The 72089-nt window shown below is 38.4% G+C and overlaps 2 protein-coding genes across 3 annotated transcripts in view; one reads left to right on the top strand and one right to left on the bottom strand.

Moving 5' to 3' along the window:
• LOC139744262 (large ribosomal subunit protein uL30-like) overlaps positions 1-11279 on the bottom strand; it is a 12426-nt gene extending 1147 nt beyond the window's left edge. The window contains exons 1-4 of one of the 2 annotated variants that reach the window (XM_071654705.1): positions 11257-11279; positions 4785-4890; positions 2244-2410; positions 1060-1197 (exon numbers count right to left, since the gene is read on the bottom strand). In XM_071654705.1, the coding sequence (XP_071510806.1) occupies positions 1060-1197; positions 2244-2410; positions 4785-4890; positions 11257-11267 (422 nt within the window). In that variant the 5' untranslated portion in view covers positions 11268-11279. The remainder of the gene's footprint in view (positions 1-1059; positions 1198-2243; positions 2411-4784; positions 4891-11256) is intronic. The other variant, XM_071654707.1, reaches the window with a different exon arrangement.
• A 15446-nt stretch (positions 11280-26725) lies between these two features.
• LOC139744264 (uncharacterized) lies at positions 26726-69308 on the top strand. The gene is made up of 9 exons (XM_071654709.1): positions 26726-26854; positions 47200-47272; positions 49169-49267; positions 56615-56676; positions 59782-61077; positions 61609-62029; positions 62224-62329; positions 68148-68295; positions 68932-69308. The coding sequence occupies exons 1-9, from the start codon at positions 26770-26772 to the stop codon at positions 69042-69044; spliced, it is 2403 nt and encodes an 800-aa protein (XP_071510810.1). The 5' UTR covers positions 26726-26769; the 3' UTR covers positions 69045-69308.
• The last annotated feature ends 2781 nt before the right edge of the window (positions 69309-72089 follow it).

The following is a 72089-nucleotide window of genomic DNA, read 5'->3' as shown; positions in this document are numbered from 1 at the left end:
TTGATCAATTCTTATTTTAATACACATCTAGAAAGACTCTATTGCAATATGAGCAAGGAATGTGCTGTTTTTCCCTGTGTAAAATGAAAGCAGAAGTCAAAGGGACAAATCCAGCAAAACATTTCCAAATGCACTAAGTTCATATTTGAAGCAGAATTCAGAGTGCTTTGGTGCAATTGTCAAAAGATCGACTACGTCAGCAGCTACAAGATATTCATTAAATCAACAATAAAATGCCCTACTCGGTTATGGCCAACCAATGTGTTGAGAAAGAGTGCCTGACCTGGCCCAGTGAAGAAATGTGCTTTTTCCACTCCCCAATTTGTGTACCTACCACGGAAAGACAGTAATTATTTCCCTATTGTTCATGACTTCTTCACCTCCCTAGCCCCCCCCCCCCCCCCCCCCAATGCTATATTAATGGCAGGGTCTACTGTGCTTATTTGTAGCACTTTTTTTTCTCCATTGGAGTTGGAGTGATTCATCTTTTACTATGTGTAACCTGTTTTGCCTTTTCTATCGGGTCACTTAACTGCACAGTGCCACATTTGAACAAAGTAAAAAGTAGCATCCTCAAAACATATGTGAAGGCTCAAATGCTGTAATACCTCCTTCACATATATTATCATATCAACCATGCAAGCAGTCTAAAAGGACCGACTTAATCATTTGGCAACCTCAGAGAAGTTCTAAGAACGCAGGGTCACTATAACTCACCTACATATCGCAGGCACAGACACTCGCTACAAATATTTCTGTGTGCATACACTTTTAGACATTGACAACAGTCAAATGTATCCAAAGTTCTGTAGCAAAACTTCATCTAGATACTGTTGAGAAAGGCTTGACAATTACTGCTTGTATATGATACTTTTGTTGAAAAGAATAAGTGAACACTTTTGGGGAGGCATAAATCAAAAATATTGCTTATGATGACGATCTTGCACAAATTTTATAGATCATCCATCTCCAGGAAGCTTTCAGCATTTGAATACCCATAGTTCTGTCAAATCCATGAATATATCCATGTGTGGTGTAAAATAGTCATACAAGACTCACCCCCAGGCAATGTATGGTTCCACCAGTCGGAGCATCTGAAGAGTGGCCTTGTTGATGCGGACAAAGACACCGTTGTGGATCTGCCTCAGTCGCAGGAGCTGTAGGATCTTGCGGACACGCGGGCTCACACCATTGATGCTGCAAAGAGTATTAAAAACAGCATTGGTACATTTTGATCTTTTCCACTTTATATGGTCTACAATTCAGGCTCAAAGAACAGTAATCCAAATGAAACAAAATCTTACTTTGCATAATGTTTGTGCAACCACAGCTAACAGATCGAATGAATTATGAGGAAATAAGGCTATTTCAAATGGAATGCAACAGTGAGAATAACACTGCATGGCATTCTTTATGAGGACATCAAGTGGTTGTCTCAAAACACTAAATCCCTTGTACAAAATATGCTCAGCCAAAAGGTTACTAAGACAGACAGAATTTTCTAGAACAGTCTGCAAATATATTCATCTTCAAATCATTCAAGAGCTAATTGGAGCTCAGATACTACCAAACAAATGTGTATGTGGTGCTTGTCATTGGAGTAGTCACAAGAAGCACATAGTAATAATGTGGACATGTACCGGTATAGAATGTCATTATTCAACAGTAGTTTGCTGGTCTTGACAAAACATGTCATTTTGCCCAGTGTTTGGTTCAGGGGGGAAAAACTCCTTATGTCCACACAAATTCTTCTCTCTTTTTCTCTTTTTTTTTTTGCCAGAAATTAATTTTGTAATAAAAGTCAGTTTGATTTCCAATAAGTTATCACATAGAGGTTACTTAGGATCTGACAATTTACCTCTTAAAAAGCAGATTCCCATTGTATCCAATCTTGCTAATATGGAATTCCCCTGTACTGTATAGTTGCTGAGGATACATGGACATGATTTAAAAAAATCTATGCTGTGCATAAAGAATGCCAATTTAACAATGATTTTATGCAAGTGAATTTGAGTTATTCATGAAGAATATGCCACAGGTTAAAATGTACAGACTAGAAAGAACCAAGAAGAAGATTTATCACAAAGGTGTTCCATTTCTTTTACCCTTCATTCAAAAACAAAAATATACTCGACTTAAAAAATTGCGTACGAAAGTGAGAGGAGTGAGTTACCACTTTTAAACTATATTTCAAGAAATTAGATCATCTGTAATTATCATAAGATAAAACACACAAGACTCACCCCCTGATCCTGATGACAAATGCAAGTCTGGGCTCATCCTCGACAAAGAAGTTCCCATGCTTGCGGGCCTGGCGGTGGAGGCGAATGTTGTCTCGCTCGCGTTTCTTGTACTCCCGGATGTATTCCTCGGCACGCTTGAAGATCACGCGCCTCTTCTTGGCATTTTCCTGAAGCAAATAATTGATTTTGTCATAGCTTACTGTACTGTATATTGTACAGATTATCTCCCAGCAACTCTACCAAGTTAAATTTATGAAGATACATACCGAAGATACATACGACAGGAGACATTGAATTATCAGACTGATCATCAGACTGATGTCACACAGTCATTTGTTTCTTAACCCTAATCAGGCTTGGGGGGGGGGGGGGGCGGAATCCGCCCCCCCTCGACGTTTCGCGCAGTATCTTCGCAGGGCAATAAGCTCCCGCCGCGATGTTTCATGACTTCTTTCTTTCGAGTATCGCGCAACTTTTGAGACCAAAATTGTTGCGCCGACGAATACCGTTTTGACGCGATGCCCGTTCAAAAAAAATTTGTCAACCCCAAAATTGCTCCAAAACATGATTTTGTGTACAAATCCAATGCAAATTGTGTTTTTTCAATTAATTCACATAAAAATTCATATCTTGACTTAGAATGGATGAAATTAATTTATTTTAGCATAATAAAGCTTCGAAAAATGTCTGTGACAAATTTTGGCCAAAAAACAAACAAAAACAAAAGGTCGAAAAACAAAGAAATACATAAGAAATTCAAAAAACAATCATATTCATAAGAAATTAATTTCGATACAGATTTTTTTTTATTGTATGTTTCAGGAGAATGATACAAGAAACATTTTTAAAAAGAAACTAGCTTAATTAGAGCATTGATAAGTGATTTAGAGCCCCTAACTGATTTTATGCATAAATTACAATAATTAATATAAAATATAAGAAAAATTTTTCGGACAAAGCAACCATACATTTTGATAGTATACGTCGCGAGCGTCGCGTGTGCTGATTTTCGGCGCAATCACGCATTCCATAGGCGAGATCTGAAGGGGGGCGGAATCGGCCCCCGCCCCCAGATATAGCATAGCCAAAAAAGCCCAGCCTGATTAGGGTTAAAGGTAGGGAATCCCATTTGCATGCCTTAAATGAAGAGTTGTATAAATACAGTAGTATGTTGAAGAGAGTATCATTTCAGAAACTCCCATAAAGTATTGAAAGTGGAAGGTAACATTTAGTACATTTTTATTGACCGTTAGATTTTGAATTGAATTTTTTTCGGGGCTCACCGTAAATTCCAGTACATTACTAGGCTAGCTTTGCAGACCCATGCACTGCATGTGTGTCCATCATGTATATTTTGTGAAAAAAGTTCATCAAAACTTACAAACATTTCTATATACATTCTTGCCACACACTCTATATGTTATTACATCAGCTCTTATACTTTTAGATTTGTGTTTATAGATAACAAATACAGAAGACTGCAACAAAAAGGCTTAAGTGTGGCTGACACACAGAACTACTGAGTAGTTGAGTTTTGTGCATTATTCAAATTGTAGATAACGGTTGACTTCCAAATTTCTCAGCAGTGGCCTAAGCAAGTCCCCTGAGGTTCATATTGAATGTTTTGCTGCATTTTGGGAGGTCTGTAAAAGGTATCCCCTACCTTTAAGGGGTAGGGGTGGGAAATATGCATGATTCACTATGACAACTTCTGACTTCATACCTTGCAAATTACATTTTACTATAGGTAGCATGTGTCATGATGCAATCCAGAGCACATACTGATATTAATAAACAGTCAAACATACCCCAACATCAAGACTGTACTGCTTCAGGCCGCCAGCAGGAAGCTACTGTAACCCTATTGCTCCTTACACCTGCCCCGCTGGCCTCGGCTAATTAGAGACCCATTGCACTGCTGCTAGTGCTGAGTAAACAGTTGCAACTGCTGCACCGAATGTGCAGTGTTCAACTATTCTTCAGATCATTTATGAGGCCGATATTACTGAAACTATACCCCTTCACAGAATTCAGAGATGTTGAAATCCCTAATCTGAATGTTTTCACTTCATGTTTTACTATTTGGACTTAGATAAAATAGACGAAAATTGACCCACACGTACGATCTTTTCATCGCTCGCGGCGATCTCTATTACAGTCCCAAATATACAGATTCGTGTAAGTTCTCCACACATGGCAAAACTGTACACAATACATTGCAGTCTGAATGCAAATGAACATAGGCGGGGCCACCACAATTTCTTGGACTTTGAGAAAGCTTTCCTGATTGGTTAAAGGTGGGGAAGCTTTTTTCATGCTGGAAATCGTTTCCTTACACTGTCAGCCAATCACAAATGAGTTTATAGAGTGGTAGTGTCATAGCCTTTGAAGTAATCTGTCAATCAAAATAGGGCCGATAATATCGGACGAAGCATTTCTGTTGCAGTTTTGGGGCCGATTTAATCGGCCCGTGACAGAGATAGGGTTAAGGAGAGTGCTCAATGTAATGATATGCAAGTTAGCTACAAAGTTTAATTATACCTTCTTTGCTAGGAGACGAGCTTGGGCCCTCTTCGCCTTCTCTGTCTGCCTGTTTTTCCTCTTCTTCAGGAGGGATTCAGGAGCCGTTGGCAGCTTCTTTGGCTCACTGTAAGAACGGAATTGAATAGTATTCCAATCAGACATGATAACCCGTTAAGAGACTGCAACCTCAAGATAAAATATGGCTTTTGGATACACCATGTACAATAGTCCTGAATCTGCAAATAGCTCTAGATAGCGAGTCTGAGCTCAGCACTGCAGCGAGGTTGACTGTCACACATAAAATCTGACTTACGGATTACTTTTTGAAAGAAGAGTCTTGCATGGAATGACAGTTGATGGTTAAAGACTTTGGAAACATGATGCCCAGCGAAAGGGAGACTAGACCTCACTTTTGACATTTATGTAAAAAAAAATACGAGAATGAAAAAAAAAATTGCATGTATGACCCAAACTACTCCTTTGATGGCATACTCCTGGCACAGATTGCCGAAAAATTCCATATTTAAGGGCAAAATTATACGGAAAATTTACGTTGTTTTCCAATAAGCCACAGAGGAGTACTTGGTATCAACGTAAAGCTTATGAATGGAAGAAAGCGATGATGTCATTTTCGAAAGGCATTGTGGGAGAGCAAGCTGACAAATGAGGGAAAACCTTTCATATTTGAAAGCAATAGCAAACTGATCATCAACCGATACTAGCTTGCCATCATCGGCTATGGTAGGGATAAACGGCATGGTGCATGAAGTGCACTGAGCGAGACATGACGTCATCGCTCATGAACAGTGGCAGTGCTAACCGTAGTGCAACAGGCGCCGCAACGTCCCCGATGCAATTTTCCGCCAACAAGGTATAGCGCGGCACATTTTTCAGCGGAGTGACATTGAACGCGCATATCGCCTGACCGAATTCTAGTCCCGGTGATCGTATTCTGGGGGATTTTCAAGGTGATATAGACACTAGACCTCTATTTTGGGATTTTGTGAAATTCTATGACGTAGAGTCTAGATCTATTTAACAAAATAAAAATTGAGATAAGTGAAATTTGATAGATTCTACGGTATATTTAACGTACATTGCTGGTATTATTTTAATTTAAAAAATATTAAAGAAAAGCTTAAGTGACCGAATTCTGGGGGTTTCACCTTACAGATCCTATGACAAGACATTGAACACAGACTGTAATCAAATGCCTGGATCAACACATGCGCTCAGCGCTAGTGTACTTTCACACCTGTTTGTCAATCGACCTCCAAACATGCACAAACTCATCCTAGTTATTCAGTAACTTAAAATACTTGCATCTGAGTCTCCATAAGTCAAATAGAAGTGTTCACGCTTTATAGAGTTTACAAGTGTCGAAAAAGCGTCAGAAAATCTCTATCGCTGGAATTGCTGCTCTGTACACAAGCACAGTGCGAATACGTTCAGCGCATGCACTAAGCCAAGGTCAATTTTGGTCTGAATGTAGCGACACAGCGGCTTTTTCTATCAGTGTTGTTGACAAGCTAAAATTTGTTTTTCCCTTTTCCTTGGCCAAGTCTTGCATTAATAGCAGTTGTAGCTTCATAGCGGTTGAGCGCGTGCATGACTGTATGCTGCCACTTATATCTTGCATTCTTTCCCTTTTATTTTTATCTTTTCTTCTTTCATTTTCAGGTAGAATCTATTCCTAAATTTCCCCTTCCTTCCAATCAATCAGTTCTTGTTGGTTTACTTCTTGTCAAACTTTCTCAATTTCCTATTTATCCGTACTTTCTGCCTAATTGTTCTGCTTCCTTCATGGGTTGTTTTTCCCTCCAATTACAAGGGTCTTTCCATCCTCTTCAATATCTTTTTCTCACGTGTTGCTCCAATGAATCATTTTCTTTATTTCCTTTTCAACCTGCGTAATTCTTTCTTTCCTTCCTATTCATCTTTGCTTTCATCAAGTTCTGATTCATCTCTCATTCTATTATTCTACCTAGTACTTGTTTTTAATCTATATTTTTTTCTTAATAGTAATTGCTTCCCTCTTTTCTTTTCAAAAATAGCTATCTCTCCCTTGTTTTCCTTTATAATGCAAGTTTCTCTTCTTTCTTTCCTTCCATCAAACTCTCTATTTTGCAAACCTTTTGTTTCATTTTTTCTAGGTTTAACTTTTTAAGACAGTATATCTTTTATTCCATTTCCTATTCCCCCTTTTCCTACCTACCCTTTCCAACAATTCTTTCACCCTCGTCTTATCACATTTTTCACAATCTTCTTTCATTCACACACCTTTTTTGTTTTTATCAATCTTCTATTTTTCTTTTTTATGTAAATAATTACATAAAAATCATTTACTGTAAAACATGATATATTCGCGGCATGAATTTTTCGCGAATTGGAGCTGACGGCCTTTTTTACGGCATTAAATTTTCGCGAACTGCCACTGGCATTCAATGCATATAGTGTGGACAAGAACTTTCGCGTGCATTTTAATTTCGTGAATCTTGGCGCTCGCGAAATTCGCGAAATTAAAATGCACGCGAACATTCCTCGTTTTGCAGTAATTGCAAAATAATACACATTTCATTGTGGCAACATAAATTCCACACTGTCAATATCAAATACAAAATTCTTCACTTAACATCAAGGTAAATCAAGGTAGATCAAGAATTTTGTGTATAAAACAAAATACACACACACCCACACACACAATGTGAACAACCCCAATCCTCAATCAATCGCTACTGCGCTGCGACTCGGTACAAGCTGAGAAAAAGGTGGAATATCTTTTTAAAGACACCTAGAAGAACTTGCCCTGGCCACTACTATGAGATAGCTACATTTAGATCAATCACTGTGCTCGCTGCCGTGCTGCGCAAACATGTTTTGTAAAGCAAGTTGCCTTTGATTCGACCGTTTCCATGAAAAGACCACTCTTACGAATAAAAATTCCCTGAAATTCATGAATAAAAAATGGCGCAAATCAAGTGCGAAATTCAAACTATGCAACTACAGTACTCCACATGTGCTCCGAAGAGCACAACAGTGGGCCACGTCGCCGGACCCCCGAAATCATTGTCGCGACCCTCCCGGGTCAGCTCGCATAAGCAGTTCAACTGGTACATAACGGGTATTTTGCATAGCAACACATATAGACTTGTTTCACTCCAAGTTTCGAAGTTACTACCGGTAGTCCGTTTATCTGCATTGAATCTGTACAGCGTGTACATCTACAGCCACGATGGCAGCAATTTCTGAGATAACTTGAGCGTTTCAGCGATAGTTATATTTTGCATGCCACCCGTGCCAGAATTTGCGGTATCGCCATGGTTCGATCGCAACGAGTTATGTATGCGTTGAATCTCTCGCACAGTGTGGAGTACATGGAGTAGCGCGCTCTCATAGTGCGATGTACTATGTATACAATTTCATACGCACACTAATCCATTCATACTTTTAGTAGGCAGGGCGAGCGTATGGCGCGGTACGTCGCGAGTGTCAAAGCACGGACATATGGGGTTGAACAATGAGCAAAGGCGTTCGAACGATGGTCGCAGCGCAGGTGTTCGAATCATGCACACTATTTTGCTTCCGCAATTTAGGCTGTCGAACATTGGGTAACTTGCTCTAATTGTACACCATGCTGCGATTTCTGCTCTTGTGCAACGCAATTATCGCAGAGCAAGTAGCTACGTACGATCACGATCAACATCACTCTGAGAAGTAGAAAAGTGTCAAAATGGTGAAAATTCCATTTCTAACTTTTACTGGACTTAAATCTCACTCAGATGCTAATATCTTCGGCAAAGGTAAAGGTAGGGTGTCTGATCGCGCACTGCCAACCTTCGGACAAAACGCGCCCCTATCTTACAACACGCAAGCCCCATAGAACACAATGGAGTCGCGCGCCTACGCTGTTTTGACCCCGCGTTTTGTGCTAAAAAAATCGCATTTATTGCAAAATCCCCGGTCCATGCCGCTATCGAATCCTAACAAATTTGGTATCATATGAAAGAGGAAGATTTGCTCCATAATCTATCAAAGCGCTGGTACATGACTCCGACGATAAATTGGTGTAAATGTCGTTTGAATCATACCTATCTCGATATCTCGGCGTCTGCTTCGCTACTTGTACCAGCGTGTGGCATGCGAGTAGTTCAGGATGTGCTGAATCCGATGGCGAGGTCGGTTTTTCGCTAGCTCCACATCTTGGACCGGGGATATTGCCTAGAAGATACCCCTTGCAATAACTTTTTGATCTCAGCGAACGTGTTAGGCGTGGCTTCGTATGCAACAACCATAGTAACGTCCGAGCAAATACGCTCATATATATGTAAATCTACACGCATTCGCCGCCACATGGCGCGCATGCAGCTAGCTCGCGCGCTGTGTGTGTGTGTGTATCTCATGGACCTACACGTGTAGGTCAGCAGTGTGTCTACCGTTGCAAGGTAGCTACGTAGCTACATACAATGTAGTTCGCTAGATCGCTGTGTGTGTGTCTACTTACGAGTACGTGCGCGCGTGCACACCCGTGCCACTGAAAACAGACTGAGCTAGCTAGCTAGCTGTCACGTCGCTTCGCTCCGCTTGCGATAGTTCTACAGCACTGAGTTCTCATGCCCAGCATTCACAATGTGCATGTATGTAACACGCTCGTAAACCACCTGGCGCATCAGTTTCAACGTAGTCAAAGTACATGTACTATTACTGAATTGATAATGAGCATAACAGGCCTACAATGTATGAGTTAGCAATCCAAACGAATGACCATGTAGAGTCATATTCATTTTTTAAATACTTCAGTAGAAAAGTGCACTAACGATGCACGAGTTACAGTCTTTCTCGCGATCTTATGCAGCACAACAGATAGGCCTAGGCTACACAACGCACCATATCAGGCAAGTCAATTGTGAAGCGGTACCGCGGTGGAAGGTAGGTACAAATACCGATTTTTACGACTGAACTTCCAATCGACAAAAAAGGGCAAGCAACGATTTTGGAAGCTATACTCTTCAGCCACGAATGGTGGTAAAGTGGCATTCATGGCTAAATAGCCATATAACATTTTCACATGAACTGCCATAGATCTCGACAGCATCGACGTGTTACTAGTATGTAGTCGTCGCAATCAATAGCCAGCTAGCTGTGTACGTGTGTACACACGTACGTAGTGTAGCGCATATAGCGTGTGTGTACAGTGTGTAGGTAGTAATACACTCAAATGCACGCTCGCTAGCTCGTCCTCTGATGTTGGCTGGGCCGGAATGCATGCGCCACGTATTCATTCACAACGCTGAGCGCTGTATACGTACATGTACGCACAACATGTATTATGACGACACGAGGGGGAGTGGCTTCTGCGCTGGTTACGCGTTTTAGCAATCCGCTGTACGCTCATTAACCGGTCGCTGGCGATCTGCACGCGAATGCTACTTATCGGCCTTGTTTGCAAACATGATTTGGACACATTTTCGTGCGTGCTCGTCAAAAAAAAGTTGTAATATTGCAGTGATTTGAAAGTTGAATTTCTCGAGATAGAATAATCATTTTGCCATGAAATTTGAAATAGAGCATCTATATGCTAATGACATATTTTTCTTTCATATGAAATAGTTTATAATCCACCTTTTATAGAATTTCAAAAGTTGCAAAAATGCTACAGACACCCTAGTAAAGGTAAAGGTAAATATTCGTGGCCATACCAGTAGAGTGAGTTTGTGCATGTTTGGAGGTCATTTGACAAACAGGTGCGAAAGTACACTAGCGCCCGTACACTCCCTCTTCAATTCTGGGTGCCTCATTCGTACGCACGCACGTGTACGGTGAATGCTTACTCACTGTTTACTACAGTAACTCAAATCTCTTTGACCCTAACATAACCCTAACCTAACCTAGCTAACATTAAACAGGCACAGAAACCCTCATAACCATGTAATTGCTTGCTAATGCACAGGGTCTATGCACATGATGATGATGCACGCGCACTGCACTGTGGTGGATAGTCACATAGGTCTAACCGTCTAGTGTGGTGGGGCATATTTTTCACGATTTTGCCATTTACTTCACAAAATCAGGACTGTGACTGTGAGCAGTTTTGACATTCCTCACAACAGTGGCACAAAACGTAGGATCTAGACATTACTAGACGCACTAGATCTAGAAGAGCTCCAGAGAGTGCTAGCATTATGATACGACGACCACGAACAGCACGAACAGCACTAACTCAGTTAGGGCCTACAGTGACAGTGTTTGGCGAAAGACAGGAACATGTTCAACACAGTACTGCACAGGTCACGGACAGTATTCGAGAACGAAAGGGATGCACGGCCACTTTTAGGACGTAAAAATGAGTATAGCAGTGACAATTTCGTCAAAATTATACATTCTACTGAATGAAGTGATTATGTGACATCTTTCTCTCTATCTTTACGTGCTATATTAGCCTCGATTGTTGAGATTGTACAGGATATCTTATCAAGGAATCACTCTACACTACCTGTCTGCCATGTTGGGCTGTAGGGAAAGAACGATCCGGAGGACGCCCTCTATTAATCAAAAGAAAAACAACCTAGTAGTACTGTCAGAGGTGCATGCTCGCTCTCAAGACACATTAGTCTGGTAGGAATGGGGTCCCCATGCATCTTCCGAACACATTTCACAAATCATGAATTTCCACAACTTTTGAACTACACAGCATACAATTACAAATAAAGCACTTCTTCAGGGTAAATGTGACATGAGGAATCGATTGAAACGATAATTTTCATGATTAAAGAAAAATTGAAACAAGAAAAGCCCAAAAATATGCCAATGTCAGTGTCATTTACACCGAAAAATACACAAATAGTTTTACTTTTGAATTACATAACATCCAGAGACAAATAAAACATTTCTTCAGAGTAAATACGGCACGAGAAATCATTTGAGATAGTTATTTACATGATTAAAGCTAGTTTCATACTAGAAAGGTCCAAAAATGCAAGAAAAATTAGTGTCATTTACTCTAGAAATTGACCAATCAATAGTCTATATACATACTTGTACATGACAATCTCATACCTCATAAGAGTGACTGACCACTTTGTCTTAACAGTCTTGTAGTAAAGGGGGATCTTCATACACCATCCTTTTTGGTATCCCTTAGGGTGTCTATTTAATGATTCTTTTTTATATTTGTAATTGTATGAATTCATGATTTTCCCTGAAAATCCAAGATGGCTGCCAAGATGGCCGCCAATGACCCCCATGGGACACGATTTTTTCTTGGGAACAAAAAATTTAATTAACTAGACACCCTAAGGGTTACAAAAAAGTAAGTTAAAAAATGTGTTCGGAGGGTGCATGGGACCCCCCCCCCCCCCCATTCCTACCAGACTAATGTGTCTTGAGAGCGAGCGCATGCACCCGCAAAGAGTTTCATATTAATCGGGATCCTTGGGTTTATTAGTAGATCCTGCTGTATGCGCATGGATATTCATTGGCTTAGAGTTTTAAGTAGTGGTTCCATCCGAATCATGGGCTAACTCCATACTTTACTTACTTTATTTACTTTACTTTTACTTTTCCGGAACGATGGTGTAGGTCAGAGCTGTTCATCGATCAGGATTGTAAAATTTGTATCCTATATGCTGCCTCGATCCTTTCCAATACAATTCCGATAACCTGTGCTAATCTAATTCAATATGTATCTTCAAGTGATATTCTAAAAATCTATCGAACATACAATTGGCTGGGAGGGATGGAAACTGCTTGAGACAAAGGACCTATGTAGTATAGTTACTCGTAGTCAAATACATAATAATAATTATACAGTACACATTTATTCTTCCAATGCTCGTCCAGCTCCACATTTCTCCCCGTCGTCATCAGCTATATACATATAGCAAGAGTACGGTATACGTACAGTAAGGGAGATGGGAACACCTCGAGGTGAGAACACCTCCCTGGTACATTTCACTGCTCTCGACGGCACTCACTGATAAGGAGATCATCAGCAGGTAAGATTCTATCAGTAAGGCCAAACCAGATGAACAGAAAACAAAACAAATATTTGCAATTTGGTCAGGATTGGTAATAACATTATCGTTATGAGTAATGCTGTCAGGACATTCCGTAGGTTTCTTTTTGAGTATTTCATTAACAGTCCGCCAAAGAGCACTTTTATCATACTTATTAGATTCGAGTTTATTCGAAATATATGATTTACGTGAAACTCGAATCAAGGTAGTTAGTTTATTTCTACATGTTTTATACCTTTTCACATTTTCAGGAGTAGGTTTTCTCAAAGATATTTTATAAAGACGGTTTCGAGTGAGAATGGAACGTATAAGACCTTGAGTAATCCAGGGTTGCCGAGCTTTTTTCCTTCCTTTTCTTTTGGGAGTTAAAGGAATGTGCTTATCACAATAATCTAATAATTTTTGTAAGAAAATTTCATAAGAAGAATTAACATCTTGGAGTTCAAAGACGTCATTCCATTGTTCTTCAAATAAATCTTGATTCAATGAATCAATATAATGTGGCGTTACATTTCTATGCATTTTCAAATATTGTTTGGGTTGGTGACGTATATTGGGGTTGTTACAGATTTATCATTAATCATAAAAATTGGTAGGTGATCGGATATATCTGAGTAAATAATGCCGTTCGTACAGGTTTCCGTTATTACGTTAGACATTATGACATTCATTGTTATCTATTAATGTTTTGCTATGTGTGGTGTTATTTATTCTGGTGGGTTTATTGATGTGGGGATGCATTGAATTGGAAAATAATATGTCGTGGAAATGGGTAGGTTGTAATAAATCTATATTGTAATCTCCCATCAAGAAAATGGATTTTCTCTCTCCAAAGATTTCATTAACACAATGGTCGAAGTTATCAAAAAAAGATTGAATGTCATTTTGTGGAGGACGGTAAATGGTACCAACTATAATATTTTTTTTCATTTTCATTTAAGATTTCAATAAATAAACTTTCTGCTTCCTGAATGCACAAATCAGTTCGAATTTTAAATTCAATTTGATTATTGACGTACATGGCAACCCCACCTCTTTTGCCATACTTTCTATCATTACGAATAAAATTGTAATTTTCAATGCCAAATAGGTCTGGGGAATTGGTGTGCAACCATGTCTCGGTAACTCCTATGACGGAAATGGGAAATCATTGAGGGAACTTAAAAATGATTCAAATATTTCAAAATTTTTATTTAAACTTCTTATATCAAAATGAATTAAACTGAAATTAGCACAAATCTGATTTGCGTTATTGAAAGGAAATTGACTGTTAAATTCGTTGATAGTGAAGTATTGGCTTGTGTGATTCACTAGCTGTTGGTCATCTATTCCAAAATCAAAATCCATTTACAATGAGTGACATGAGCTGCATATCGTGGTGCAACGTGGAGTGCAGTGCACATCGTATGCACGGGGTGTATACGATGAGGTGCATCGGTGCGTGGTGTGCTGTAACCAACTTTAAAGGGAAGTTAAACCCCAAGAACAATGTGGATTGAGTGAAAGCAGCAACACTAGTAGAACACATCAGTGAAAGTTTGAAGAAAATCGGACAATCGATGCAAAAGTTATGAATTTTTAAAGTTTTGGTGTTGGAACCGCTGGATGAGGAGACTACTAGAGGTTATGACGTATGAGTGGACAACAATACCAAGAAAATATAAAGAAAATACTACAAAATCCATTTTTCATGAAAATTACAAATTCCATCAACTTGATATTGACATATGTTAAGGGTAGCAATTATTCCCCCTGCTTTCTGAAAGCGGTTGGTCCACTGCTCTTTCATAATTCTAGAAAAGTGAATTTTTGTTGAATTTCCTTTATCAATTTTCTTTGTATTGTTGTCCACTCATACGTCATATCCTCTAGTAGTCTCCTCATCCAGCGGTTCCAACACCAAAACTTTAAAAATTCATAACTTTTGCATCGATTGTCCGATTTTCCTCAAACTTTCACCGATGTGTTCTACTAATGTTGCTGCTTTCACTCAATCCACATTGCTCTTTGGGTTTACCTTCCCTTTAAAGGAGTGATTGAAACGAAATACTTAGAGCCAGAGTCAACATAATTACGTTACTACTAGTAGTCATAAAAAACAACAACAGGGGAACTTAGCTATAAATCTGCGTATAAATGCACATTTAACTATTATTGACCTTATTGAGTCCTCAATGTACCATACAAACTCTACCAAAACTCCCGCACTGGATTATACTATGATAAGGATAGAACCTAATAAAATCTGGTTCACCTGTAACACACAAATGGAGAGGTATTTAGCATTCAGCGACAACAACTAAAAATTAGCTTCTCTCGGAGCTCTTTGATAAGGGGTGTGAAACGTTGAAATGCGGTTATTTCAGATCATCCTGTATAATAATTGCTTTCGCAATTATACCGCATGCATACCAACCATTGACATTTTCTAAAGTTTCCGCTCTCGATGTAGGTGCCTAGTCCAATATTCCACAAAGGGGTGTCACAATATTCCACAAATATTGTCACAATATTCCACAAAGGGGTGTTGTATAAAAACTGCTAAAAACACTATTTCCCCTGCGTTTTATGAGATTTAATCCCAAACTTCAGAATAAAATAGAAGAAGAATTGATCTTTCAGAAAATATGAAAACATAAGATTGACTAGGTTGACAAGTTTCACCTAATTTAAGCCTTCACACAGTGCGTGCGACTTTATGGTTTTGTGATGCAAGGTCATATCTTAGCGTCATCTTCACACTTTACGCCATTTTTACAAAATGTGACCCGAAAGCTTGACTGCTTTTATTGCTATTTTTTGTCTCCTCTCTGAAGTCCAAAACGATATTCCGTATATCTCTTCCCTATAGATGGTATATCTTGACTGAAAAATCAACAAAAGCATGCAACACACCTGATTCTACCTTGTAATCCATAAGATAGAATCCCTATACTGTGGATTTTTACTCGACTGAACTATAGGGGGGCCTAATGCTCACTAAGTGTTCCAAAATCATTAGAAATATTGAAACGTATTTCTCGTTTGTGTCTTTCATAGGCAGAGAAATGATATACCATTTCAGTGCATATTATATGTTATGAAGATCTAATTTTTTTTTAAACAATGAAATACTTTTGCTTTCTCTTTCAGTTCTACCAAGTTGGAAATTCAATTACAAAAAGGGGGGGGGGGGGCTTAATATTTTTCGATGCCATTTCCGGGATTAACCAGCAAGAAAAAAAAAAGGCTAAACACTCACACACACAAAAAAATCACCACAACTTTAATGTGCCATTTCTCTACCAAAGTTTTTGATGCAAATTGTAATGTGATATGCATCTCGATATTTACAGTATACTTTGTTTGTGCTTTGTTTTGTTTTCTGTTCATCTGGTTTGGCTTTATACTGATGCATAACCTTACCCGCTGATCTCCTTATCAGTGAGTGCCGTCGAGCTGCGAGAGCAGTGAACTGTACGTAGGCCGTATACTCTTGCTCTAGCTGACGACGACGGGAAAAAAAATGAAATGCAGCGATGGAGCTGGACGAGCATTGGAAGTTTTATTGTGTACTGTATAATTGGATTATTATGATGTATTTGACTACCCTCCCCCCCCCCCGAAAAAGTGCAACTTTCCGAAGGTCAGTGGTGTTGTGATTTTTATTTGTCCAATCTTTTTTCGGATCCCCCCCCCCCCCCGGAAAAAAAAAAAAACCGCGAGGGGTTGCGCGGCCCCTGGTAAATAAAGGGGAACAGCCCGGACCGGACCTCAGCAACGACGAGAACACCTTGTCTAAACCTGAACCAGGCCCGTAGCCAGGGGGGGGGGGGGGGGGGGGGGGGGGGGGGGGGGGGTGCGTCGGGTGCGTACGCACCCCCCCCCCCCCCAAATTCTGAAAGGTCCACTTTTTCATAATAACGGTTTTTAGCAATTCTCAAGATAACAATCCAAATAAATATAAAGACACATTATATGCTACGTAAATGTGGAAGAGTACGTTTAACAATGTTAAAAATAATTGTACGGAACCCTTTTGTTGTATGAACCATCGGATCGTCCCCATGCACACAAACACAAATGTTATGTATCAATTTGTGCGAGCTATTATTATATTGGCACTGCATGCCATGGCCCTTGGCGCGTGTGACCGGTGTTTTTTTTTTTTTTTTTCCACTGGCCGCCCGAGTACGTGCGATTCGTGGATGACATTGAGGTTGACACTTGCATTTTTTCACAGGAACAGAGGTAAGTGGATGAAAATCTAATAGCCTCAAGTTTACATATATGATAAAAATTAAAGAAATTTCCTCGAAATTGCTATAATCGAAAACCTGAGACATTTTGTATCTACGTCTCACGAAGATATAGTACATGTATATATAAGTACATGTTGGCATGATAATGCCTGGGGATAGATTATTATGTCAACTTTTTGCCATTATGAATGCATGCTCCAATCAAATTGTGAAAAGGTGGTCATGAATTAGCATTTCTTACGAAACGATCAGGAGAGACAAAAACAAAAATGAAAGGCCTGTCTTACTCCAGTTTCTCTATTAGTTATACATTTTTCTCATGTTGTGACAGTTCGATTGGTTTCTCATTTTGAAGTGAGCCAAAAACCTAAGAAACATTCTCACTTATAATTTCCAAAGAGTATTATGCAGGCACGCAAACTCAATTTAGTTTGTATTTCATTTAAATGTAATGGGTAAGAGGGTATGAGAGAGAATGGAAAGTGCTGAGCTATGAAGTAAAATGGTAAAGTAAAAAGTTTGTCAGATAGTATTACAAAAGCCTGAATATTGCAAGAGCTCCGGAGTAAAAACAGTCAGGGAAAAAACCCTATGTATGATAACATTGTGAGAGCGTTAGACTGCATTGTGACGCGTCGTTATTTGATTTACATTCTTTATTCATATTTTTCATAAAAAAACACAGGTAATGAGCCGGATTGGGTTAAAATTCTCACTTACAGCTTTGTAGAAGTCTGAGTCAACAGTATCACACAGTATACTTCAAGACGTATTATAGTACAAACGATTTCTTGAGCCTGCACCGTTTCAGGCTCTGTTCTGGATACGGCGGGTAGAAACTCATTCTTTTTGTTGTTTATTTTATCATTATTTACTAATCTCTTTTCTAACTTACAGGTAGCGGATTTCTTTGCAGGCCAAATTCGGAAATGTACTGTTGATTATTACTTATACATTTTCTCATGTTGTGACAGTTCTATTGGTTTCTCATTTTAAAGTGAGCCAAAACCTAAGAACATTCTCACTTATAATTTCCAAAGAGTATTATGCAGGCACGCAAACTCATTTTAGTTGTATTTCATTTAAATGTAATGGGTAAGAGGGTATGAGAGAGAATGGAAAGTGCTGAGCTATGAAGTAAAATGGTAAAGTATAAAAAGTTTGTCAGATAGTATTACAAAAGAAACTCATTCTTTTTTGTTTGTTTATTTTATCATTATTTACTTATCTCTCTTCTAACTTAGAGGTAGTGGATCTCTTTGCAGCCCAAATTCGAAAATGCCTAGAGACAGCTAGTAACCAAATATGCTACTATAATTTAATAAATAAGAAATAACCATTCCAGTATGTATCTTAGTGTGCACAGTAAGACAGATCAAATCAAATAGGAAAACATCTGAGCACTAAGCCTGAGGTCTGAATTTGCACTCAACTTCTTCCAATGGCTAACGGATGTTTAATTTTTGAATTTCACTGACCTCCAAATTTCACAAAGAAAACCTTCTTAGCATGATGGTTAATATGACATTTGACTGATATTGGAGATGTTTGCGAATCGGATCTACTACCTTTAATATTATTAAATCTAAAATGATTATTTGAAAGTTCGGAAACGCTGGAAATATCCTACCACAAGGAGGCAAAATATAAATGGTTCACATTTACAATTCATTTTGTTTTAAAAATTTTTCTTATTTATTTTCGTTTTTGACAAACTCGCATACCAACGGCTGATATACTGTATAGTAAAGTGAATGTTTCATCTTCCAAACAGCATCCAATGGGATGGAAAACTCCAACTGAAAGGTGGACACTGTGACCATACTCGCTAAAGAAAACGCGTAATAGGGGTCGTTTTTTCTCACGGATTAGATGGAAAGTGTGATGTACGAGCGTATATAATCAAAGGGTATCAAAAAGGCCGAAATTTGGGAAAATGGTATATTGTTCAATCATGATGAAGTACTTCTTTAGGGTGCAGGAAACATTTAAGGAATACTTGTTTTTAAGGCCCGAAAAAATCATATGATCATTACTCGGTTAGGGGCCATTTTGAAAGTCCATGTATGAGCATGGTGTCCACCTTTTAATTGTCGCTACCCCTCCGGGACAGTATCAAAGGACCGTTTTGTTAATTAACGCAATCCCCCCTTCCTTTAAAAATCCTGGCTTCAGGCCTGCTAACGCGGGTATACAATAGAAAAAATAAAAGTTAAAACAACACCAGGAAAATCACTATTCTCAATTTTGCGGCGCGCTACGCGCGCAGAGTCTCGAACACAATTAAACTTTGCAACTTCCTGGCAAAATGAGTTTTTACTATTTCCTAGATGAAATACCGTAACGCGATTGCATGCAACAGACAAAAATACAAATTTCCTCGAGACTTTAAAACGTCATTAAAACAGTCAAAATTCACAATTTGCGGCGCGCTTCGCGCGCAAATTCTTATACAACTTTTGTAGTTCGGTCGTCCAAAGAATATATATATATATATATATTATATATATACATATACATATATATATATATATATATATAATTGTGTGTGTGTGTGTGTGTGTGTGTCATCATGGTATTGGTACCGAAGGTCCGTTTTTTTAGTGACCGCACCCCCCCCCCCCTTGAAAAATCCTGGCTACGGGCCTGTGAACTCACCGTTTTTTAATGTTTACACAAGCCGAAGAGGAACTATGTTGAAGCAAAATGATACCTTCATCAATAACATTATGAGGAACGCGTCCGAAGGCTTATACAACTATGCTATACCAGACAATGGTTGCTCAGAATATTTACGAAGAATTAACAGTGCAGAAAATCGGTGGACCCTAGTATTAATAGTAAAGCATGCAGTGTGTTTCTACTCTGGTTTGTCTTAGACCCATAGAATTCCTACCGACGGGGAGAGCCCCCTCTCCAATACATGCAGGAAACATCTCCGCGAGTATCCATACCTCTCGGAGAAGAGATTCCTTGTTTTTAGCATAATTCTAGCATAATTGCTACAGAGAGAAAACTCCAGGCGTTTCAGTATCGTGTACTGTGGTATCTCTTTTTTTTTTTCCTTTTTCCTTTCCTTTTTTTTTTTTTTTGCTTGCTTGTCAGCCATTGGGCACCACAATGCGAATGGGCACTACAATCCAATTTGATTTTTATTGTTGTTGTTGTTGTTGTTTGGGTGACATAATGTGACGTAATATCATGGCAATTTAGCATGATTTTAGGCTGCTTTAAGCATAATCCTATGTTTTCGCTGGTGTGTGTCTATACAATGTATAAAATTTACTCCAGCGGCCACCCAAGGGAGACGAAGAAGACGGCCACTATAGACAGGGGTCTCTACCATGGCTTTTCTCTCGTGGCCGATAAGGTAGGTTTTAACTGTATGTTCTTAGGTACGAGTGAGACCAATCTCTTTGTGATGAGACGCAGAGAGTAGGCCTACTGACATTCAAATATATAGAGAAATATAAAAAGCCGGAAGAACTCCCATGACAGTCCTGTGAATCAGGCGCGCCGGAAGCAGTTTTGGATTGGGGGGGGGGGGGGGCAAACATTGGAGGGGGCTCAAGATTAGACCATGCATATGTTACACAATATACACATACACACACACACACACGCACACACGCACACACATCTATTATATATATATATATACATATATACACTAATATATATATATATATATATATATATATATATATATATATATGTAAAGTGGCGTACGGTGGGTCGAAACATGGGGGGGGGGAGCCATAAAGTAATTTTGACGGTCTGTATGCTTGTGCGTGTGTGCGAGAGCAATAATGGGACTATATATATATACATTACGGAATGTGATACATTCAACAACGCAGTCATTGAGGAACATTGTAAGTTTTCCTTACGTGGATTATGGAATGACGGTGTGAAACGATCGACAAGTTATATACTGTCAGCAACATAAGGTGAATGGCATAACAATAAAATGCGAGCGAGCGAAGCGAGCGAGCTTGAAAATTTTGATATTCTACAGTTCCAAAACTGGAGTTTTAATTGTAGCTATATATTTCGCTTTGGAAATAAATGGGGGCGCATCGGGCGCAACTGCTGGCAATTATTGGCAGCAACATTAGGAGAATGGCATAACGATTCAATGCGAGCGAGCGAAGCGAGCAAGCTTGAAAATTTTGACATTCTACAGTCCCAAAACTGGGGTTTGTAGCTATATCTTTCACTTTGGAAATTAATGGGGCGGCGCATCGGGCGCAACTGCATTAGGAGAATGGCATAATGATTCAATGCGAGCGAGCAAAGCGAGCGAGCTTGAGAATTTTGACATTTTACAGTCCAAAAACTCCCGTTTGTAGCTATATCTTTCGCTTTGGAAATTAAGGGGGGGGGCATCGGGCGCAACTGCTGGCAATTACTGGCAGCAACGTTAGGAGAGTGGCATAACGATTCAATGCGAGCGAGCGAAGCGAGCGAGCTTGAAAATTTTGACATGTTACAGTCCAAAAACTCCCGTTTGTAGCTATATTTATCTTTCGCTTTGGAAATTAAGGGGTGGGAGCATCGGGCGCAACTACTGGCAATTACTGTCAGCAACATTAGGAGAATGGCATAACGATTCAATGCGAGCGAGCTTGAAAATGTTGACATTCTAGAGTCCAACAACTGCCGTCGTAGCTATGTTTTTCGCTTTAGAAATTAAGGGGGAGGCGCACCGGGCTCAACTGCTGGATGCGAGCGAGCGAAGCGAGCGAGCTTGAAAATTTTGACATTTTACAGTCCAAAAGCTGCCGTTTGTAGCCATATTTTTTCCCCTTTTATTCATATATATACATATTTATTTTGTTTTCTTTGTTTATTCATTTATTCTTATTCTTATCATTTTTTTTTTTTTGGGGGGGGGGGGGGGGGGCTTTTTGGGGGGGCAAAAATGCGTTTTGCCCCCCCACTTTTTGGATTGGGGGGCGGCTGCCCCCCCCCCCCCCCCACTTCCGGCGCGCGTTTTTTTTTTAAGACGGCACAGATTGGGGCATGGCGCGTGTTAAACCTATGGGAAAAACGTTGGGTTAGGGTTTTTGGTTATGGTTATGGTTAGGGTTAGGGTTAGGGTTGGGGTTAGGGTTAGGGTTAGGGTTAGGGTTAGGGTTTGATGGTTAGGGTTAGGATTATGATTAGGGTTAGGTTTAGGGATAGGGTACCCGATAGATTTTTAGTTTCCCCAATCTAATGCCGTCTAAAAAAAAACACGCTTCCGGCGCCTATGCTGTGAATAGTGTCCGAGCATGAAACCTACTGGTCAAAATCATCCCTCTAGAGGGCGGATATTATCGCGCGGGGATTTTGACTGTTGATGTACGCGCATACTAGTAACCACATAATCAAGCAGTAGTTTCACCGCGCACGTATATTACGTGTACTATAGTACGGTAGTATACGCATGTTAGATCTCTCATCAAGGACAGAAGGGGAGTTCGAGTTCTGTGTGAAAAAAACACACACTAATCTCTACTCTGATCATTGGGAAAAACTTTTTCCTCTCCTGTCAAGTTGTTGGTACGCATACATCTGCAATACGTCACAGCATCATCAAGTCAAGTGCAAGCAAGACGGCAACGGCATTCTGACCAAACTTCTGTGAATGTGAAACGAATGCGTTTGAATAATTAGCTACCACACACGCTAATGGCTACGTGTCGGACTAAGGTATTCATGGTTAACATTAAAAACAGGGCATAACCTAACCCCGTCGCGGGGCGCTGTAACACAGTAACACGTATTTGTCCGTATGGGGTCGCTGCTGCGGTAAGGCATAACCTCATGACATAGGAGGTTTCTAGATCTCGTTCTTTTTTTAATAGACAGCACAGCAGTCTATCTCCAACTTCTTTATTGCAGTAGACCTATTCTAATAATATTGCACTTGCATGCCATTTATTAGCTCTCTTAACGTGTTAGACCTAAATTACTTAAAGTTAAGGCTATAATCAGTTCGGGAAACCCACTCACAAGGGGGGCCCCTCCTTATGTAACCCGTCCCCCTTATAAGTAAGGCACCCCGTCCCCCTTATAAGTAACCCCCGGGGCACCCCTTATAAGGAGTCTCCACGCTTTTTTGCAATGCAACGCAAAAATGAAAGGACTGCGGCAATTCGCTTGATTATGTCCATAAAGCATCACAAGTTTCCTAGGTACTCACGAAAAATTTTAAGTTGAAACTTGCAAGTTTCGCCAATGAAGCTTGAAATTTCCAACAGCTCCCGCATTCAGCAAGTTGTTCAGCGCAGCTCTGCGCTGAACAACTTGCTGAATGCGGGAGCTGTTGGAAATTTCAAGCTTCCTGCGCTGAACAACTTGCTGAATGCGGGAGCTGTTGGAAATTTCAAGCTTCATCGACGAAACTTGCAAGTTTCAACTTAAAATTTTTGTTTAGGGACGACTTCAACTGGACAACCCTATGGGAACGTATCCTTTTGTATATATGCATACCAATTGCAAAGGTAGGTGGTTGACTATTTCGTTACTTTTGTTATTTTTCCTTCATTTAAAGCCACCTGAATGAACGAAAGTCTCCGTACTCGGTCGCCACGTCTGCACTCAAGCATTGCCGCGCCTGGCGACACTCACGCCAGTAATCGCTCGCATTTCAGCATTCGCATGTGTCGTTTGACATCGCATTTAAATCCATGATTTTAGATATGATGCCTCGAACCGATTTTGCTCAAATTTCGTGAGTAACTAGGAAACTTGTGAAGCTTTATGGACATAAATCAAGCGAATTGCCGCAGTCCTTTCATTTTCGCGTTGCATTGCAAAAAAGCGTGGAGACTCCTTATAAGGGGTGCCCCGGGGGTTACTTATAAGGGGGACGGGGTTACTTATAAGGGGGACGGGTTACTTATAAGGAGGGGCCCCCCTTGTGAGTGGGTTTCCCGAACTGTAATAAAGTCTACCTACTACACTAGATCTAGGCTTCTAGTACTAGCGTTACATGTAGGGTTGGACCTACTACTCATCGACCGCCTAATGTTTATTTGCTTGATAAGAATATTTAACACTGAAATTCACGTAAAAAACTTAACCTACGTGATTGAGAAAATCCAGCTCTATCAAATGCCGTTGTTCCCTTTTCGATTCGAAGTTTCAGTGTAAAAATATCGCCGACAAACTTGCGTTGCCTCGTTTCAGCTCCCCGCGGTAAATCGCGTTATTACTAATATTAAATAGGATCGACCGCTGTTTTTGCATTGACAATGCACGCAAACCGAGTTGTATTGAACACCGTGTTGTACGAAGCTTTTTAGAAGCCTTTTAGAAACTTCCATAGACATTACATTGTGCCCTCATTATGATTCGGTGAAAATATTCATTCGAAATTTTGTCCTTGATTAACAAAACCATTAATGAACAGTGAATTATCGCGTTTTCCCACACCATCCTCATCTAGCATTCAAAGCCAATCCATTTTTATGTGCTTTGTGCGCAGAGAAGTGCGTACTAAGTGTTCAGCGCGCGAATTATACGCGGTCAGTTTAAAAGATGGTGGTCGATATGTAGTAGGGCTACTATACTACGGCTAAACTGGCTATGTTTAAAGTAAATATAGATTCTACATGTAGAACTAACATTAGAATCTAGATTTTTGAATAGGCCTAAATATTCAATGACCATAAAAATTTATTTTTCGTGAAAATTACACATTCCATCAACTTTAATTTACTGACATTTCTATATCATTATATGTTAAGGGTAACATGTTGGACCCCTACCAATTATTCCCCCTGCTTTGTGAAAGCGGTTAGTCAAGTACTTTTTCATTATGCTAGAAAAGTGAATTTTTGTGGAATTCTGGATGTGACCTAACTAGTAACTATACACACCGGTCGCTGTTAGCCCGACCAGACGCTGTTAGTGTTAGTACGCTGTGCCTGTCGTGCTACGTACAGCGATTGGGCTGTGTATAGTTAGGTCGCTGTATAAATAGCGACAGAACGAACAAAAAGTCGCACCCCTTGATTTTACGTGAGGACACTAGAAAGGTGAAACGGGTCAACCAAGTCAATATTAAGTTTTTCATATTTTCTGAAAGAGCTACCCTTGTACATTATTCTTATTAAGTTTGGGATCATAAAATGAATGGGAAAGAGCATTTTCAACAGTTTTTCTAAGACCCTTTTTTTGTAGATCTAACGTTAGAGAGTAGAGTAGTGAGATCAGGGTATGTCTTAGAGGCCCCTTTTCATTTCTTGATAACCCTTTAATTATGCACACTCTTCACTTTCAAGTCTGATAACTTTTGAAGGGATAACGCTACTGCTTTGAAAGTTGGCATTATTTAATCATGGACAAAATGTGTTGATAGAGCATGATCAATATCAATTTAATCTGATAGTCCCTTCATTGTTGTTGCTCCAGTGGTTTACATCCTGTGTTTTGTCCCATTCATCACACAGCAAGCATGGTTCGTTTGGTAAACTAAGATTAAGTGCTTGAATAGACAGACCCTGTGCTGTACTTCAGAGCCTCTTTTCTCAGTTCACACTTTTCCAGAGTGTGTGCTTTCTTTCCAACATTTAGATAGGTTAGGAGAGTTCATTTCAGTTGAGCTTTACATTATTTTAAAGCTTAGAGTCTGCTCTTAGAATCTGCCCTTAACTAGAAATCCATGTCTGGCAACTTTTTGTTGGTTTTCTGATGCAGGGTCACATATTTTCTTTAGATTGTTGTCCACACATACAAATGTTGTACGTCATAATCTTTAGTACCGGTACTTAAGTAGTCTGCTCATCCAGCGGTTCCAACACCAAAACTTTAAAAATTCATAACTTTTGCATCAATTGTCCAATTTTCCTCAAACTTTCACTGATGTGTTTTACTAATTGTTGCTGTTTTCACCCGATCCACATTTCTCTTTGAGTTTGGGTTTTCTTTGATATTACAAATAGCACCAGACTCGCAAAATTCACAAAGATAAAAACCTCAGCGTGTACAGTATTATCATTAAGGACAAGTTCACCTTCATAGACATGTGTATTGACTGAATGCATCAATATTGGTAGAACACATCAGTGAGAGTTTGAGGAAAATCTGACTATCCGTTCAAAAGTTATAAATTTTTCAAGTTTCTGCTCAGTCACTGCTGGATTGGAAGACTACTACAGCTTGCGATGTCACATGTGTAGAACGCTATAAAGAAAATATAAAGAAAATTCAGCATATTTTCACTTTTTTCACATAATAAACACTAGACATGCCTCTCTGAGGGCAGGGGGAATAATATTACCCTGGTCCTACCTTGACATACGTCACTGACAAGTCAAGGAAATGTGCACTTTTTTCAAAAAATTAAATTTCGTGAAATTCTCTATATATTTTCCTTGTATCATTCTACGCATGTGACATCATACACTGTAGTAGTCTTCTCATTCAGCAGTGACTGCGCAGATACTTTTATAACTTGTGAACGAATTGTCCAATTTTCCTGATGGGTTCTACTAATGCACTGTGCACATTCACTCAATCCACATGTACAAACGAGGGTGGACTTACGAAGATAACAATTCAGCATCATGCAATAAGATGTGTTAAAGTCGGTTTTTTTTTCTATCATCATGTTTGCATAGTAACATGAGCCACTGATCATGGACAATTTATGTAGAAGGACTGTGATTGTTTCAACTCAATATATTTATTTTTTTATTGCACTTGTAGGAAACCAGCACTCTTGTACTACTTGTGTAGATCAAGTGTGACAGAAGGATGGAAGGACTGAAAATTCCAAAGGATTTTAATATCATCTGCCATCTGCAGCATCTTGAGGAAAATCTGCAAAAAGGAATAAAGCGTGAGTGCTTGCTATGCAAAGCTTGTGTGTGTATCATCAAATGTGTTGCAACAAGAGAGGCCTGCATCTTAACAAATGACATCAGTACCTCATGTACTGTACACTATGTACATGTACATACTGTACATGCAGGCCAACCTCACTTGTTTCTGTTTAGTCTATTTCAAGATTATATGGTCTGTTTCTTGTCAATCAATAATCTGTTGATACCTATTTTATGTTATCACACAAACTACTGTAAAACATGATATATTCGCGGCATGAATTTTTTGCGAATTGGAGCCGACGGCCTTTTTTGCGGCATGAAATTTTCGCGAACTGCCACTGGCATTCAGTGCATATAGTGTACAAAAGAACTTTCGCGTGCATTTTAATTTCGCGAATCTTCACGCTCGCGAAATTCGCGAAATTAAAATGCACGCGAACATTTCTCGTTTTACAGTATTCTCACCACAGATGTTTGCAGCCGTGCTGAAATAACATTTTTGTAGGATGTGATATTGCTTGTTGGTTTCATTTAATGAGAGGCGTATCAGTTGCTGCACTGATTTATAAAAACATTCGATAACAATGCAAGTACACTGTGTTCAAGTGGGCTTTCATTGGAAGTAAATCTTACAGGATTGGGAGAAGTTTCATCAAAGTCAGACAATAAAGTAATGGGATTTTAGTGTTTCCCATATTTTCTCTGATAGGCAGTGATAGATGTACATTTTACACTGATGGTCAGGGGTAGGTCCAGGAATTCCGTAAAGAGGAGTTGCCTTTACAAAATTAAAGGGGGGCGCACGCACCCCACCCCCATTTTTTGTTCTTTTTTGTTCTTTTGTTTTAATAAAAAACTAGACTTGGAATTTGTCAACACTGACAAATTAGGTGATCTGATCTGTTCGGAAATCAATGATATTATGAGTCCTGATCCCAATGAGCATGACCATACAGGTTTCATCGGTGTTGAGGGGACATTGGCCGTGTGATGTTTGGATTCTCATTTAGTAAAGGGAGTCAGACCTGCCATCTTTGGTACAGAATTCCGTATACACTAACAAAGATACAGAATGAAGTATATTTGACCTTTGACCCCACTTTGCACAGACAAGATGGCATCTGAGCAAAAAGTGGTTATTTTGTGAAATGATCCTTAATTGTAACATGATCTTTACGTGTGCAAAATATGGGAAAGACAGGACATGTATTCACCAAGATACAGGATGAAACATTTATGACCTTTGACCCTAATTTACATACCCAAGATGGCGTCTAACGAAGTAGTTGTTATTTTATGAAATAAATGTACGTGACATGAACTAAACATGTGCAAATAATGGGGGTGATAGGGGCTGTTTTTCCCAAGTTATTGCAAAGAAAGTTGCAGAAAGAAAGAAATATCTCAGTACATCGCAGATAAGCTTAAATTTCAACCAAGTTTTTCGACGTGATGTCGACGTCGTATGAAAGTATTGAGGGTACATTAATGATGGCCCAAAGTCTCAGCTACAACATATTAAAGTCTGGGAGAAATTCAACGAAGCATAAGTCAGCTAGTGCTCGATAAGGACAATCATGTCAATTTTCACATCTAGAAAAATTCCCTCCCATAGAGATAACACGTCATAACGAAGATAAAGAAAGAAGTACATATGACCTTTGACCCCACTTTGCACAGACAAGATGGCATCTGAGCAAAAAGTGGTTATTTTGTGAAATGATCCTTGTAACATGGTCTTTACGTGTGCGAAATATGGGAAAGACAGGACATGTATTCACCAAGATACAGGATGAAACATTTATGACCTTTGACCCTAATTTACAGTACGCGCAATAAGAAACGCCTCCGTCAATTTCGTTTTCCAACGAAAGTTCGTTATCGATCGAGTAGCAACGAAATTTGGACGAAATTTGGACGAAATTTCGTTATCGATCCAGTAGCAACGATTCTGACGCTTTGTGGACGCATTTCACGCACGACCGCCCGCTCAATTTCGTTCGGCAAATGCGTTGCTCGTTCGGAAAATGCGTGTTCGGAGCTCGGCAGTTTCGTCCAAATTTCGTTAAAAGCGTCCGTGATCCAAGGCGCACATGGAATACAGTACACACGTGTGTGTGTAATGGCCACATCCACAGCCGCTAGCCGGCAAGAATCACTGCAAGATTAGACTCAACAAGTACTAGTAGTAGCACAGCGGTCGGGAATGAGAACAGTAGACAGGCGTGGAATTCACCTGATTCACATAATACTATTAAGAATGGTAACATGTATACATACATCGATGCCGTTTTCATTGAAGCAATTTGTAAAAGTTTTAGTTTCCCTTACCCTAGCTGTAAGTACGGCACCGTTAGCAGATTATTCACTGCATTTGTAAGTCACCTGATACATCACATGTTGGTATGCGGGCTGCATGTAACTAGGGAATGTGCACGTGTGGGAAAGGCGAGTGCGCCGTACGTGCGTCGCAATTGCCATGGCATGGCTCGCTCGGCTGAACGAAACAGAGATGTACGATACATGACAAGACCCAGTATAAGGCCTACCAATTGTTCACGTGTTGTTTTTTTTTTTTTACAAGCAGAAAATAAACAACTGTTGATCATGAAATAGACTAAATTACCAATCAGAGATCATTCGGGTTCATAGTATTTAAGAGAAATCACGCAATTTTGGCGAGGGTGAACCCACAGGAACCCACAGGAACCTTATCGTAGAATGCCGACCAAAAAGAAAATGGTTTCACTAAAATTGCGTGTACGTAAAATCCATTTGAGTATAGAAAGAAAATTAACCCCCAAAAAGAGGAAAAAAGAAATTAGAAGGATTTGTTCGCCGTTATTTGGTCATTAAATATATTTTCTTTCTTCAGCAATTGCGCGTTACATTGCCCGTTTTTTTATTGAATCAGGGCCCTGTTGCATAAAACCCTTACCGCTGGACTTACCGCTCCTTTCTATGCGGTAAGTCTTAAATCAGCGGTAAATTTTATAATCATTGATGCTGACGGTAGTTACTATTGAAATTCAATGGTAAGTTTTATGCAACGGGCCCCAGAAAAGCAAAAAAAAAAAAAATAGTATTCAAAACAAGACAATAGTTTGATATCGTTTATTTCTTTATTGGACAGAGAGATAATTCAGACGGTACGTGGAATTTTCAAAGCGACTAATTCAGACTGATTCTTAGTTTGACTTGACTCTTTCTTTCTTTCTTTTTTTATTTTATTTTTTTTTTTTGGGGGGGGGGGGTTTGAGGTTCATGTTCGTTGTACCCATGCACCCATAAGGTTCATTAGGACGAAAATGAAACATTCAGATACACGCGACTTCCCTACACGAAAAATAGATGTTCGTAAATGTGATAGTCAAATTATGATTCATAATTCGAAAATGCACGAATGTTTGTGATTGGATAGGTGCGTTATTGTCGAATTAGCAAACCTTCGGAGTACTGTAGTATCGAGCCTGTTGTATTCAAGGATAAACGAACTTTTGAAATAATGAATTTTATATTCAGAGTAAGACAATAAGTTTAATTCTTATATACCTGTAGTTTGACATCGTTTATTTCCTAGTTGTGAAGCGGGAAGCGAGAGATAATTCTGAAAAGAAGTATATATACAGTCATGCAGACGGAACGTGAAATATTCAAAGCAGCTATGAGATTAAATCTTAAGTTGTTTATTTGTTTGTTTGATTGCTTGTTTGTTGTTATGCTCAAGCGTTGGTGTAATTATATATACATTTTTTTTTTGGGGGGGGGGAGGCATTTTTGTAGTACCCAATGCACGTAAAGTTCGCTGATGCGAAAGTGATAAAATGTTCCGTAACACGCAAATTCCCTACACCTTGTACAGATGTTCGTACCTAGTGTGAAAATAAAATGTATTACTATTATTTTGTTTCCCCCATTGTTCGATGGGTATAGCAAACCTTCGGAGTGTCAATCCTTTCGTTTTCGGATAAACGAACTTCCTTAACTCACAACACCATGTTTCAGAGTAACAAACTAGTCATTATTTTATTCGGGCATTGGGAATAGTTCAGGAATAAAATATAGAAGGGAGGAAAATCTTTAAGGCAAGAATTACGATGGATTCTTAGTTTGAAATCATTTATTCATTTCCGTGGTGTTCATTATTCCGAAAAAAAGAAAACGGGTGCGCTATTCCGATGGTTACGGCGTTATTTCGAATCCGAAACACGCATATTCCTTGTGCCTATCCATGTTTGTTGATTCGAAAATGTAATCATGCTGCGGGTAACTGCTATGGGGGGCCATATATTGTTTTATTTCTGTCTATTGTTATATTATTATTATCATTATTATCATTATTATTATTATTATTATTATTATTATTATTATCATTATTTTTATTATTATTATTATCGTCTTTAACATTATTAACCAATGTTTTGATTAACGAGCATTTTGTGGGCTGTTTTTTTTTTGTTTTGTTTTGTTTTGTTTTTTTTTGGGGGGGGGGCATTGCCCGATTAGCAAACCTTCGGAGTGTCAATCCTTTTGTTTTCGGACGAACGAACTTCCTTACCTCAGAAGAAGAAATCAGTGTAACAAACTAGTCATTATTTTATTCGGGCATTTAACCGGGGGGCCAAAAGCTAAAAACAGAGGTCGAGTTGCACTCTCTCTACAAACTAAGTAGACCATGCTTATTTTCAAGTTTTTATTGTAACAAACAACATTCCACTGGTCTACCTCAAAAAATTTGTTGCGAAAGCCTCCAAATCCAAGATGGCGTACAAGATGGCCGCCATATTTACTGAATTTGTTATTTAAATGATAGAATTTGATAGAAACATCAAATTTCAACAAATGTGATGTCATATGAAAGAAAATAAAATTGTCTACAAGTTGATACCATTTTTGTGGGTTATTGTGATAACTGGATTGAGATTTTAAGGAAAAAACACTCATTTTTTGATATTTTTCTGAAAAAAGGAAAATCATGAAAATGCTTGATTCAGCATAAATCAGAGAAAGACTGAAGGATTATCTTGAAACGTTTCAAGAATTTTGTTTAACATATAATTAATATTTGGAGAAAATTAGGGGTCAGTACCATTTTTGGTTCAGGAGTTATAATGTCTCAAACTTGAAAACTCACTACGTAAGAATGGCCACTTTAGTTATGACCAAGACCTTGTTGGTCATAAAAAAGTCTGCGCGCGCCTAGACTACTACACGCACCACTGGCACTGGCGCTGGTAGCAGCGCCAGTAGTGCGTGTAGTAGTCTTGGCAAATGCAGACTTTTTCTTTGACAAACAATGGTTTGTGCCTGCAAACTAACTTTTCATATCAAGTGGTAGCTCAGGTGATACTGATTGCTATTATTTCAAAGTAGATTGTTCTGAAGCAGATGAGATGAAGCAAACAAAATTTCAAATAGAGGCAATAGCTTGAAACTTGGCACCAAAATAGTTTAAGACACAATTTAGATCAACCGCTAAAAAAAAAGAAAAAAAAAATCAAGATGACAGCCATCAAAGTTGACATAGTGTATTGCGCCAAATTAAATGTATTATTTCGATTTTGATACAATTTTGTCTGCTGTGATATCTTAAACCGTCTTAGGTTTTTATGGACACATTTTTAAAACCAGAGATATTCTACTCTCCGAAAAAGAAAAAACAAATCGAGTGGAAGTTTTTACTTTTGATGTGAGGAGTGAATAACAGAAAACGGTGAATTTAAAGTGAAATTGGAGTGACTTTTGAGTGAAAATGTTCATTTTCACTTATTTTAGAGTGACCTTAGGCAGGGCTCCACACTAACTTTTATTTTTGGTGGCCCAAAGGCAAATATCAGACTTTTTTGGTGGCCCGATCAGGCCACCAAATTCTTCATTTCTGACATTTTGGTGGCCCCGAGCCACCGGACCAACGTTAGTGTCGAGCCCTGCCTTTGAATAGGAATCACTCGTCATTTGAGTGATCCCCGAGGTCACTCTAATATAAATGAAAATGAACATTTTCACTCTCGAGTGATCCTGATATCTAATATGGGAAAGCATCTACCAATGGCGTAAGTTCAGATCAATTGTGACACTATAACCCACATGAAATCAGCCCAAAAACAATGCAAGAAAAATCTGATAACAGTAAATACAGTTTCAGCATGCTTATTTGTAAATGTGAATATACAGCACGAATAATCAATTTGGAAAATTTTATTCGAACAATATACTGAAAAGTAATTTCGCACAACACATTTAAGAGCAACGTTGAGAAATTGCCGCCATGTCGGATTTTTTTTTTTTTTTTTTTGGGGGGGGGGGGTTCGGATCAGAAGGGCTTTCAAGGACATATCTACGGATAAGACATTACTACACATATACACTGTAAAAACATCGGTGTTAGATTTAACACCACGGGTGTTAAATCTAACACCGATCAAACTTCAATAAAGGACCACACCCACAGGTGTTAAAAATGCACTGTGATGGTGTTGAAAAGTGTTCACCTGACACTTCGTGGTGTTAATTTGACACTGTACCTGGTGTTATTTTGACACTGTACTGGTGTTAATTAAAAAATGACACCACATGGTGTTGATTTGATATTTGCTGGTGTTAATATCAATGGTTTAACACCCGTCCAGCTTCAATAAGGGACCACACCAGCTGGTGTTACTTTGGTGTAAATTTATTTTCACATTTTTTCCAAAATCTAGTATTTTAATGTAAAATTCTTGATCGTCTTGTTTCAATTGAAAATCAACAAGAAGTGCAGTTACTAAGAAACTCTTCAAAAAACAGTTTAAAATTTGGAAATGACACCCGTAGGTGTTAATTTAACACCATAAATAAGCACCGAAAATTTAACACCAGCTCGGTGTTCACTATTTAACACCGGACTTTTTGCAGTGTACCATCATCATTCACGTTTTTACAACAGCAGAGTAACATACAAGTACAAAAGCATATCTTTGATACAGAAGCATTTCTTTTCTTTAATCAAAGATTGGGCCTTACCCAAACACTGGAATGAGCTCCAACCCCCCCCCCCCCCAAAAAAAAAAAAAAGAAAAAGAGAAAAGACCCTCAATATGGTTTACACTAGTACAATATCGTTCGGATGTATAGAAACATGTAATAGAAAGATTAGAAGATTAGAAATATATATCAAATTGTAAGTTATAAGTTGAGATTTAACTTTGACGCAACACACTTAAGGTATTGTTTGCCATTGGGAGAGATATCACATTCGATTTATATGTGCAGGTTAGTTGTATTACAAAACATTCTACCATGTAAAAAAATCATAATAAAGCCTAAAACATACGGAGATATCACCATTTCTTTTCAAGAAACCATAACCATGATAACTGTTAACAATTTAGTATTTGAATTTGAATTTGAATTTGAATTTGAATTTGAATTTGAATTTGAATTTGAATTTGAATGATATAAAAAAAACATTCTTATCAGATCTATTTAGTACATCTAACAATATTTAGCATTAAATATACTGATTTAAGTTTGTACATTAGTTGTTCTATCCCTAACTCACAGTTTAGAACTAGCTTGAGGAATTAAGTAAAGCTGGGTTTTTGTTTTACGTGCACTAATGGGAAATAATGCCTTGAACGACAACCTCGATTAATTACCGCCATCTTGAGTTTTGTGTGGATACTGTCTTTATCGCTAATCATTACACATTGGAAAAATTTGTGCCAAATTCCAAGCTCCTATCTCTTTTTTGAAAATACTTTCTGTTCAATCCTATCTGCCTCAGAACAATCTACTATGATGAAATGCTACAGTAATAGCGACCAGCGTCACCTACCACTTGGCATGAAAAGTTAGTTTGCATGCAGGTACTTGCAAGTCACTAGACCATTACAGTATTACATGTGACCATGTAAACACATTGTATGCAAAATTTATAATGCATGAATATAATTTTTTTCAAGTTTTAGATGTTAACTTGTCAACAGTGTATGATATTGCCTGTAATTCCAGAAATATGAATTATGTCTCAATCTCAGTAAATCTCAATCTCAATCGCAGGTTTCAAAATAATTCTTCAGTTCTTCTTTGATAAATACTAAATCATGCATTTTTACATTTCTTCCTTTTTTCAAAAGAATATAAAAATATGGATTCCCCCCCCCCCCAAAAAAAGAGAAGCAAACAACCCCCCCCCCCCCTCACAATACACAGCTAAACTGATATCAACTTTTAGGAAGTTTTGCTCTCCTTCATATGACATCAAATTTGTTGCAATCCAATGTCTCTATCAAATTTTATGTTTGAAATGTTACATTCAATAAAAATGGCGGCCCTATTGGACCGCATCTGTACTTTGGAGGTTTTGCAACAAATCTACTGAGGTGTACTTACGGAACATTGCTTAGTATGCTTGATATTATGTATGGTTTTGTTTATAGAGAGAGTGGAACTCGAAAAGTATGCACGATCTTGGATTTGACCCTCTGTGACGTCTTTGGGAACAGATGCGTGCAAATACATATTATGTAAAATGGGATTTCAAGTTTGAGACATTATAACTCCTGAACCAAATACAATACTGACCTCCAAATATTGATTATATGGGAGAGATTTTAATTTCTGCATGGTTTTCATAAACATTTTTAATCTAATTTTTTGTAACTTTTTAAAGAAATATTCATGGTGCATTCTGAAAAATATCTCCATAAAAACCTAAGATGGTTTGAAATAGCATTAAAATGTTCAGAATATATAAAAACCATATGAAAAGACACCAAAACAGACAAAATTGTATAAAAATCGAAATAATACATTTACTTTGGCGCAATACACTATGTCAGCTTTGATGGCCTGCAATCTTGAATTTTTTGAGTGATTGATCCAAATTTTGTTTTAAACTTTCTATAGCAAGGTTATTTCAAGCTTCTACCTCTATTTGAAAGATATTTTTTGCTTCATCTCATCTGCTTCAGATCTACTTTGAAATAATAGCAATCAGCGTCACCTGAGCTACCACTTGGTATGAAAAGTTAGTTTGCAGGCACAAACCCTTGTTTGTCAAAGAAGAAGTCTGCGTTTGCCAAGACTACTACACGCACCACTGGCACTGCTACAAGCGCCAGTGCCAGTGGTGCGTGTAGTAGTCTTGGCGCGCACAGGCTTGTTTTACGACCAACAAAGTCTTGTCACAACTAAAGTGGCCATTCTTACATAGTGAGTTTTCAAGTTTGAGACATTATAACTCCTGAACCAAAAATGGTACTGACCCCTAATTTTCTCCAAATATTAATTATATGTCAAACAAAATTCCTGAGATGTTTCAAGATAATCCTTCAGTCTTTCTCTGATTTATGCTGAATCAAGCATTTTCATGATTTTCCTTTTTTCAGAAAAATATCAAAAAATGAGTGTTTTTTCCTTAAAATCTCAATCCAATTATCACAATGATCCACAAAAAATGGTATCAACTTGTAGACAATTTTATTCTCTTTCATATGACATCACATTTGTTGAAATTTGATGTTTCTATCAAATTCTATCATTTAAATAACAAATTCAGTAAATATGGCGGCCATCTTGGACGCCATCTTGGATTTGGAGGCTTTCGCAACAAATTTTTTGAGGTAGACCAGTGGAATGTTGTTTGTTACAATAAAAACTTGAAAATAAGCATGGTCTACTTAGTTTGTAGAGAGAGTGCAACTCATTCCTTAAGTAAGCGACTTTTTGGGGTTTGGCCCTCCGGTTAATTGGGAATAGTTCAGGAAAGAAATATAGAAGGGAGGAATCCGAAACACGCATATTCCGTGTGCTTATACGTCATGTTTATTGATATGCTGCGGCTAAGGGCCTATTGGAGGTCGTTATACCTTTCGTTTGGTGTACGATTTCTTTCGTTTCATATCACTTTATTTGTTCCTTTCATATTCTGAAATATTTAAAGGTAATCTTTCAATTGCCTCGCACTGTGTATATATACATGCATTTTCGTAACGGCGATTTCGCGCTTTGCTGCAGTATTTCGAAGGGTGTTTGATGCCAGCCGCTTCGGTGTGCTCTGTGGTAATGTTTATGTGGTTGTCAGGGAGGTTGTTGATACTTTGTCTGTTGACATTTATTTTCGTACAGGCATGGGCGGATCCAGGAATTCTGTACAGGAGGGGGGAGGGGCGCAACTAATATTTCTGGTGCCACTTCCGGGTTTCACTTCTATTTTTTTTTCCACGATAAATAAAGGGGGCGTGCGCCTCATGCGCCCCCTCTGGATCTGCCACTGTTACGTGTTTATCTCGAGTGATGGTGATCGTGTTTCTAAATGTTTATAAAAAAAAGGACAAAATTATCCGAGTGATGCCTGATGATAGTGCAAGTGATGATAATCAACGATGCTGATGTAAAAGACGGCTTGCTGTGGATGCTGAGCGTACGTGCCCTTCGTTTATTTAAATAAGTTTTCCCTCTTTTACTCTTCTTTCCCCTCCCAAGAACGATAAAAAAAGAAAATACCTACACCTCACAACAAAAGGAACCACGTGTGAACAACCATCGTTAAGTTCAATCGAAATGTTCATTATTAGCAAAGAATAAGGGGAAAACACGAGTGACGGAAAATGATAGAAGCGACGAGATAGTCTTCTTGTGTATAATGCGGTCTCTTGGGATTTAGTCCAGTCAAAATATGAAATGACCCACAACTAATTGCAACAGAAACGATTCCACTTGCATTTGACCCGGAAGAGCTTTCAAAACAACATATTAAAAGTTCCCTAAAATTCGAGTGGTGGATCAGTGTCTCATTTGCATAAATTCAAAATGGCCGCCATACAACCTATTTATGCCTATATCTCGAGATATATAACCCACAAAGTAAATTCCGGTGTCTAAACCTATGTTTTTAGGTCAAGGAATACAAATATGTTATCTTTAGCAACTTTCAAGCATCCCTTTATATAGTTTTTGCATATATTTGCATATAATTACATACAAAATGGCCGCTATATTGCCTGTGCAAGCCCGTATCTTCGTATATCAGTAATGTAGTACACTCAGGAATAAGTCGCTATATATCTGGACATAAAACCCGCAGAAAATAGATTCTGGTGTCTAAACCTATGTTTTTTAGGTCAGGGAATACAATTATGATGTAAACAGTAACTTTCAAGCTTCCCTTTATACATTTTCTGCATATATTTCCATTTAATTAAATGCAATTGGCCGCCATAGTGCCTCTACAGGCTTATATCTCTATCTGTGAAAGGTACCCAGTGATGGCGTCTGTGGTCTTAATCTTACTGCTGAGAATCACTGATGTACAGTAGAATACGTTCCACTCATAAATAATTACCTATATTTCACTAAAAATTTGCATAGCTGTTAAATTTATGCATAAATCTGTTTAAATGTTTATCGTGAATATAATTTCAGATACGAATACGAGCCACAGAACGTTAATTGTGCATCCAATATTTACAGAACGTAATTTCTACATCCAATATTTCAAGGGCAAATTGTTAGAATTCCATTCACAACCTTAATGATTATCCTTACACCCAGTTGTATATTCTTGCATTGATTGAAAGTATTGTATTACATTAAACTCACATTTTCTTCAGATAAAGCCTCAGAACAGAAATCAACTGTAAGTAGCATCGAATAGAACATATCTTTTGAGTATTTAACTGTAATCTCAACTTAGCTCTCAAGTGTGCTCAATAGGTATACACACAACAGCAAAGTCTCAAATTATGTAGTACAACGTAGGATTCGTTAAAAAACAAAATTATGATTGCATGATATTTAATGTATTATAACGTGTAATTTGCCCTCATGTTTACTGCTTATACTTGTGTCTATGTTGCAATACTTTTCTTTCTTTTTTTTGGGGGGGGGGGCAAGGGGGGGGGGGGGGAGGGGGAAAGTCATCAAGATCATCATTATCCATAAGCTACTCTACAAAAGTTTCATGAGTTTGGACATTTGTTTAGAGGATGTTCTTGTCATATCATCTCACATAGCTTTCAAAGTGTGCTTAAGGTGTAACCACACAAAAATTGGTCTTAAATCATTCAGCAGATTTTTTCAAACATCTTTTTCCTTGACTGCGATGATTTGCATCCATGTTTAGTCGATACTTGTGTCTTTTGTTGCAAAACTTTTGGCAAAGGCATGTTTATCAATGACCAACATATGACCGTGATAATTTGTATGGAAGTGGATTTTGTCATATTTTTGCGCGGTTTCACCCAATGACTTACAGAAAACAGCCAGATACAAAAAAAAAAGAAAAGAAAAAGGAAATGTTTAGCATTTCTATTCCTAGTACTCTGGATTCATCAGTCGATCAATACAAACAGCATCCTTCTCATTGGCTTCAAGCTCATAAAACGCTTATAAATTGTGATAAGTGTTACTTTTACCATTTTTCGTGTTGTATCTGCACCTTTATTAAAAGAAATGTTTCCCATTGCATTGAGGTTTCGCACTAATAACATTTTTATCAACACACAATTTTTTTTCGGAAATGCGAGCAGCATGAAGGCTGAATTCAATTTTGCAGGCGAAAAAGCAGTCAGAAGTCAGATAAAGAACAAAATACATAACATCATTTTCTGTTCCTAACACTTCCAAAAGGTCCCTTCCCTCCACTTCATCAGCAGCTTTTCTTTGAGTTAAACAGTGGAAGGGAAATTGTAAAATCATTGGAATTGGGACAATTTGAGGAAGAAGTTTAATCAAGAATATATTCTGATCACTACAGACAAAGCTGCAGCTATTAAGGAACTCCTGAAGGAAGTCTGATGCAACAGCAAGACAGGCTGTCAGCAACTGGTAGTGTATAGTTGCAGGGCAAACAGATTTGACTGCACACAACCCATATTAGTGGCAGATGCGGGTCATTATAGACCAGACACTTGTAATGTTGTATTTCTAGAATATATGAGGAGTCAGATGATGCTGTTCTAATTGGTGACTAGGAATAAATAGCATTATTGAAAGACATCAACACAGTTTACAACAAATGTGAGACTTACCACTCTTCTTTTCGACAGTATGAAATGAAGCCAGGATCCTGTTTGCTTTAAATTAATCAACTGCAATTTCACACTATCCTAGTCCAGAGTTTGTGGTAAACGCATAGAACACTTTGAGTGTAAGCGAGTTTACATGTTTTACACCTTTATCATTGATCTATATTTTCAGAGATCACATTACATACCTTAAGTATCTGTATTATCGCAAGCCAGAAAATGAAAATGATGTACTTGAAATGGAAGAAAGTTTTCTTGAAATCCAATGACTTTGATTCATTAGATTTTAAATTCATCTTAGCCAAAGGTTCAAGACAGCAAAAAAGGTTTAAGCTAATATTGCAAATAGCCACAGTTTATCTTCTGGCGTCCGTCGACAGTCATGCATGCATTTTCAAAAAACTTTTTCAGATTCTCTTTTAAGACCCCATGTAATGACAGATTTTCAACAAACTAGGCAAGTAGCATCCCAAGGATGACAGACCATCAAGTTGTCCAAATAGCCACCATGTCCAAACGGTCCCAGAACCCCCAAATTAAGGAATCTATCGTTAAAAAGAAAATCACACACACACCCACACACACCCACACAAAATAGAACCAGTTACAACAGAGCTAATAGGTACAAAGTACAAAGATTAATATCTTGGAGAATGCATAGTTTATCTTCTTTTCGAAATATTACACATTATAATATAATATTATATATATATATATATATATATATATATATTTGTAGTCCGCGTGTTGGTACCAGTACAGAAAAGATTACGAAGTAGGGTGGTAATGCATTTCAGTCCAACAGTGCTATTTAGTCAGACCAATTTTCGACGAATACATTCGTCTTTCTTCAGAACTGCCATTGTCGACCTTCAGGAAGACAAATGTATTCGTCGAAAATTTGGTCTGAATAGATAGCACTGTTGGACTGAAATGCATTACCAGCCTACTTCGTCATTATATAATATATAAATATATATATATATATATATATATATATATATATATATACATTTCTTTTTTTTACCTGTGGGCACTAGTGTCCCCCTCTCTATCTAGAGTTGCTGCTTTTATAAAACCAGAAGAGCATTGAGTAAATACATCAGTGAGTGTCTTAGCATACTTTCAAGATTATTGTGGCAGATGCAGGGGTGACCTCCTTGGGGCTAGTGCCAAATAGGGACCAATCTTCACTCTTTCATCTTCAAAAAAACCTGGTAGAATATTGGTAACCCCCCCCCCCCCCCCCTGGCCACAGGATGCCCAAAGGCACCTCAAATCTGATCTAGGTGCTGCCGCCTTTGGGCTGGGACCAAATTATTGGAGGCCACTTTTGATCTTTGATCCTCCTTTTGAAAACGCATGGTAAAATTTACAACAAACTTAGTACTGTAGGTGCATTTATCGCTAGTGTCATGCATATATGGACATCATGCCTCCCTGGACCCTGGAGGTCCCTAAAGGATTCCAGATATGGCCCTACAGGTTCCCAAAGTCTTCCAAGTTCCTTTCTCCCAAGTAATAGTCTGTAAACATGCAAGGAAGGGGAACTTGAGATACTCGGATGAGGGCTGGACCCCTGGGTCTTTTATTCAGAAAGTGAGTGAGTGACATGGTACCCTGATATGACAAGATCGTCATCTAATGTCCAAACTCATGAAACTTTTGTAGAGTAGCTTATGGATATAAGCTACTCTTAATTTGAATAGATTTATGTATAAATATATGCAAATTCTTCGTGAAATATTGGTAATTATTCCTGAGTGGAACATATTCTACATCAGTGATTCTCAGCAGTAAAATTAAGACCACAGACACCATCACTGGGTACCTTTTACAGATAGAGATATGAGCCTGTAGAGGCATTGTGGCGTCCATTTTGCATTTAATTAAATGGAAATATATGCAGAAAATGTATAAAGGGAAGCTTGAAAGTTACTGCTTATATGATAATTGTATTCCTTGACCTAAAACAACAAAGGTTCAGACACCGGAATCTATTTTCTGCGGGTTTTATGTCCAGATATATAGCGACTTATTCCTGAGTGTACTACATTACTGATATACGAAGATACGGGCTTTGCACAGGCAATATGGCGGTCATTTTGTATGTAATTATATGCAAATATATGCAAAAACTATATAAAGGGATGCTTGAAAGTTGCTAAAGATAACATATTTGTATTCCTTGACCTAAAATACATAGGTTTAGACACCGGAATTTACTTTCTGTAGGTTATGTATCCTGAGATATAGGCAAAAATAGGTTGCATGGCGGCCATTTTGAATTTATGCAAATTAGACACTGATCCACCACTCGAATTTTAGGGAACTTTTAATATGTTATTTTAATAGCTCTTCCGGGTCAAATGCAAGTGGAACCGTTTCTGTTGCAATTAGTTGTGGGTTAACCCACTTTTTGTCGTATTTTGACTGGACTAATTGGAAAAACCCCACCCTCTCCCTTTGTGGAAATTTCCACAAAACCAGGTGCGTGCCAGACCCCAGGTGCCAGACGAAAGAATGCGCGCATTTGGTGTAGTATATCGATCGAAGAACTCGCGGGTGAGTTGAGTTAAAGGAATCATTGCAAAGATGTTCTGATGTTCTGGTTCCCGAACTGTAAAAAGGAATTGATTAATCACTCAAAAATGCAATCACAGATTTATATGAAAAGTCTCATATGCCTAGACAAATTCACTGAGATGTCCTATGTGATGCAGCCACCACCCGATTAAACGGCAAAATCATGACAATAAAATTTCACGCTCATCAAAACTGCCTATTACTTTTCATATGAATTTTGGTTATCAACACTCGTTCGTGGATTTGTTTGTTTGCATGTTTTGTGTGTATTATTCCTCGATCCTGAAAGACGTAATAATTATTCGCATCGAACGTAAACTGTTTACCGTCACTAAGCCTATGGCGCATTCGATCCATTCAACTTGCAGTAACCTTTAAGGCAGTACAACTGTAAGTAGCACATGGTGCATTCTTTTGAACCACGTGTTTCGCATATCGGCACATCCAAACACATTAGCGATCGTCCTTATGGCAAACTTTCCGATTACAGTCAGGGGAGAAGAAATCGTAATACTGTACATGTACTTACGAAAGTGATTATGCTTAAGATCAAATAAAATGAAGAAGTTTGAAAACAACTTGGCAACACTCAATCAAGTTTTGCATTCTCTCACACAAAAGCTCTCTTGAGAAAATGAAAGCATTCCCTCTCCCCTGCTAGATAATGGAAGTTTTCATTACTAGCCCAGCAAGTTTTGGGAGTGTACATGAATATTTTTAGGATAGAGTCAAAAGGGACCTAAGTTTTCGATCATAGCAGAATCTTCGTCAGAAGCAAAATGGCAAATAGGCAGAAAAAGCAACCACACACATGTAAAGCGACTTCACACAACAAGAACAGTCAGGAACAGGCGAGGGACAAGGAACAAAGAAAACAAAAGGAGAGGGTAGGATGTCATGGGCAAGGAGCCCAACAGGTAAAGGGAGGGGGATTAGAGCAGGAGGATGGACAGACAAAAGGCAGGGGAAGGTTAGTAATGGTCGTGAGGGCCAGGGGGCAACCATTGAAGGAAAAGGATGAATATGGAGGCAACATCAAACAAGATAAGGAACAACAGAGAGACAAAGAAAGGTAAAGAGTGAAATAGCAACAGCAAAGGGGGGGGGGGGGGGTGAGCAAACAGCAAGCCCTAGAAAGGATCTGTACAAGCACCAAGAGGAGGCAACAAATTGAAAGTTAGAGTCAATCAACAAATGCAATTAACCATATCAAAGTATGGTAATATTAATACAGCAATAATGATGATATTGACAAAACAAATTAGAATAATCATTAAAGCACATAAAAAAAGGGGGGACACAAAGTCCATGGGAGAGAAAATGTATACTTGCAAAGCAAGTATCAATAGGCAAATTAAATACGTTTCAAAGAGCTGGTTCATATGAAATCACCTTTGATTTATGATTTTACAAACAAGAATTTTCATCGCTTACTTATTTCTTTTATTACTTTAGTAATGTCATGATATTTCATGATGGTATGTGTTCTGTCTTTACATGGCAAGATAGGGTTTTTTTTTCCATCCAGGGTCAAAAGAAGAAAGTGATAGAAAGATAACTGAAAGGATAGAATGGAACACCTACTCAGCAGGCAACACTAAAACAGCCCCCAGGGCCAGGCCATGTCGTCAGTGTCACTCTCGTCTTAGATCATTACAGGCCTACATTGTACATGTATAGGCTACTCGTTTCGTACTCGTCATCGCCAACGTCATGATGGTCGGTCACACGAAATAAATTGCATCATCATAAGAGCTCTTATATCAACACCACTAGATAGTGTAGATTCATTATCATTATCACTATCATTCCAGTCGATCTCATCCACCGCGAAACCCTCAAAATCATCGTGGTTAATACTCTCACAAAACACATCTGTAAACGATTCAGACATCGCAGACCTAGCTACACATCTTGCACACAAAAATGAAATGGAGGTGAAAACTACGATGAATACACAAAAAATATCGACGATGGCATTTTACCGTAGCAGAAAATACACAGAGTATCTTGGACCGGGAAAAAAAATGGATGTGGAAAACTACGATGAGGAAAACTAGGGTGAAAACCCGATGCGTGAAGACGAACGATGAAGACACTTTACGGTAAAAATACTTACACGGAAACAAACGAGTGGGTACGATATTCTCGCACACACGAAGATAATCGACACATCGTTCAATCGAAAAACTCAACAAACACTCGAACAAAAACTCACCCCAAATTGTGGCAAACACGGTAATCACTTAATAAAAATGAGAAAAAATACTCTCTAAAGTATGATTGTACTCTGAAAAGAAAGGGATACAATGATACGAAAGCAAAAGAGAGAAAATGAGAGAAATGGACGGGAAACCTAGAGAACTTCGACGAAAGAAGAGCTAGCAATTCGCGATTAGAGCTAACTTTCCTGTGTGTGTGTGATCGCGTGTAAAGGGTTGAAAGCGTTGAAAGCGCTGAAAGCGTTGAATGCGTCCACAGCTTCGGAAAAGCGTTCGGGGATTTCGTTGAATTCGTTGAATTCGTCCAAAATCCGTCCATGAAGTCGGGACGCAAAAAGCGTTGAAAACGTCCCCGACGAAATCAACAACGAAAAAAGCGTTGGGACGAAATTTGGACGCACTTTCGTCGGGCGTTTTCTATTGCGCGTACTGTAGATACCCAAGATGGCGTCTAACGAAGTAGTTGTTATTTTATGAAATAATGTATGTGACATGAACTAAACATGTGCAAAATATGATGGTGATAGCAGCTGTTTTTCCTGAGTTATTGCAAAGAAAGTTGCAGAAAGAAAGAAATATCTCAATACATAGAAGATAAGCTTAAATTTCAACTACGTTTTTTGACATGATGTCGACATCGTATGAAAAAACAAAGGTCACACTGACGATAGCCCAAAGTCTCAGCTACAACATATTAAAATCTGGGAGAAATTCACCGAAGCATAAGTGAGCTAGTGCTCGAAAAAGATAGTCGTGTCAATTTTCATTTCCAGAAAAACTGCACTCCCATAGAGATAACACGTAAACTGGTCAAATTTGACAAGGTCACTTTCAATCCATTTTTACGAGGTGATGCCGTCATCCAATCAAAAATTTATGACAAATATGAAAGAACATTAAATTAGCTACAACGTACTGAAATTTGGGTGTAAATCGGCCAAGGATAAGTGAGATATGCTCGAGTGAACTTGAAATTTGATGACGTCATTTAGAAAATTTACTTTTTTAAATTCATTAAGAAATTTGATATCTTTTAATCATTTTGCCAGCATCGCCAACCCATGAAATGACATAACAACTCATCAGCTTTCAGAATATGTAAAGAAAATGGGGGGTCACCGTCCATCCTGACGAGTGAAATCGGATTTAAAATTGGCATTTTTTTGTCGTAGTTGCACTGTATATCGCCATTGACGGGCGCGTGGAATTTCAACTTTGACGGGCCCGTATGACGTCATATTGAGTCGGATTGACTTGAAACTTACTAGAATTATTCCTTGACGCTTCAGACATTTGATACGCGTGAAAAACATGAAATTTCTATTGCATATGAGCTGTGCATGTGTATATGCGCGCACGTGTACGCGTCCATAAAATTTTTTCAATTTTTCAAAAATGCTCCAAATGATCTGAAACGTGTGCAAAAAACAATTTGAGCTCGATTGGAGCATGTCAACATTTTAACGTGCGCGTACGCGCACGTTTTAAGTGCAAGTGAATTCAGCGAAGTCAGTGGAATTGTGCACAGTGTAATCTGTCCGTCCTGTGAGCAGGGCAAGGACTTCGATGAGGAATTTGTACCTGACGAAGCTCAGCAGTAGCGAGCGAAACGTCGTACAGCAACATCTTGCCTCTGATTTCTTCACGAGACAAACAAATATCTTTACCCCTAACTAAAACCCTATTTTACTTAAAGGTACTGTTAACCTTTTGTAATAGGGAGCAGTAATTTCAATAATGTTCAAGATATCACATTTAATTCATATGTGTAGGTCAATTGTATCACAAAACATCCTACCATGCAAAAATTCTGCAATAAAGCCTAAATTATTAGGAGATAACACTACTTTTCTCAATAAACCATAACTGTAGACAGTTTAATCTGGATACACTTTTATACTTCTTGTTCACATTTTGTATGTGTAACAATATTTAGCATTGATTATACTGATTAAACTTTTTACACTGGTTGTTTCTATCCCTAACTCGCATTTCAGAACTATTTTGAAGCACTAAAGCTGGGTTTTTGTTTCATCAGCAAATGGTGAATTATGCCTTTAAATGAATAATCGATAGACAATTGTACATATAACAGTAATCTGATGTGAAGGATAGTGATTTTTCTAGCCATATTGTATTTCATAACCATGCAGATCAGTGGGAGAGTTCATTAGCATGCAGATCGGTGGAGACTTAGGAGGTGATTTTAGAATATTGCCTGATACAATGAAAAGATTTACATGAAAACATGAAACTCTAGAATACTATTGTTTTTAAATTAACATCAGGTTTTGCTGAAGTTTTTACAAATCTGATGTCAACTTACATGTATAAATAAATGTGGAGGAAATCACACTGTAATGTAATAAATCTGGATGTTAAGACTGTTTACATTTTACTTCCTTCTTCCTTGTACCAACCTCCCCCCGCCTTTTACATACTGCTTCATGTACAGTATGTATCATGATATTGGTGAACATTTTCCAGTAGTGTTGATACCTTAAGAAAGTAGTAAATAAAATTGCCCATCTTTTTTTTCAGTATTTGAAAGCCTGAAGTCAGAGGTAAAGGAGCTGTGGCAAGCCTGGGAGACCACATCAACTAATGCTAATGAGTGAGTTTTGTATGTCAGGTCTTACAAAATTTGTTGCAATAATATATTTTTGTTGGAAAAGAGGTTTGCTGTAACGCCATGTGCATGTAGTCCTTGCAGGGACCATTGCTGGCAGAAGGAGAGCCTAGAAGCAGAGAGTTGAGGAGGGAAGCAACATAAGGAGAGTGTAAAGAAGGCAAATAGTGGCACTTGAAAATCAAATAAAAGGTTCAGAAATCATTGAGATTGTAGAGTAAGAGAAAGAAAAGAAAAACAATGAAAGCTCAGAAAGTGAAGGAGAGGGGGTTGAGTGGATCCTTGAAGGATTGCTGCATGGGAGAGAAAAAATAAAAGTTCATACAGTCCTGAAAAGGTTCTTGTAGAAAATAGGGAATGGGAGAGAATATAAAGTTAAAGTGTAGTCCTGAGGGGGAGAAAGCACTAGTTGAGAAATAACCCTGTAAAAGCAACTGTAAGATAGTGAGGTGGTCCTGAGAAGGTCTGTTGGGTTGTAAGCAAGAGATATGTGGAGGAGAATCAAACTATAGTATAAGAGAAAGAAGTGGAATGAAAACGACCGAGCAAGAGATCTAGAATAACTATTAAAGATACTGTAAAACATGATATATTCGCGGCATGAAATTTTCGCGAATTGGAGCTGACAGCCTTTTTCGTGGCATGAAAATTTCGCGAAGTGCCACTGGCGTTCAATGCATATAGTGTAAACAAGAACTTTCACGTGCAATTTAATTTCGTGAATCTTGGCGCTCGCGAAATTCGCGAAATTAAAGTGCACGCGAAAATTCCTCGTTTTACAGTACTCAAAGATTGACTGTCCTTCGTCAGAAGTGAGGTGTAACCTGAGAGAGTTTTGAGAAGTGAACAGAAAGTGTATGAAAGTCATGTGACAAACTTCACATTTTTTCAGTGGTGAGCATTCACATTAAGAAATCATGGCATAAAAAGGCTTTCAATTTTTTGACAAAGTTTTTTTTTTGAGGGGGGGGGGGTTGGGGTGTTGTTAATTTGCTTCTATAAAGCAGCTTTCAACAAAACTTCACCAAATGTCCAAATTTGCAAGATTTCACTTGCAATGCTGTGAATGGCACTAAAATTCTACCTTGAGTCATGGAGCTGCTTGGTTCCATGATTGAATGGATGTAGTCATGTGTTAATTCTACTGTATATGTCAAAATTCATGTACATTGTAAGGTAAAGGATTTTCTCCGGTCCCTTTAGATTCGACACAGGCTAGGATGACTGTATTTTGCAAGCTGGATGTGTAGTTGAGGGTTGTGAAATAACAGCACTGTGTTCTCTTCTGTCTGCCTAGGCTTATGCAGTATGTCCCCAAAAGATTACAATCAGATTTTCACATTGATAACTTTCAACATTATTTAACAATTGGAATGATATTTCAGGCAATGAAACTATAACTTCTTGCCTACATTTACAGAAAACCCCATTCAAAATGGTTAAGTGGTCAAAGAGAATTATGGATCCTTGTAAAGCATGTAATGGGTCTGTTTCTTCCAAGTTCAGCACTTGGATGCTCTTGGAACTGTGAACACAATGTACAAAACTGTAAGGGAAGAGATTCCTGACATGTTCTAAGAAGATCCTCATTTCTTTTTGACCCCTGAAGCAAATTGGCTGGGTTTTCTGTAAGACATAGGGGATGCAATAAGTTTCAATTTCATACCTTGAATTGCATTTGGATTGATTTGCTCTTTTAAAAGTTATGTTTGCAGAAAGTCCAATGACAGAGTAGAAGTGTTTTGTTTATTTCTTTCAAATAAATGAGTTTGGTTTGTAAAGAATAAGATAATTAAAGATTAGCTATAATCTTTAAGCCATGCTGATTATTGTTTGTTTGTATTTTTTTTCTTTTTTATTTACAAATCATTCTGTGGAAAGGAATGCGCAAGTGGCCTTGAAGGAGAAAAGCAGATGCCGGCAGTACAAGAGGGAGAACCAGATGCTACGAGCAAAAATTGCACAGCTCCAGGCAGCAAGGTACAATATTAAAGAGAAGCACTCTGGCCTCAAATTTGCCAACAGCTAGAGGTTGTTGTGGCCTATGATACCTTCCATTGGCAGTAGTGACCATCACATTTTTCCTTGATGCCTTCACACAAAGCCAAGTCCGCTTACAGGTTCTGGTAAATTTTGAGTGTTACAAAATGCCAAATACAGCCAGAAAAAAAAAATACAGACAATGTCAAGGAGATTTATCCCATTGCCAATATGAATGTGGTGGGTCCTGTACAAAGTTTAAGGAAATTGTGGAGTCTTTTAAGTACCACGGTAAGTGGTTGGGGCACAAGCCTTGACAGTTAAAACATTTGAGTGTTTCCTCTCATTCCAGGCTGTCATTGATAATAATGATAATAATATGAACACTTGTAATGCGCCGTTATCCATCATGAATAGATGCTCATGGCGCACAAAAGAGGGAGGCAGAAAGAAAATACCAGTGAAAAAGAGGTATGAGAAAAGGAATAAAGAAAATGTTTACGAAAAAGTTTGTGTAAATAACCCTTAGAAGTTGTTAGGCCTGTTAACCCATCTCCAAAGTTTGGATTTTACAATTTCCACCAGTCTCATCCGTTTTTGGTCTGCTTTAATACACTCCTCATGTTGGCACCAGCAAACATTAAGGAATTATGGATGCTTCCATTTAATAGCATCTATACATGTATGTTTTAGATTGTTTGGACTCCCCTCCTGGGAAGAGACACACAAAATATGACATTTGGAACCTCGAGCAAACCCCACAGACTCTAAAAAATTATAAATAAAATAAACTTCTGCCATTGTAAATAATAGATCTAATAATGTTTAAAATTTACATTTGTAAGTCAGAGTTAGAGGTCAAATTTCTGTTTTGAGTCAAAGTAAATTCCAAGATTAAAATATGAAAAGTGTATAATTATGTTTGTTACACCATGCATTTTTATCAAGTGTTAGTTGAGCATGTTATTCTCCTTTCCCATTGGATTCAACTTGCACAGAGTAGACTGGGGTAGAAAGGCAATACATATCTGCTGCACCATGACACTCCCGTCTCCAAGTTGGATGGTTTAAGATGGGTCTATGTCTTTTGAAGCTGAGGATCTCTCTTTCAAAATTTTACATTTCTGCATCTTTAGATAACTGTTTGTGTGTTTAGTGATGCAGGGTCACCTTTTTTCATGGCTTCGCCATGAAGTGTTGATGGAGGCATTATGCTTTTGGGTTGTCCATCTGTCCATCCATCCTTCCGTCATTGCTTCCATCCTTCTGTCTGTCCGTACAATGTAACCTAAAACCCATTTGAGATATCCTAATAAAACTTGGCATATGTAAGTATGTGTGTAAAAGTTGTGCCTATCAATTTTTGAGCGCACATGCTCATGCTAAAAGGTCAAAAGTCATGGTCAAATTCTGAAAATTCCACTATTTCCCCATTTCCCCAAGAAGGCTCTCCTCACTGCTAAATCTGAATACTTCAAGGAAAAGCTTTCAGACTGCACTCCTAAGTCTGCTTTTGGAATCATTAATTCTCTCCTCAACCGCAAGGACACTGTTTTACCAGCTCATGATTCACCAGTAGATTTGAGCAACCAGTTTGCATCCTTCTTTGCTAATAAGGTCAAAGATATTAGCTGTGACCTGAGTAACCAGTGCAGCAACTTGGTCTTGAACCCCATGTACGCAGATCAACAAACTCAACATGAATTTGATTTTTCTGAGGTAACTGCTATTGAACTTACACGGATAATCATGAAGAGTCCTTCTAAGACTTGCTGTCTTGATCCTTTACCTACATGGTTGCTGAAGAAGCATCTTCCGATTCTTGCTCCTTCGCTCACTGCTTTGGTAAATGTCTCTCTATCAACAGGAACCTTCCCAGACCCACTGAAGCAAGCTATTGTGATTCCAGTGATAAAGAAATCCTCATGTGACAAGGACATTCTCAAGAACTACAGACCAATTTCCAATATCGAGTTCAGATCCAAGATCATCGAACGTGTAGTCACATCTCAGCTTGTTCAGTACATGGACGAGTCTCATCTCTCCAAGTCCTTTCAGTCGGCCTATAAGAGTAACCATAGCTGTGAGACAGCCCTCCTCAAAGTCCAAGATGATATCCTTCGCAGCATTGACAAAAGGAAAGGGGTTATGCTGGTAATGCTTGACCTGTCAGCTGCGTTCGATACAATCGATCATGAAATTCTGCTCGATCGCTTACACAACACCTTTGGTATCAAAGGTTCAGCTCTACAGTGGATGGCTTCCTACCTCACAAACCGAAGGAGTCGTGTCTGCGTGTCTGGTCACTTGTCTAGGGAGTGTACTGGTACTTCAGTAGTTGGTATTCCACAAGGATCTGTAATTAGGCCCCTATTGTTCACCATGTATACCAGTCCTCTTGGAAATCTTCTACGTACTGAAAATGTTAAGTATCATATGTATGCAGATGACGTGCAAATCTATCTTGAGTTTGACCCCAGTGACCCTTCCAGTGTTGAACTCACTCTGAATGCACTGTCCAGATGTGTGGGTAAAGTGCAGGAATGGATGACTGTGAACAAGCTGAAACTCAATGAAGAGAAAACAGAGTTTCTTGTTCTTGCCTCCCAACGCCATCTTAAGCTTGTATAGGACATCAAACTTGCTCTTGGTACAATTCTCATCTCTGCATCTGATCATGTGCGCAATCTTGGAGTTATCTTTTCCTCTGATGCAAAGATGAGCATGCAGGTTTCACAGATCTGTAAGTTAGCTAACTACTACATCAGAAATCTGTGGAAGATCAGAAAATTTATTGATGCTTCTACTTGTCACGCAGCAGTCCGTGCATTGGTCTTATCGCGACTTGACTACTGTAATGCTCTTCTTGGCGGAATCAGTCAGGCTGATGCAGATCGCTTACAGAGAGTTCAGAATGCTGCCTCTAGACTAGTGTACCATGTTCGTTCACATTCTCATGCCACTCCTCTTGTACGTCAACTCCACTGGCTGCCAATCAAAGCAAGAATATCCTTCAAGCTTCTCCTGCTGGTCTACAAAGTAGTCAACAAAAGAGCTCCAGAGTACATTGAGGAGTGTCTGGTACGACACTCTCACTCTAGGCGCACTCATCTTTCATCATCCGTTATCTTTGCACAACCACACACACAAAAAAACTAGCCGGAGATGCAGCTTTCTCTTCTTGTGCTCCTAGGCTGTGGAATAAGCTCCCTCCTCTTCTCAAATCTTCACCCACACTCGATCATTTCAAACAAAACTTGAAGACTTATTTATTTTGATGTCCCTCTGTGTGCACTGGACTTATACTGTCACTGCCTGGCATTTTGTATATATTTTATCTCCTATGGCGACCAGGGATGACATGTCATAGCGCTTTGCATCCAGTGGAAAAGGCGCTCTATAAATGTCTACGATTATTATATCTGTGCTACTGTATGCCTGAAGGTGTTTTTTTTTTCCATGAAAGATTGTGTATACGGGCAAGTCCAAGATAAGGTCCCCTCAGAATGCAAAATTTCATCTTTGCTCAATATTGACGTGTTTGGTATCATTTTGAAGCTTATGAGTTGAAGTTTTGATTTCCACTTAGGAAAAAATGATATTATGTAAGTTTATGCAAATTTCAAGGGCTTCATTTGCATAAATGTGAAACACAGCGTTACGTATGGGACATTTATAAAAATTCATATTAATTCAAAGGAAAGCAAATGATATTTGATTAATATGTGGACATAAGAAGTTCATCAAATAGTTTAACTTGGTATAAAAATTTGGGGATTATGCAAATGATTATGCAAATTAGCTCGTGTCTTATCATGAGATGTCCCATACGTAACAAATTGAGGTCATTTTTTAAGGTTTTTTCTGAAATTGCTATGGATATTTTAATGCCCTTTTGGAAAGTTCTAATTTATTGTTTAGAGAAACTAAATACCATAGAAAAAAGAAAAAAACAGTACAAGAAATATATTCTATTAGGCATTAAAATAATGTTACGTATGGGACAAATGCGTTACGTATGGGACATCCTCATACATATTGCATGTGAATGCATGTAGCTAGCTGGGAAGGTCTCTCAGTACACAAATGGTCAATCATCCTGAAGAAAGCATCCCAACATTGTAGCTACTTTTTGAGTTTGAGACACTTGAAACAATGCATGTACTTGACTGAACAATTTTCAGAAAGGGGGAGGGGAAAATGGCAAAATACACAATGAAAAATCAGCATTAAAGGGATGGTATAGTTTTTGTAGAAATGGGGATTCAGTTTTCAACATTTAATGAGATGATTGGAAACCAATTATATGAATTACTAAAGAGCATACAATCCTAAGACTAGAGGAATTCAAAGTTTATGTGATGGAGATCCAATTTGAAATGGTTGTGATATATAGGGCCTATATACAAAAAAATATATAAAGTAAAATGATTCCTTTTTATTGCAAGTGATACACAAATTGTCCTTATTCAGTTTCAATAGTAGCCACGACAAAATTCATGGGTATACATACCGAGGTGTGACACGAATCAATGACCTGACTGCTAGACAGACATCATATATCTACTCGATCACTGGGGTTCCACGCAGCAGGTATTGCTTATTTATTAAAATTAATATTTCTTGTGTCAAGTCATTTTTTGTTGAAAGTAAATGGCAAACTGCCCTTCATCAATGGAAGTGAACACTTTAAACTATTCAATTTTTCAGTAGTAACTATCCTGATAAAAATAGGGCATACATACTCAGGTTGGTCATAAAAAATATAGAATATGATTAAATATGATTATGATGGTAAATATACAGGGAATATTGTTCCCTTGTCAATCTGGAACAGCATTTGAGTAATTTCAACTGATTCTACCTCAATAATTATGCAAAAATTTGTTTATGGGTATTTTGCAAAATTATTTTGCAAAATACCCATATAAACTTGGTTCTCCACACACTGTAAAACGAATGGGGGACAAAGGGCATGCGTACTCAGGTTGGTCATGAAAATATAAAAATATGATTGAATATGATTATGATGGTGAATATTCGAGGAATAATGTTTCCTTGACAATCTGGATCAGTATTTGAATAGTTTCAACTGATTTTACTACAATAATTATGCAAAATACCCATAAACATGGTTCTTCACACACTAACTGAATGGGGGACAAACTGTCCCATACGTAACTGTCCCATACGTAACACGTCATGTCTGTCTTTAATTAGAACCTGTAATTAGAGCTTTTTGCCTAATGACATGAAACTTACCTGTGATAATCTTGAGTGTTGTGACTTTCATCACAGTGAGTTACAAGTTATAGAATGAAATACTTTCAGAGAGTTTTGAGGTTGAAAAAAATGTTCAAAAAAACAAAAGTTTTCTGGTCCCATACGTAACGGCACATATTTTCTCTTCTAGACTATAACTGTCAAAGTCATTTTTCTCAATTTTTTACATGTTTATACTTCTCCTAGATATCAATCACCATGATGAAGTTCAATATGATCAAAGGCCATTAACACTATTTTTCAGGTCATAAAAGTCTCTGAATGTCCCATACGTAACGCGCGCATTATCTTGGACTTGCCCATACATGTATTACAAAATGAAGAGTCCCCAGGAAAATTTGGGGTCTTGGGGTCAAAGGTCAAGTAAATATGCTAAAATTTAACTTTTTCTCCACCTTTTTCTCCACATCTTGAAAATGGCTCAAGGTGTAACTTCATTAGTACCTAGTGCATATCCTGCCTGGCAGTGATTCTCTTGAATATTTTATGGTCAAAAGTCACGAGTCGGGTTAAAATGCTGAAATTCTATTTAATCCTCAAATTACATTTCTTCTCCACACATTGGATATTACTCAATGCATAAACTTAATCAAACTAGGTATGGATGCATTACTCCATAGGGAAAAGTTTTGGCATGGGGTCAAAGGTCAAGTGAAAATGTTGAAATATCACAATTTTTCCCATATTTTAAAAATAGCTCACAGTAGTCATGAAAATGGATGTTACCAGGTAGTGATTATTTGAAGAGTTTAGGGCTATGGAGTTCAAGGGCAAAGGTCAAGTGAAAATGCTGAAATTCCTGTATATTTGCTCTCATAAACAATTTAGCCATCCACCCAAATTAAACCTAGTTCAAGGAGAGTAAATACTCGGCATATTTGTGACGTTATTTCAATTTTTTTGCCAATTAAGTGAAACTGTCATCTCACAGATGTACTCTAGATATTGGCAGAGGCATACGAGTCACCATAGCGGCATTTCTAGTTTCTTGTTTTTTATCAGCAGCTGCTCTCACTAGTCTATCCTTAAAGGGAACTCAAACCCAAAGAGCAATGTGGATTGAGTGAAAGCAGCAACACTATAACACATCAGTGAAAGTTTGAAGAAAATGGACAATCAATGCAAAAGTTATGAATTTTTAAAGTTTTGGTGTTGGAACCGCTGGATGAGGAGACTACTAGAGGTTATGACGTATGAGTGGACAACAATATAAAGAAAATATAAAGAAAATTCCTCAAAAATTCACTTTTTCATGAAAATTACAAATTCCGTCAACTTGATAGTGACATATGTTAAGGGTAGCTATTATTCCCCCTGCTTTCTGAAAGCAGTTAGTCAAATGCTCTTTCATAATGATAGAAAAGTGAATTTTTGTTGAATTTCCTTATATTTTCTTTGTATTGTTGTCCACTCATACGTCATAACCTCTAGCAGTCTCCTCATCCGGTGGTTCCAACACCAAAACTTTAAAAATTCATAACTTTTGCATCGATTGTCTGATTTTCCTCAAACTTTCACTGATGTGTCCTACCAATGTTGCTGCTTTCACTCAATCCACATTGCTCTTTGGGTTTGCGTTCCCTTTAACAGGTACAAATATTCTTAACAGATAAACACATAGCAATTTGTAATTACTTGGTTGATACTCAACCCCAGGATTTCATTCAAACTTGGTATGGTGGTAGATGGTTTGTCATCCAAGTTTCTAATAATCTTTTGTGATGCATTCATTCATGTACATACAAGTAAGCTACCAAGCTACAGCATGTATACATTGCTTGTATTTGCTATGCAAGCCTAATTTTTTGCCAGAATTTAGTCGAAAATGATATGGAGTTATATCCTGCAGCAGTCTACTCATCTAACGTTTTTGGTGACCATGCTGACATTGTTCTAAGTCTTAGGTATCCCAGATAAACAATGAACACAGTACATTTGTATTGCATGACAATACTCGTTTGTTTGTTTGTGTGTGTGTGTGTGTGTGTGTGTGTGTGTATGAAAATCCCCAGTAGTTGAGGCATGTGCACATGTAACAGACTTTGGTTTCTCCTTTTCCTTCAGACTGAATACCTGCCAAATGGAGGAGTCCATTCCCAGATGCCCACCACAAGAAGGGGCAACTGGTAAAGTTATCTCTTTTCATTCTTGAAATTCATGTGTAAGATTTTTTTTTTTTTGATCCTTCTGGTAGGTATATAACATTGAGGGATAGTGTATGTGTGTATGATGTCTAAGGGTATGTTGAAAACACCAGACCAGATGTCATACTGCAGATTACAAGTGTGACATTTTAACATGTGACATAGTTTCTAGTCTGCTATTGTCCTGGATTTAACAAGACTTTAATAGCAATACTAATGATATACATCAGTCATTAACTTCGTATGTGAGACATTTTTGTAAGTATAGATATTGTTGATCAGAGACATGAAGGATCTGCATTTTCATAATCAATATCTTATCAGTTAATATAAACCTAGCAGTTGAGAAGAGGCATTTAATATCCTGGCTGTACTTTGTCTGATTTGGACTTTTTAGGTACGTTTCTCTTTTAATACATCTTCCTTTCATACAAAGTGGTTATTTTGTGTGAATATTTGATGGGGAAAAAAAGATCCCATTTAATGCTAAAACATAGTTCTCAGAAGGGCTCAGAATGCATCTTCCATCATTTGGAATTTGCTTGCAATATTTGAAGGGTCCACCAAGAGGCTTGTCTTGCTGACGTGATTTGCCTGGATGATAAGTTGGTTTTTAGTATTTTGGGATCATGAGTTTGAAGTAATAAAAGTTGGTGTACCGGACATTTATTCTTGCAGCGTCCTCCCTGTTCAACAATGAGTAGGATGAACATTACCAGTACCTGATGATTAAAACATGCCCTAGCTGTAGTATTGAATCGCATGCAGGTAACAGGTATCATGTTCAAAGCCCAAACAAAGTTCTTTCATACTTTCAGAACTGACGATCTTTGCTCTAATCTGTACACTTATGTATAAGAAATGTGTGAAAGAACACCATAATATTTACATGATTATCATCTGGTAATGATGAGAAATGTGAAATATGAACGAAAAAGTTCACTGAAAGTACCAGAGTTTCAGAGCTTACCCAATCGTGGTTGCTACAGAATGTTTTACAGTGATAACATCGATTACAATATATAGGGCCTTAGCAGTATCCATTGCTTGCGAAAGTGAATTGCTTGCAGTTTGTTCTGCATACCGATTTAATACTACTGCTTGGACAAGAATTGATCATCAGGAACTAGCAGCAGTCTACACACCCACTACTGAACAGGGGAGGGTGCTTCCAGAAATAAAGTTTGTGTACTGACTTTTATTGTTAAATTCACACTCTTTGATTCCAAAATACTACAAACAACTTTGATAACTTTGCAAATCATGCCAGTCAGACAAGTTTCTTGGTAGATCTGTCTCATAAATAGCAAAAAAAAATTCCAAATGGTTTAAGATGAATGTTAAGGTCCCACCAAGTACTATGTTTTGGCTTGAACTATTGTCTCATCCAATTAATGTGATAAAAATAATGTGCCTTGAAAGTGTTACCTGATATTGCCCCATTACGGCCATGTTCCTATTATATAGATATATATCCAATGCTCGATTATGTGGGGGCAACTATACATGTATCTGAAGAATGTCTAGTTTTTCAACATTTCAGAAAGGGAATATCAGACTTCAGAGGCACGCTGAGACATATAATGCAACCAAAATCAAAAGCAGCTGTAGGTGACACCTGTACAGTGCCATGGTAGGGCAGTAAATATGCTAAATTGATAGCCATTTTCCCCATCTCATTTTGCCATCTAGTAGATTTATCTTCCATCAGGAGTACAATCAATTTTGATAGATAAAAACATTACTTTGATGAAAGTAAATTAGCAGACACTTCTCTTTTTTCTTTTTATGCCTCCGCCACGAAGTGGTGCCGGAGGCATTATGTTTTCGGGTTGTCCGTCCGTCAGTCCGTCCGTCCGTCCGTCCGTCCGTCCGTCCGTCCGTAATGAATTTTGTGGACAGGGTAACTATCAAAACCTTTTGAGGTATCCTAATGAAACTTGGCATGTATGTGTATTAGGAGGTGAAGATGTGCCTATCAACTTTTGGGTGCACATGCTTAAGGTCAAAGGTCAAGGTCAAATGCTTAAAATTTCACTTTTTCCCCCATATCTATGCAATGCCTGAAGATATTTTCTTGAAACTTAGTGTATACATGTATTACCCAATTAAGATTCTCTGGTGAAAGTTTGGGGTCATGAGGTCAAAAGGTCAAAGGTCAAAAGGTCAAGTAAAATGTTAAAATTGCACTTTTTTCTCTGTATCTTGGAAATTGTTCAAGGTATCTTTATGGAACAAAGTATATATGCATGTACTGACTGGCAGTGGTTATCTAGGGAATTTAGGGTTCATGTGTTCAAAGGTCAGGGGTCAAAGGTCAAGGGCAATACTTCAAAATTTTACTATTTTTCTTATATTTATGTAATGCCAGCAGGATTATTTTTTTTTTTAAACTTGATGTATGCATGTATAACCCACTAGAGATTCTCTGGGATTTTCTTTTTTTTTTGCCAAGAAGGTCAAAGGTCAAAAGGTCAAAGATCTCGGAAGTGGCTCAAGTTATCTTTAAACTTAGTACATATTTATGTATGTTGTGCCTGACATTGATTCTCTTATGAATCAAAGGCCAGATGAAAATGATAACAATTTACTGTTCAATACAGAAATTGCACTTTTTCTCCATACAATTTATACCTTGACAATTACTCAAGTGCGTAAACTTATGAAAGGGTCAAAGTCGAAGTTAAAGTTCTTAAATCCCCAAATACATGCTCTCCTATTCATCCAATTAAACATAGGTCAAGGAAGGTGAACATTGGATACATTTGTGACAAACATGTCATTTTAATATTTTGCCAATTTTGTGAAAATGTAATCACACATTGTCCACATGTACTATAGACCTATTAGGAGAATCATGCATTATGGCGGAGGCATACCAGTCGCCATAGCGACATTTCTAGTTTAAATAATTGGTGGATACTGAATCAATTTGTACACCTAAAATACCAGTGTGTAATAAATCTTCGTATTGACATTCTAGAATAATTGATGCATGATGACAGTACTGTTTGATGAGAAATTGGATGTCTTGTTCATCAATTTTGTTGATTTCTGCTTAAACTTTGAAGATTGTATTTGTTCCAGACTCTTGTCAGAATGATACCATGTCAGACCGGATAGAAAGGAACGTCAGCAAGCTCTCCACTAACAAGCAGAAGAAAAAGGTACGCTACCAAGAAGTGCCGCTGGAGAAGAGGAGTCCATCCTCTTCAGGTATTTTGCTGGGAAATGGAAGGCAGACTTCTCGGGATGAAAAAGAACATGCAACTAAAAGAATTGACAGAGGAGGTTCATCAGGACAGGGCCAAGCGATGGAATTGGGTTCCAGTGATTGCATATTTGTTCCAGACACAGAATTTATACCTGAAGATCATGCAAACACTGGTAAAACGAGTGATAATAGTAGTGATTGTGAAGTAGAAGGAAATGGGTTAAACTCCAGTGTAATCCTGCACAATACCAGTGCTTTTGCAGGGAATGATGAAATGGGGACATTTAGGAGAGCAAGGAGTAACAAGCATTCAGTGCTCAAGAGAGTCATCTGTGTCCCAGAAACATTGCCTACAGATTGTCCTGACCTTCCTGACGAAGATCACCACTTTCAAGAACACCAGCACCACCTGCTACCCCTTGACTCATCAACCCCAGTGATATCTGTTTCATCTCAGAACAACATGCAGAAAGACACATTCTGTAAGAGTGAGGCTTCGCCACCTTTGGGAAAGAGGTGTGGCAGTAAGATGAAGATACCCCAGTCAGAGTCTCAGCTCTCTGTGGATTACTCAACAACTCAAATGTCTCCAACATTTTATGGCACTGAGGGTAGGAAGTTCACTTCAAGTAATGCAGAAGTACAAGAACAATGTCGCATTACCCAAGCTTCATCGATACAAGCAGGATCATCTTTGAGTGGATCAAGAAAATACAAAGAGAAACACAGGAACAAGCTGTCACCACATCCAGGGGATTCTTGGATGGATGATTACAAGAAGGAAAATGGTCCAGCAGAAAGTAGTAGTGAGAATGATGATTCAGCAGAGCTTCATAGAAGCCCAGTGACAAGTCCTGGATGTTATGAGAGTGGAAATTCTGAAACATCTTTTCTTCTTCTCCAGCCACCACCAGATCATGAAATCATCTCAAGCACCAAAAGTGGAGGACATTACATGAAACAGAAGCATGATGATACAAACAGTTTATCCATTGCAAAGGTTACAATGACAGGGCATAGGAAGCGACCCATAGATTCAGAGAGGGAAGCATGTGCAGATCTGAGCTTACGCAAGAGGAAAAGAATGCATATGGATGCAATAAGTGATAATTGTCTTGAGACATCTCCAGCTGGTAAACTGTCTGCATCTCATCTTGGTGCTAAAGCAAGTAAAGAAGCCAGAAGGGGTGGAAATTCCAGAGATAAGAATCCTGGTGATAGCCTAGAAAGTAGACATCATAGGTCATCAAAACTTCAGGTAGCCCCATTATCAAAGTACTGGAATGATGATGGCAGACCATCTGTGAGTTCTATTGATATTGAACAGACATCTTCTACAAACAGAGCGAGACCCTTGGTTCAGACAACACTGTCAGCTAAATCTTTCAAGCAAGTCACAAGCAAAGCAAGTGGTATGCAGCCCAAGCACACTGGACATTTCTGTACAGATGCAATGAATGATATGTGCCACCAAAAGACAGTTCAAAATGTCATGGTTACAGATGATATATGTCAGGAAGAAAATCTTCACGTTAAGAGAGATAATACATTTAAAATACCTCTTTTACCCAAGAGTTATAATCTTAGCAGTGGCCATCATGACAACAGGGGACAATTGGCATCATTACAAAAGGAATCAATAAAAGGCAAGGAGGCGAGGCATGACTACTATGAACAAGGTGTATGTGTGTCTGAAATAGATGAAGAGCAGAGAGTTAGTAGTTTGGACCTGATGCTGTGTGCCCCTAATGGCAGTATTGACCCTGCTGTTAGATCCAGCTTTCTGGAAGACAAGAGTGATGAAGAGGATCAATCAGAGAGTCCAAGGGAGACTGCATCATACAGACACAGAACTGTTCATGAACAAAATGACGATGAGAATCTGGAGTTTGTGAATGACAGCTTTGCAGACATGTTTGAAGATGAGGCATCCGATTCAGGCAAGGCAGACGTGAGAGAAAATTGCCAAGATAATGAGGAGGAAGAGAAGGAAAAAGTTCAGTTGTCAAAGAGCAGCGTAGGATTCATTGATGCTGAGGAAATACTGCCTGGAGCTGATCCAGAGAATCAGACTGATGGAAGTCACTGTGAACCAAGTAGCCACCTGACAGACTTTGACAGGTGAGCTTAGCTTCTTTCTTCTAGTGGTAAAGCTACTCATGGTTACTTCAGAATGAAACAGTGTTGAAACAAGAAACAAGAATCAGTCAGTATCATACCAAACGAACAGTTCATCTCAAATTGGTGACCTTTATGTGCAAGAATTCAGTATCCCTTCTCCATAACACCAGCCCATGTGCTTGTTTTCCCCTCAGTGTTCCAGTGAAGAAGGAGGCACTACCCTACAAGTTTAGGGACGTAGTAAGAAAGAGGCATGAAAGACAGAAACTGAAAGGCTTTGACTGCAAGGAGTGTGCTTCAGTAAGTGATCATTTTACAAGCTGTATGTCATTCCATAGACAGAACCTTTTCAGTTTCTTGTGGGTTCACCTATTCATCTTCTTTGCTTGTTAAATATCTTATTTACTGAGTACATTATTCATACCCATATGTGTACCTTTCCCGTTCTACATGATCTACAGCTATCTACGTCTCGAGTTCTAGCTTCCCTACCTCCTCAATCCCTCTTGTTTCAGCCTACATACATGCTGTAAAAAATCCTGCTCACTGTTAGAATTATACACCATGTACATGGCCGGCGGAACCATGGGGGCCGTGGGGGCTCGTGCCCCCACACTTTTTGTGCACCATACAGAGGAATACATAAGGTGTCATCACTTTGGGCCCCCACAATTTTTATACCCCCGCCAAACGAAGTTTGAAGGGGGTATATAGGAATCAGCGGATGGTCGGGCGGTCGGTCGGGCGGTCGGTCGGGCGGTCGGTCCGTTGCAAATCTTGCGTCGCGAAGTACTTCCTCAGTTTTCAACCGATTCCCATAAAACTTGGCACAGATGTGTGCCTTGGGTTGTAGATGTGCAAGACGTATTTTTGACAGTACCCAAAAGTACGTTGCCATGGTAACGGCATATTATGGGCAAAAATGGGTACAAATCTTGCGTCGCGAACTCCTCCCACAGTTTTTGATCAATTTTTATGAAATTAGGTACAGATGTTCATCTGAATATGTTAATGTGCAAGACACATATTTCCGCAGTGGCAAAAAGTGCGTTGCCATGGTAACGGCATGTTATTGGTAAAATATAGGGCAAAATGCTTCATGGCAAAACTGCTTCATCAGTGTTCTTCCAATTCTCATGGAATTCATATTGAATGTTTGTCTTAGGATATAGGTCAGCATGACACATTTCTTGACAGTGACAAAAAGTATGTTGCCATGGTAACAGCTCACATATTATGAGCCAAAATGATGGAAAATTTTGTGTTGCAAACTACTTCCTCAGTTTTTGCCCAATTTCCATGAAACTTGGTACAGATGTGTGCCTTTGGTTGTAGATGTGCAAGACGCATTTTTCGACAGTACCCGAAAGTACGTTGCCATGGTAACGGCATATTAATGGCAGAAGATCAAGGAAAGATCTTGCGGATTTAACTACTTCCTCAGTTTTTTGACCAAAGCTTATGAAATGTTGTTTTGACCAAAGCTTATGAAATGTTGTTTGGCGGGGGTATAACCAGTCGCTGTAGCGACATTTCTAGTTTTAACCCGGAAGTACGTAAGTGGCACTTAATAAAAATAAATAGAGATCTTGAAGTGTGAGGGGGGCGGTAAGGTTATGTTTTTCACTGAAGACCTTTATTTTTTTATTGTTTGGTTTTGGTTTTTTTTGAGCTGAGGACCTTTTTTGGGGGGCTTGTCAGCTGAAGAAACCGGGAAATGGAAGGGGAGAGATGAGCCAAGGACTTTTTTTTTTGCTTGTTAGCTCATGAAACCCGGAAGTGGGCCCCCACACTTTTGAAAACGCTCCGCCGGCCCTGATGTATGTAATACTGTCAGTTTGTTCCCACTCTATGCTCCTTTTCTCTGGCTCTTCGTGTCCCTTATTTGTAAATTTTTGACACACTCAGATACTAGCCATTTATTTTCATGTACATGGGATGATAGGCTTGAAATTGATGACATACATATTTCTCCACAAGTATCTTCATTTTTCTTTGTCATATATATACTTACTTTTTGTTTTGTTTCCCCCGTCTGTCTGTCTCTTCTCTTCCTAGTTCAGGCGCAGCGATATGGTGCAATTAACTCACCAAAAGCTTTTTACTTCACTGCCTAATTAAATTTGCATAAAGTAAACAGCTTGTTTACGTAAAACCGCTAGGGAAGTGTTGCAGGACAATCGCAATATCTTGCCTCAAAAGCCATCAAATGATAAAATCTATACAGCAAATTGACAGCGAAACTATTCTCTAGCTGGCAATGTTAGTTATTTTGGGTTTTATTGAGGATAAACCTGTGAAAATAGTATCGAAACTTAGCCTCAAAAAAATAAATTTTGGTCTCTGAAAAAGTGTTAATTTTTCACATTTTTCTATATCGCCCTAAAATGAAACTTCGCTGTATGACTTGTGGTAGTATGTCCATGTGTGTTCCAAATATCATTTCTCTGATATTGTCGTATGGTTATGTCGGGAGAAAACCTAGACCACTGTCATTTGTGACCCAATTAAAATCCATAGCGTAAGCGTTATGCATTCCAGTGTATCGGTTTTCATGCTGCATGAAACAGTTGAAGCACATTGCAGGGTTCATCTCTCACCCACCCACCACCCTGCGGACCGAAACCGATCCCGTTGCTGTGCGCCGAACCTGACACCACTGATTGGCGTGCACTGACCAATAGAGAATGCATGTGTAGGAGGATGATCTAGTTGTGCATGTCCAGTATTTTCTCTAAAATTTGGTTGTCTATTTGCTCTGATTTTAACCTAACTATTAATTGCGCAATCGCGAAACTTCGCAGGTAGTGAGTCTGGGGTATATAGACTAGCAATATGTTAATCAAGTGCATATGCTGTAACAGACTTGTGCCAGGAAATAATCATAACCCTTTCTCCACGATCGACTCAAACAGAAAAATGCAAATATCTTGAAAGATACATCAGCATTTTTGCCCAAAATTCAGATGTAGGATGATATATTCATATTAGATACATATGTGGAGTTTCAAGGGATTTGGTGGTAAAATAAGAGAAATATGAGGAGGTGAACTTTCAAGAAAGCTTACGCCCCTTTTCGAGGAGTTACAGTAATTGCACCGTATCACTGGGCCTGAGTTTTGATCACATGATCTACCAGGTACAGTCAAACCTGTCTATAGCGGCCACCCAAGGGAGACGGAAAAAGTGGCCGTTATAGACAGGTGGCCGCTATAGACAGGTACATGTAATCCAACTTTGTGTGCATTGCTTACATGTACATGTATCATCGTTGTATCCTTACATGTACATGTACAGTGTATGTGTGTACGTATGCATACACCATGTGTTTCATGCATTTACCATGCCGGTGTATATGAAATTTTTGCACAGTAGCATGTTTATTGTTGTGAAGAATCGTGCATTATTATGACTGAATGAGGGATGAATGCAGCGGTGGCGATCACTGAACGTTGCTCGCACGGCTACCAAACAGAAAAATACGCTGAATTATCGGCTTGGCTACGGCTCCATTGGGTTTTTGGCCACTATAGGCAGGTTAATATCTCCCGCGGGAAACAAAATTTGTGGCCGCTGGCCGCGTTAGAGAGGTGGCCGCTATACACAGGGTCTTTAACAGGGCTTTTCTCTCGGGGGGATTTTGCAGTGGCCACTATAGACAGGTGGCCGCTATAGACAGGTGGCCGCTAAGGCAGGTTTGACTGTATCTTCATCTGTCTCAGTCATTGTCAGTAACTCTGTCTCTCCCTTCTACATCTTTTCTGTTTTCTTTTTGTTTGTTTCAAGTTTGTTTTCTGTTTTTCAACCATAAAGATGTCAGTCAAGTTTATATGTTAGGACCTGCCTGGATATGCACTCTCAGCATTGTGTGCTTTGTTATCACAATCAAATTTAAAAAGGATGCTTTCCTCCTGTACAAGCTACCATACTTTCACGTGGAGATGGCATGCAAATCATAAAAGAAAGAGAGAGAAAAGAAAGAAGTTACAAATCGTAGCTCAGACTACCTTCTTGTTCAGTGATTGGAAATTAAGATATTCTTGATGACAGAGCAGAAGCTTCTGTTTCGTACATAGTGATGATAGAGACAATGAGGATTTTACAGTAGGAAGAACATACGTGACCGGCGACAACGGTTTCAGTCAAAAGTCGGGAATTTTGAAAGTTCATTTTTTCACTGAATCACATTGCCCATTTCCTAAGCTTTGCATTGATATAAAACACTTGTATTCTTCAGCACCATAAGTGGGCATACAAAGAGAAATGAAATGCACTTTTAAAGTTGTTAGCCTAACAAAATTGCGAGAAAACAGGCTTTGAAGATTCACCTCTTTCTCAAAGACAATGTCCGAGCGGCGATGCGAGGGGAGAATCACCCATCCGTACGATGGTGCCAATCGATGTTAAGCCCTGCCTCTAGCAACCACATCGCCTTCTGATTGGCTCACTGAGAGAGTCAAATTTCCCGGGCACCTTCCTCGGAGCTCAGCGTATGGAGCCGAAAAACAATGCGTTTCGCTCGGTTTTGTTTACCAGTACGTCTTTCAAGATGGCGAATACGATAATTGCACGTATGGTGTACATGTGCATGACGTGTATGGTGCACGTATTACGCAATGGCATCCACACGCCATGACTGTGTGCATGTGTAACAGGAGCGGTGGCGAATCCACACATTTACAAATTGTGTTTTCATTGTGGTTGATTTGTCTTTATCATTGGCGACCCTTTTGCTTAAATTTAAAAAACAAAAAACAAAACCCAAACACGACTCGTTAGTTTGGTGCGATTTTGATGTGTAGTATTTGAATATAATTGGTCACATGTGACCGCTCCTTTCCTCTTATCTGCCTTCCATTGAGGCAGTCTGCTGTCATAATCTTTACTACATGTACAAGTAGACAAATTTGAGAATATTTAGTTTTTTTTTTTCACACGATTATGTCATGCTACACGATTTTTGTTTCACTTCCGTTGTCGAACATTGCGTTAGAATAGTTTGGACAGAAAGCCAAACGAAGAGCACGCACTACAGAGTGAGCGTATAAACCACTCTAGCAAGAACAATGGAGCATGTAATCGTGCACGCGTGGACAAAGCATTCCCCACACGCTGCAACTGGTGTCTCCGAAAGCCGAATTATGGAAATGTATGCGACGCACCAGCCAATCGCATGCGAGACCATGCGCCGTAGCAACACTGGGGAAATTGGCGCGGCGTTCGAAAGAAACTCGAAACTGACGAGTGCGATCCAACATAGGGTGCTTAAAATTCCATTTTCGATAGGAAAAACTTAGTCTTATGCTATGAAATTTAGTGTAGATGTAGAAAACATATCAAAGATTCGATTTCTGCAAAAAACCTAAATCGACAAAAATAATAGTCAAAATCTTTGTACCCCGCCTAGAAGGGAATTTGCTCTTGCGACTTTTGCCTGAAACCGTTGTCGCGGGTCACATACTGTTTATGTGTGTGTTTGTGTTTTGCATGAGTGTGGGTATGGATGCATATGAGCACATGGCCTGAGAGTAAATTAAAGTATTGGTACAATTGGTTATGAGTTGAGCAGTCAGCCTGTCAACTTGTATACAAGGACTGCGTCATGGTGGAGGCAATACGTCAGTCCTGCTGCCCTGTCACAAAAATCTCTGCCTTAAAAAAAAAAACTTGCACGGCTTGTGAGCTAGCAAAACTTTAAACCACATAGCACTTCTGTTTAAAAAAGACATAAACTACCCTACCATCTGACACTTGAAAAGACATAGTTAATTCCGTATTGCCTTTTCAAATGCAATTTTGAGCCTCCCTGGTACTTTAGCTATCACTTGAGTTCTTTGTCCACCATCCATCTTTAGTGATATGTTGTTCTCGTTTCACATTTTCTCTAAAACCCATCATTAGATTTAAAGCAACTTGGAACAAATTATCTAGCAGCAGTACATTGCTACACTGTTGTATTGTAGTATTCTTTTGTGATGTGAAAGGATTTGAAAAAAAAAAAATCAACAAAGGATATAAAGAGACTGGAAACAGCATGAGCCAAAAATGACCTTTTGAAAAGGGCCTTTTGAAAATTTAACCAGAGTTTGCTGTTTATTCTTTTTACTGTCCATAACAGTACTATGGAAATCTTGTTTTATCGGACGAAGAACTTGCTGAGAGGATGAAGACCTGTTCCCGTCACCGTGGCCACTACAGTCCACCTAACACCCCACAGCACTACTGGTCCATTGACTTCCCAGATACACCCACATGCATGGAGAGAGGTATGATGATGTCTGTGAGTGTGATGTACTCTTAGAACAGCAGTTAGGAACATCTTTGTGTCTTTGCAGAAGATTCTGCACATACGAAAACATGTTCGCTTCAGGTTAACATAGTGCGCATAGGTAATGGGCATGATACCTACATTTTTTCATTGCATAAATCATATAACATGGTGCTGGGAGAACACTGAAATTGGATGTTGTTAATTTGTGTGACATCCAATACACTACCAAAGAGAAATTTCACAAACATGACAGAAAAAGAGGAAGAAATTGACATACAAAGTATTTATTCAGATTTGAGATGGATCTCATAACATTTTGATGAGAATAAAAGTCCAGGAATACTTTTTGACTTGTAAATACGTATATCAGCTACAATATTTATTCCTACCTCTTCTCTTAACAATGTCTGCATGTTAGGCATACCATTTTTTGTTTACAATTGTTAGTTACTCGTATCTGACAGGGATCAGCCTGTAAAAGGCCTATGGGCTTATTGACTCCTCCAGTTTTTATATATCCTTGTAGTTTACATGATGTAAGTCTCAAATTTTTATATTTCATTTGTGTTTTTTTAAACAATATGGAAATAAATGAATTCAATTATTTATTTACTTGTACTTCCATCCCCAGGTTACATGCAAGAAGGGGTGGGAGAGATTCCAAAGAAGAAACGAAAGAACAGATACAGACATAACTTTAACAAGGCTGAAGTGGACAAGAGACCTGAGAATCGGGAGGTATAATTGTGAGGACTTGGTGTTGATGCACTGAAAATAGCCTCAGTGTACTTCTGCTGATGCACTCAAATTCAGGGATATTCATTGCACACAGCTAATTTCTGGTGTTTGCAGTTAAGTTGATGCAACATGATACCTTCAGGTCATTTCTATTACTGGCATGTGTGTTGTGAAATTATTGATTTATTATGGGAAGGTCACACAAGTTTTAGTAATCAGGAAAAAGAAATTCCTTCTGTATAGTCTCTTTGTTGCAAGTTTCATACTTATTACCTGTAAGCATTTTCACAAGATGAGTATGCAGGTTCAAAAATTGAAATCGTACTTTGAGAAAAATGCTTTATGAGGGTGAAGGCATATATACAACTGTACAATGCTTAAAGCACAAAAAGTTGGGGTTTGTTTGGCCAAAGATGGTAATTTTTGTGTACAACTTAACTAGGCAAATTACATACGCTATAGATCAAGTAAAAGTTGATTAAATTGTACAGTGTATTTATTTCATTGTACAATGTGAGTCCCACCATGTAAACATGCATACTCTACCTCAGATTATATCAATAAAACTTTAGTTCTAGCTACTAAAATGATACAGATAGAATGCAAATGTTATCTGTGTTAGAAAATTTTGTCCTCTCGTGTGTTTTAACAGCCAAATGCTGCCTATCTTTGAGGCATTTTGGGTTCCTGAACTGTAGAGCAGGTGTACTATGTGTGGAACATTCGCAGTAGCTTTGTTTTTTGACCCCTTTGTTAATGGCCGCAGGTCATTCAAATGAGTGTAGTATTGCTTCTATGTACGCACGCATACTCTATTAGGATACAGAACCTCTTTACGGTTACTGTTGAACAATGCTTCAACATGTTTGCTTTCTATGTCTGTAATATCTCATGCAGTGAATTATCTTTCATATTGTGCAGCTTACTTTAGTATCACTTTATCAAATCCCCACTCAATGCATCTGTATGGATTGACTTTTCTTGGTGAACGTGAAAGGTGTATGATGTTACATCAGTTAGCGGTGGTTGTGAGGGTTAGTCATATTCATAATCTGTTTGCAATTTTGATCATAGAGTCAATGCTGCTCGGTACGGTTTCTTTGTTTTCAAAGGCCTTCCCTTTACACAAAAGCCTAAAGTTACTGGTAACAGAACCTCCAAGTCTTAATAGACTTAACTCAATGTCAGTGAACATGAAGTCAGTGACCACTGGGTGAAGTCAGTTAAAGAGTATGCCAAGGTTTTAATTACATGTATCAGATTTGGTTTCATCTCCACAATTAAGACAATGTAAGGTACCAAACTTATCCTCACTGAAACGAAGTACAAATCCCATCAGGCTAAAACTTGTACCTTCGTTTCACAGAAGGTAATTGCATCCCATGTGCTGTATTTGCTTGTGTAACTGTGCACATAGCTGCAATACTGGTCTGAAACCACAGAAATTGCCTTTAGTTTGAGATGTTTTTATTCAACACAATGTAATAAATCAATGTTCCTAACTATATTTTTGCATCACTTAGGCGTTATTAACCGCATAATGCTATAAATAGTGTACACTGTACTTACTGAAAATTGTTTACAGTATGTACAGCAAACCTGGCATTGGAGTCATCAAATTGCCTTTAAAAGTCAACTTAATTCAAAAGTCTTGATTTTATGCATACATTATTTCATTTCTGATGAAATTCTTTGTGTAAGTTGACAAGTAAACAGGTAGTTTTGCTTTGCTTCGCTTTGATAACTAACAATTAATGCAAGGAGGAAATTCAGATCCCCCCCCCCCTCCTCAATACCAACTACACTGATGATGACAGTTTATAGTAAGCCATAAGAGTTTTGACCAGGAGAGAGGTTATGCTTGGAGTGATATGATTATACATGTATGCTGACATTGGAATGTTACACCCAACACTTTTTCATCAGATACGGGTTTGTTTCTTGATTCTGAAATGTGTTCATTTTCCATGCATTTACACAGCATTTCCCATATGAAAAGGAGATGCAGATCGTCAACACAGAGGCCCAAGCAAATTAGAATGAGAAACTAGAAATGAATTGGAAATGCAGGCATTTCAAAATCAAGAAATTTTCTCATTCTGATTTGCCTGGGCCTCTACGCTGAAAATCTGTATCCCCTCTAAATGTGGGAAATGCAGTGTACCTTTTATCAAATTCAGGTCATGCATTCCCAGATGGATGTCTTCTTGTTTCTCTGATTTTCACATAGAAACTGAAACATCTGTTTTAGGAAAGGCTGTCAATCTACCTGATCATATGTTTTAGTCCATCAAAACAAAACAGCAATTTGCCCACAAGACTCATAGCTAAACTTGCTTTTTCTATTAATTTCAAAGGATTTCATCAATGAGAAAAGGTAAAGAAGTTTAAGGTCGTTAAACTCAAAAGAGTTTACCACATCAGCACAGTCAATGTCGTATCACCCTGCAACCATGCCTGTGTTCATTAAGGTGATGTGCACGATAATGCATGTATAAATCAACATGTTGTTGATTTACATTTGAGTTGACAGTTATGTAACTTAACAAATTTCTCCAGTCCCATGTATGTTGACTGATGAAGGGTTTACAGTATTTTATTTCTATTGAACAGGAATGAGGGAAAAAAGTTGTCTTACAGTTTCTGTGGTTAGGGAAAATGTATGCATATACTTTACCTAAAAAACAGTTGCTTTGCTGAATATTCTGTTCACTTTACATAAACTGTACACCCATCCTTACTTTGAAAGTTAAGTTAGTCATTCTTTCACTGTTTCTTACTTTAATTTACAGGGAAAAATAAGTTTCTTTACAGTTTCAGTAACGTCCCCATCCCTCAAGTCTCTATAGATAAAAACTGTGAAAATGTAGGGGGGGGGGGAGTGTGCATTTTAATGTGCAATTTCATGCCCATATGCTCTTTTCTACAAATGCGTAATGATATCAATATTTTACAGGGTAAGGGTATTCCTATCATTGGATGTTTGGAGGGGGGGGGGATATACTGAATGCATTCTGACTGAATTATTAACCCTAACCAGGCCGGGCTTTT

Source organism: Diadema antillarum, unplaced genomic scaffold (genome assembly GCF_040938485.1).
Source record: "Diadema antillarum isolate AM-2024a unplaced genomic scaffold, OU_Dant_1.0 seq00001151_RagTag, whole genome shotgun sequence".
NCBI lineage: Eukaryota > Metazoa > Echinodermata > Echinoidea > Diadematoida > Diadematidae > Diadema > Diadema antillarum.
The sequence above is the reverse complement of the archived record's forward strand: the minus strand, read 5'-3'. Positions and strand labels throughout refer to the sequence as shown.

What these genes read in the sequence shown, in the direction of transcription:
- LOC139744264 (XM_071654709.1), top strand. Translation starts at nt 26,770, where the DNA reads ATGGAAGGACTGAAAATTCCAAAGGATTTTAATATCATCTGCCATCTG. An exon ending in ACTGCAAGGAGTGTGCTTCA is followed by an intron (nt 62,330 to 68,147) that starts GTAAGTGATCAT and finishes TGTCCATAACAG; the next exon opens with TACTATGGAAATCTTGTTTT. An exon ending in ACCCACATGCATGGAGAGAG is followed by an intron (nt 68,296 to 68,931) that starts GTATGATGATGT and finishes TTCCATCCCCAG; the next exon opens with GTTACATGCAAGAAGGGGTG.